General features: G+C 40.3%; 1 protein-coding gene across 1 annotated transcript; it reads left to right on the top strand.

Annotated features, from left to right (window-relative positions):
• The first annotated feature begins 34,170 nt into the window (after positions 1-34,170).
• Positions 34,171-34,842, top strand: LOC122646484 (protein METHYLENE BLUE SENSITIVITY 1). The gene has a single exon (XM_043840048.1). The coding sequence runs from the start codon at positions 34,238-34,240 to the stop codon at positions 34,550-34,552; it is 315 nt and encodes a 104-aa protein (XP_043695983.1). The 5' UTR covers positions 34,171-34,237; the 3' UTR covers positions 34,553-34,842.
• The last annotated feature ends 19,987 nt before the right edge of the window (positions 34,843-54,829 follow it).

Below are 54,829 nucleotides of genomic sequence, written 5' to 3'. Positions count from 1 at the left end.
TGTCTTGTCAATTGTCTCCCGACTCAGGTGGAGACGGGTGTCGGATTCACTTTCCTTCTACTCAAATTGGTCAATGGATTTTGTCAAAGGTGTTCGTCACTCGGATAGAGTAACGACTAAGAAAGATTTCTGATTCTGGGTATGCAAGTAATGGGACACTCACTCTTGGCTGAGGGTCATGTGGACAAGGTTATGGATAGGGTAATACTCAGGTAGGTTATTGAAGGATCTACCCATCTTGATTGACAAAAGTGGAAATAAAGTGGAAGAAACCGAAACAAAATGGGCTATAGAGACACTCTCTCTCGTTCCCCTCCCCTCTTTGCTGACGAATGTGTGTGGTCCCCCACATGATATCCCTCCAGAGGTATTTTTTGGGTTTTTCTGGGTTTTCTAGGTTCGTCTGGCATTTGGGGAGCAATTCCTTCTTCCATCTGTGTCCCATTGTCATCATTGCAGGGGAAGGTGACAAAAATTCATTGTCTACAATTTGTCCCTCTTTGGTCGAGACTTGTGTCACAGCCGTAGGGCAAAGACAAAAGAACATTTGATTTTGTCACCAAAAACATGTACTGTTGGAACCTTGCTCAGAAGCGGCAGAGTTGCAATGCAAAACCATGAGCGATTAATATCGATAAAAATCAATTAATAATTCATGCTTAAATTAAAATACAGTGAAAATTGATTAATCATGTGAGAGTGATGTGGCACTTCTTGACCATATGCTATCATGTGAAAGTGATGCGGCACCTCTCGACCGTATGCAATCATGTGAGGGTGAAGTGGCACCTCTCAACCATATGCAATTATATGAGGGTGATGCGGCACCTCTCGACCATATGCAATCAAGTGAGGGTGATGCGGCACCTCTCGACTGTATGCAATCAAGTCAGGGTGTTGCGGTAAAATTCGTGCGGCACCGCGTGGCATGCAAATTTTTTACCCCGGCGCTGCGGTGGCCAAGACCTTTTCTATAAAAGAGAAGGCCCCTCCTTCATTTCTCTATTCTGAGTTTTGCAACGGAGCTCTGCCAACTTTCTTTCTAGCACTCAGTTTCAATTCGTTTTCTATGTTTACTATGAGCTTCCGTAATGCATGCGTCTCAGTCGCCATGGTCATGCCTTGGGCACTACCGCCAAGGATGACAGAGTAGTGTGGTACACTTTGGGGGACACCCTGAAGAACACGCGATGCCACCTCTGCTACGTTGTGTGGGGACAACTCAAGCAGGTATGTCTCCTATCATTTCATTTCTTTTGCTTTATTTATTTATTTATTCAAATTCTCCATATGTGCATCATGGTATATTCCTCCTTAGGTACCAGTAGTCATTGCCCTAGGTACATAAATCGAACAGGAACCCAATGACACACAAATTGAGGCAAGACCAATAGACACCAAATCGAGGCAAAACCAATAGATACCACCCTAGGTACCCAATGGCACGTGAATTGAGACAATACCAATAGACACCAAATCGAGGCAAAACCAACAGATACCACCCTAGGTATCCAATGGTACGCGAATTGAGGCAAGACCAATAGATACCACCCTACATACCCAATGACACACAAATTGAGGCAAACCAATAGATACCATCCTAGGCACCCTATGACACACAAATCGAGGCAAGACCAATAGATACCACTCTAGGTACTCAATGACACATATATCGAGGTAAAACCAACAGATACCACCCTAAGTACCCTATGACATGTAAATCGAGGCAAGACAAATAGATACCACCCTACGTACCCAATGGCACGTAAATCAAGGCAAAACCAATAGATACCACCACAAATACCCTATGACACATAAATCGAGGTAAAATTAATAGATACCACCTTAGGTATCTATGACACCTAAATTGAGGCAAGACCAATAGTTTCACCCTAAGTACCTTATGACACGTAAATCGAGGCAAAACCAATAGATACAACCCTAGATACCCAATGACATGCAAATCAAAGCAAAACCAATAGATACCACCCTAGGTACCTAATGACACACAAATCAAGGCAAGACCAATAGATACCGCCCTAGGTACCCTATGGTATGCAAATCGAGAAGACCAAAAGATACCACCCTAGGTACCCAATGGTACACAAATTGAGGCAAGACCAATAGTACCACCCTGGGTACCTAATGGCATGCAAATCAAAGCAAAACCAATATATACCACCCATCCCTTGGACTCTAGTTTTATTGAATGTCTCTTTGCCAATTGCTTGGAAGACAATACTGCTTCTTTCCTTACTTCCACGCCCATGAAAGAGGAAATCAAAAAGGCGACCTTATCCATTGGAGCTTTTAAATTCCCTGGATCTGATGGTTTTCAAGCTTATTTTTACCATAAATATTGGGATGTTAATGCATATGGTTTCAAATTTTTTCTCCTGTTTTGAACTTCCTCAGGGGTGCAATCACACTCTCATATGTATGATCCCCAAGAAGCCAAATGCTATATCAGCCTCTGATTTCAGACCAATCAGTTTATGTAATGTCTCTTATAAAATTTTAGCAAAACTGTTGACTAACAGACGTAAAGGGATTCTACCATCCATCATCTCCCCTTATCAGGCTGCTTTCTTATCTGGAAGACAAATCTCTGATAATGTCATCATAACCCAAGAGATTTTTCATTATCTCAAAAGGATAAAAGGTAAGACTGGGTATGTAGCTATCAAAATTGACATGGCTAAGGCATATGATAGGGTGGAGTGGTCTTTGTTCTGTAATTTATTCCAATATCTGGGTTTTTCTCAAAACTGGATATCTCTTATCAACACCCTTATGACCACCTCATCTTTCTCTTTTAAACTTGAAGGTAGCCCTTTTGGCTACATTAAACCTGAACGAGGCCTAAGGCAGGGATGCCCCATAAGTCCTTACCTCTTCCTACTTGCCATTGAAGTCCTCTCTAGACTCATTGCTACCTATAGAGATCTCGATTTCTTCAAAGGAATCAAGGTTCTAGAGGAGCTCCTGAGATTACCCATCTCCTCTTTGCAGGTGATACCTTTGTCTTTTGTAGGGCCACCGATGAGGACATTCTCACTATTACATACATTCTTGATTTGTTTTCTGATATCACCGGCCAAGAAATCAATTTTTCCAATAGTGGAATTTTTTTCAACAAAAATGTTACAAAATTTAAAAAATTAAAATGTTGTTCACTCTTAAAAATCAAGGAAATGGCCCACAATTCTTCTTATCTTGGGACTCGTCTATGTCGCTCTCAGTCAAGGGTTAAGGATCTGGTGATCATTAAAAATAAGGTACAGTCTAAACTCTCATCTTGGAAAGCTGGCTTCCTCTCCTATGTTGGTAGAAAGATTTTAATACAATCTTTGGTTGCTTCTGTTCCATCATATCTAATGTCTCATGTTTTATTTCCTAAGAAAATTTGCAAATCTCTTGATTCCATTAATCTTAGATTTTGGAATGGAATTTCTGGCTCAAATAAAAAGCTACATCTCATTAGCTGGGATAAAGTTTGCTCCCCGATCTCCTCTAGTGGTTTGGGAATAAGGAAGTCTCTGATCCACAACCAAGCATTAATCTTGAAATTGGGATGGAGACTATTAAATGAAAATAACCCTATTTGGGCTTCAATCCTTAAAGCTAGATACTATCCAAGGACTTCCATTTTTTATCCAAAAATATCATCCAAAAAAGGAACCTGGACTTGGAAGTTGGAATAGCATCTCAGCCATGTTGCCCACCCTTAAATCTATTGTTTGGAGGAAATTGGCAATGGTAGCCACACCTCTTGTTGGTATGATCCTAGATACCTAGTATACCAGGAAAATGCTTACTTCCCTCAATATATCAGGATTCCACTCCTCCTTCTGTGGATAAATTTATTTGCTTCCCTAATTGGAATTTTGATTTACTCTCTTTTTCGTTTCCAAATTCACTAATGAAATTTTACAGATCCCAATTTCAAATTCTAAGGACCAATGGAGATGTTCTCTATCATTATCTGGCATTTTCTCCATAAAATCGGCTGCAAAGTTTATTTCAAATAACCATTACAGCCCCACCCTTGCCAAATGGTGGCGTTTTTTCTGGAAACTCAAATTACATCCGAAATTTAAAATTTTCTTTTGGCGTGTCTTCAATGCAGGACTTATTGTCAAAGTTGAGATCTAGAAATGGATGGCAATCGATTCGACTTGTGTTTTGTGTGGATCTAGTAATGAAGCCATGTGGCATCTTTTCCTATTGTGTGCTTGGACTAAGCATATTTGGGCATCTGGCCCTCTTGGACTGAGAATAGAGCTTCTCTCTAGCCCATCTCTAGATCGACTGTGTGTCTCCCTGCTTCTGTCCAGTGCGATGGATAAACAATCTACCCAATGGTTTTTTTTAGTTTTTATTATTACATGTTATTATATCTGGACTACTCGAAACAATGTGGTTCATGAATCTCTTTTTATAATGCCTAATGTATCTAAATGGCTTGGTGACCTAAACATTACTCCCCCTACCATAAATACCCCCTCTCCATGTAACCCAGATAACTTTCCTATTGTTTCTCAATCTATTCCTAACATGAATGTTTATTGCCCTGTTTTAATCTGTGGAGGCATTTCTAACCCACAAGCAGGCTTATCTGCTTGGGCATTTTGCTTTTTGCTAGATGGTCATCCTAATCTAACAACTGCAAGGTCCTATCTAACCACAGATTTGAAGGAAGCAGAGCTTTTTGGACTTTTTGAAGGATGGAAGGCGGCAATCAGAACAGGACATATGCCGGCTGAAGTACGATGTACTTCGAAAGAATTATAGCTCTACCTTAGCTCTCCAGACCATGTTAATATACCTTGGAACTGTCTAACTATATTTCTAGATTTGGCAGGAGTAACTCAGAACTTTGCGGTTTCTACTTTTAAATTATGTAATAGTAAACAAATAGTTAGTTTCCTTCAAGATCGGGCCATAAAGGCTACTGTGGAAAGCGTTAAGCACTATCCTAAGTTTCTTGTAATTATTCCCTCTTAGTATTATATATTTTTCTGTCTTCTATCAATATATATATATGGCACATAAATCAAGGCCAAGTCAATAGATACCACCCTAGATACCCAATGGCACATAAATCAAGGAAAAACTAATAGATACCACCCTAGGTATCCTATGGCATGTAAATCGAATTCAAACCAATAGATACCATCCTAGATACCCAATGGCATGCAAATCAAGGCAACACTAATAGATACCACCCTAGGCATCCAATGGCACACAAGTCAAGGCAAAATCAATAGATACCACCCTAGGTACCCTATAGCATGCAAATTGAGGTAAAACCAATAGATACCACCTTAGGTATCCTATAACACACAAATCTTATTATTTCTCTCTTTCTTTTCCTTATGCTTATATCTCCATTTTCATTTTTGCAAGAACTTGCTTTTCCAATTTTCAAAAAGTATTCTCACACAGATAAAGTGAGGAGCTAATACAGTACTCTCTGCCTTGCCGTGAAGGAGTAGGTAGCCCGAACCGGATTGGGATAATCGTTGCCTACGATTCTCGGCTGATGGATACGTTACTGGTGCATTCGTTGGTGGAGCGATGGTGGTCAAGCACCTATACCTTCCACCTGGTTGTCGGTGAGGTGACGATCACTCCTCTAGACTTCCATATGTGCACTAGGCTTCCCTTTGGAGGGGAGCCCATCTTCTTAGTTGAGGATGACGCGGTAGAGTCTCCTGAGTGCTTCTGCCATTATCATGAGCTTCTGGAGGTCTGAGTTTCCAATAGGTTGATGTCGACCAATGAGCTGAGGGTGGCCTGGAACGATCGAGTAGTTACTAATCACTCCCCACTAGAGTTACAGGATTAGATGGCACACAACTTTTTGCTATTTCTATTGGCTGAGGTCCTCTTTTGTGATGTGAAGGGGAAAGCTGATCTGGCCTACTCCCATTTCTTTCAGGATTTTGAGTAGGCCGAGACGTATGACTGAGACGGTTCTGCTTACGTATATTTCTTGCGTGTGATGGACCTATTGGCCATGGGTACACCGAAAGGTTGTGCCTATGTCTTCTGGGTAAGCCTTCATTCTTTCCTTTTCTTTCTCCTCCTCATGTTATGTTTTCTGTGTACTAATGTGATCCTTCCTTTAAGACTTGGGCCTACGAGATGCTTCGGTTCTGTGTCCCTATTCAAGGAGCTGACAAGAACCTTGGTCCCATCTTCTCTCACGCGCACCGGTGGGTGAAGGGTTCGACACAGAAGAGGGGTCCTCATGCGACCCTGGGCTCAGTACGCATGATACTCGACTCTCTAACTCCTGATGTGGTATTCCACCTTTAAAAAAGAATATTTTACATTTGTATGTTTGATTTTATCTAATCATTCTCTTGATTGCAAGTTGCCTTACAGCCCTATATTATCGAGGATTCTCCAAAGCTGGAGTGGTTTGCTAGGGCTCTCGCTCTTTCTGGGACGCGGATCCTCTTTTAGAGTCCTAGCAGGTCTACTTTATATTTGGAAGGAACAGGTGACTCCTCAATGGTCAGTGATGAGATCCGTCATCATTCGACAACTCTCTTGCATACTCCTGATCGCCTTGACCCAATGGAGATCATCCATTAGAGAGAGGGCGAGGAGGCTGCGGATCGTACCACCACAGAGGAGACCTATGACGAGTTCCTCCTGAGGGAGACATTCCATGTTCCCTTGACCCGCATTGGCCCTAAGTTAATTCCCCATCCTTGAGAAAAAAGAATCTTATCATCGTTAAATTTGTTCTTATTTTATATTCTTTTGGCTACAGTACCCTGATCGTCTTGTCCTCCTTGGGTTTTATGGTCTCGAGCGCCCTTCACGGGGCCCATGCTCTAGCATTGGAGAATCTTTAGGGCGTTCTTCTGGTGGCGGTCCTTCACTTCACCTGGCCGGATTGGGTGATCACATTCCCGAATATCGAGGATGGACCATCCCTGCCCTCGAGGGGAGGAGGAGCGACATCATGCTGCTTCCACCTAGTGCCTCTGATAATGATTTGGGTCTGCCTCTCCCATATGATGGGGTAAGAATCATGATCACAATTTCTTTTCCTTCGTTTAACAAATTCTTACTCAGCTTCTTTCTTTTGTACAGGTTAATTCTGAATGTTACGCCGACATGTGATGCATGATGTGTAGCATGGACGACATCATCATTGAGAGGACCCACCTTTAATGGGAGTCTGTGAGTTTCTCAAAAATTTCTTTCTCTTGTATCTTCTTACTTCCTTATCTAACTTACATTCTTTCTAATTCTTTTGCAGGTCAGGTATCTTCAGCAGGAGAACACCAAACTTCAGGATGAGATGGAGCCCCTTAGGAGGTAGGTGGCTGGATTAGGCAGGGATGATGCTGGGGGATCAGGTCCCAATCTGTCAACCCAGGATTACGGACATTGACATTTGTTATTTTTTATACTTTTGGATACATTTGGGACAATTTAACAATCTTGTTATTTTTATTTTTCTCCTTATTTTTATTTTTATTTGGATGTATATTTGTACATGTTTTATTTATGCCAAACACAATTCCGCAATACCATATCTTCATTGATAGCTTTATTCGTTACATGAGTTGAATAAAAAGACATTACAGATATCAACCTACTACCACTTGATTACAAGGATTTCAACCATAATTTGGCCAGTAGAGCTACCACTTCTTTAGTTAGTTCCTTTGGAGGCCTGAAATTTTTCAGTTTGACAGGTTCTTGCCTTCGAGATAGTAGAGAAGGGATGTAAAAGCTTGTATGGGCAATCCCATCAATCTCACATAGTTGCACCCCTGAGTTCTAGCACTCGTGGTTCTGTCTTCCACCAATGATAGTCCTACTATATCTTTTCAATGGTCCTTTCATCAAAGTACTTCTTCCAGTTCTTAATTCTGTAGAACTCCTTTTCTGATAATGCATTGTTAGGAGGTGATCACATAGAATAAGTACAACTAGCTATAACTTTTCCATTAACCACATTTGGAATATAGGTGGAGATCACGTGCAATATTTTGTTCTGTACTTTCAAGAGTTGCTCATAGCATCCAATCCCTTAAATGTTTCTGCCAGTACTATGGGGACAATGTCACAGCCTCTTTCAAGCTGCTTGACAACCTCAGCTATCATTGGGGATACACCTTTTTTTGAGTTCTCAAGAGATATCTTCCAATTATGCAAAATAAGTAAGCCCTCTTCTTGTATTGAATTTGGGATCCTTCCCTTGTCTTGCAGTTGCTGAAGATTTTGGCCACTTTCAGAATATCTACTTTGTCATAGTTTAGAACCTTCTTGACTTCTTTTGCATCCCATCCAAAGAAATCGCTCAAACTTTTAAATTGATTCTTTTGCACTGGGGGAAGAAATAATTTTCCTTCGGGATAAGATAGGATTCAAGCCCGAAATTCCTCAATGGTCGGGGCTACTTTGACCTTGCCTAAATTGAAGACATGTAATTGGGTATCCCAACACTGGTATGCTTGTCGAAGCAAGTCATGGTGAAGCTCGAGACATCTAATTCTCCCGAGGTTGGTAATTGAATGTCTTCTAATAATTAATGTGGGACCATCTGCACACATGCATAAGGTCCACTCACGCAACAGCTCATCTAAAGTCTTTCCTTGGTTAATGCATGATACATGCATCATATGTTCTCATTAGTAAACTGGACAAGTATAAGTCATCAGGTAATAGCTAGCACTTACTAATCCTAGACACATTAGACTTGACCCAGGAATGATAGGAGATTGAACAAAAGGATGCAATGCCGATTGGCAGAACGATAAGACACTGGATAAAAGGATATAATGCCAATTGGCGAAGTGATAAAATACTAGACAAAAGGACACAATGCCTCTCTCTTGGGATTTTTTTTTTAACCCCGGATTGGTTATCAAGACCACACTTGAGCATGCCAAGCTGCCTACATGTCCCTTCCTGTGAGGAATCAGGTCAAGCATAGTTCATGGTAGCCAATGACCTAGACATAATATTTCTTTAGTTGGTCCATATTAACTAGTCCCCAAAGGTCTTCACCATCCAAATTGGTGAGGTGGACTGCCCTCCCTGGTAGGATATCCTTCACAGTATACAGACCACTCCAATTGGGTGGGAACTTACCTCTTGGGTCGTGTAAAGGGGCCCCTTTGCTCACGTAAGACCAGATTGCCTATTTCAATGTTACGAGGATGCACACCTTTGTTGAATGCCCTTGCTACCCTTTGTTGGTATTTCTTAAGGTTGTCCATGGCCTTGATCCTTCTTTCATCCAGAAGATTAAGTTCTTTGTACCTTGATCGTACCCATTCTCCTTCAGGTAGTTGACTAGCCAAAAGTACTCGGAAGGATGGTACTTATATATCCACAGGTAAGACAACTTTTACTCCATTTACTAAAGTGTTATACCCATGCCCAAAATACACCCTAATTTTCTTAGCTAATTTGAATTCCCATTGGTAGATGTTGCGACGCTGCTAACTGTCGACACCTGTGACCTTGGGCCATGGCAATCAAGGGGAAGGTTTTAACAAAAGGAAGGGAATCATGCTTTGATGAGCAATGAGACCTCCCAAGGGTAAGCTTTTAACCCTAAATAATAAGTGTACTTACCCTCGCTTTGAAGTCCTTGAAGTGTGGGCCAAGGCTCGAGGCTTGTTTGAGGTTAAAAAGGCCTTTCAGCAAGGGTGGATTCTCATATGGATTCTCCCCTGTGAGAATCCGACCGAGAATCCATCCATATCATACTGCCCTTGATGGGGTATTGGTTGATGGGACCCATTGCCTCATGATCCGTGCAAGGGTGTGATGTCCCTATGCACTGTAGACCCCATCTACAACCTACCTTTCTATATTGGGTTATGTAGGTGATCCCTTAGCCCAACTTAAGCTAAAATGAATTTCTGGGGTCCTGACTTAAGGAATAATGAGTTTGGGGTTTTAAGGGGGCTAAGGTAAACAGGCCCTAAGGCCACTTTAAGTTATAAATGGCTAAGCTCTTTAGCTCTTTCTCCTTTTCTCCCCCAGCCAAATCGTGGAAAGAAAGAAAAGAAAGAAAGAAGGAGAAGAAAGGAGAGAATGAAGAAGAAGAAAGAGAAGGGAGGAAGGGGGGAACCTTGTTGTCCTCCTCTTACACATCATCCTTCCCCTCCCCTATTGCTGTCCGAACAAGGAAGGGAAACCGAGGAGAAGGAGAGAAAGAGAAGGGGAAGAGGAAGAAAGGAAGAGGAAAGGAGAAGGAGTGGTGGGACCTTGGAGGTGCAGCTCTTGTTCCTCATACTTGGCAGCTCAAGGTAGGTGCTTTTGAACTCCATTCTTCTCCCTCCATTTTGGGTTTTGGGTTTGACCTAGGGTAGGTTTGGCATTGGGTTCTACTTGGAACCCAAGCTACTATTGTAGGACCACTAGGTGACCTTGTGTGGTGCTAAAGCCCACCTGTTTGAATGCTTTTAAACCTCCATTAAAGCCATTTTAGAAACTTAGGGTTTCTTTTCATCAAAACCCTAGATTTTGGTTCATGGTGGATTCAATCCATTGAGCCCACCAATACCTCAGTTTAGATAGGTTTCCTTGACCCTAGGAGAGCCTAGGACACTTCCTTCAAGCCCTTGAGGCATTAAAATCCAAGGGGAATAGATTTGGAGAGCTTAAGATTTGGATTCTCGGATTTACAGGTTGGTGGATTATCACCCAAATTTACTCTCCGTTAAATCTGCCCGAAAATCCACCAGCCTTAAGAAGCTACTGTCTCGGTCGTATTTTCACCTGGATTCTGGTATTGTTAAATCCGTAAGGTATTGTAACCACTCGACCTTTGCCCGCTGTTTTGGCCATAACTTGGTTGATACATATCGTATCAATACGATTCAAATTGTGTTGTAAACTAGACTTAAAGAGATACATTTCTTATGAATAAAACTTTGACCAAATTGGAGTTTATGGCCCTCAGAAATGGGCCCAAACCTTGTTATTATGTTTTGACATAAATGTTAAATTTGAATCTTTTTCCCCGATGACCTCGCTTACTTTGCCGATGATTTTCTAAGATTTTGAAGGTTTTGATGGGGGTTACCTACAACTGTTAATGCCTTCTAATTATACTAATTAGGTAACCCAATATGGTGCTAAGGGCTACCCCTTGATGCCCCATTGAACTTCCCTTAAACCCGGTCTGTAAGTCTAGGGTTGCTTTTTCACAAAGCCCTTGTTTCGGATCCTTTTTGGTTCCACCCTTGTACCTCCCCTGTAATTGATTGACTCATATTCCTATGCTTTCCTAGGTAATTAAACACCCACGGTGAGACATGTTGGGTGACGATCGGACAATGAACCATAACTTTGATTCATAAACTATTAAGTGAGTGGGTGTAGATTTGATTTATTTTGGGAGTGTTTTTGCATTATATTATGCGTGTATGTCATTTCTCATGCATACTCATTCTTACATTATTATAACCATGTTTATGAAAATTATACATGTATGCATTGTGAATGTGGCTTGTTTATACCTTCATCATGTTTATAATTGGTTTGTCATGCATCGTGTCATGCTGGTACCCGGGTGATAGATGGTATGGGACGTTAATGCACCCGGAATACCTCTCGATACGATAGTATCATATTGCATCATGTGGTTAGCACCATTATGTGTTATAATTGGCCTGTCATGTGCTGTGTCGTGCTGGTACCAGGGTACTAGATGGTATGAGAAGTTGATGCATCCAGGATACCTCTCGACACGATAGTTTCATATAGTATTATGGCTAGGGTTACGTCCCCTTGTTACGACCCTTACCAACAGGGGTTTAGGTGTTGGGTAACCAAGGCTCCCTATGTGCCTGAGGAGTGATTCGAGGCCAGGTCAGGGATAACCATTGGTTGTCGGGTTTTACCTCTAGGTGGCGAGTGGCTTCGACCGTGCGGGCCCCAAGGTAACAATTGAGGTTGCATCGTGGTGATAAGATAAGCGATTCATGATGTTTCCCGAGTTGTTGTAGTAGCAAGAACCTAGTGACTTAGTCATGTTTGCTAGGTGACTAATATTGCTAATTAATTCATGCATCATAGACTATGTGTTATTGTTTGTGTCTTCCCCATCCCCTCACTGGGCTCAGTGGAGCTTACCCTTCTTTGTGCAACCTTTTTAGATGTGTTGCAGGAGATGTTTTGGTGGAAGTCTCTATGGCTCTTTCTTTTGGATATGTTTTGTTCGATGTTGCTGACTGCAAAGTCAATGATGTAGTACCATGGTGCCGAGTATCTGTTGATGTCTATGCCAATGGGGCACTTGGATCGAGACTCTTCTTTATTTTATTTCTTTTAAGTTTCCTCATTTGCATTGTATAAACTCTGTAATATTACTGTTGTTTAAGTTTTCAATTGATCATTTGAGATAAAATGTAATATAATAAATTATCTATCACTTAGACTTTTTGAACTCTTTTTAGTATTGAAAACGCTTTTGCACTCTTAATTGTACATTTGCTTATAATGTAAATGTGTTTCTTTTCGCACTTTGATGTACATATGAGTTGTATTGAGTTGACTGTGATTTAAGCTACTACATCGAGATCCTGGTGGTGGTTTAGGATGTTGGGAAGCATCTTAGTCATACCAAAACTATAGAGTGGGGTCTGGGGTGTGACATAAAGAGTACGGAGTTGCCCTAGTAGAAGTGCGGATTGATGTTTGGTAAGCCCACAAGGCGAATGGAAGCTTGTCAACCCAATCCCTATATGTATCAGCCATTTTTTGTAATATGACTTTTATATTTTTGTTGGCTGCCTCTACTACACCGTTGGTCTGTGGCTGGTAGGTTGTGGACCTATGCCTTTTCTATGTCGAATTTGGAGCAGATCTCATATACTTTTCCCCAAAAGTGTGAAACTTGATTAGATATCAGGTCATGAGGTACGTCGTACCTGCATATAATGTTCTCCCAAATGAACTTGGCTATCTTTGCAGCTGTAGGAACAACATATGACTGTGCTTTCACCTACTTTGTAAAATAGTCAGTGGCAACCAAGATGAATTCATGTCCATTAAAAGCTTTCGGAGTGACCTTTTCAATTACGTCAATCCCCCAGGTTGAAAATGACCAAGGAGCATTCAATGAATGTAGCTTTGTGGGGGGGGGGGGAATATGTATGATATTGGCAAATATCTGACACTTATGGCATTTCTTAACAAAAGTTACATAGTCCGCTTCCATGGTTACCCAATAATATTCCATCCTTAAAATCTTCTTAGCGAGCATTCTGGCATTCATGTGGGGTCCACAGATCCCTTGGTGACAATAAAGATTCATTATTGCAAACCATAATTTATCCATGGGTGGGAAAAGCGTGGTTTTGATACCACTAGTTAGAACTATGGGATCATCTCTTAGTTCTTCCCATTTGATAGATGGATAAATCAGTCAAAATTGTATTTATGGTAAGATAAAAATTTATCACACCGATCTCTTCTTCTATTCCATAAGAATTAGGGAAAAGAGTAGAAAGGTCTTTAATGTAATTTCGACCATAATTAAGGATGCCAAGAAACTGTTGAAGATGTTTTTTATCAGTAAGAACTGTTGAAAAATCCCTAATTTTAATAAGAATATGATCTTGGAGTTGGAGTCCATGATCGGTTAACATAAGGCCCAAAAATTTGATTTGAGTTTTCTCTAAGTCGATTTTTTAGGGGGAAATGATCATTCCATGTTGTAGGAATAGATCTCCAATGATGCGAAGATGCTTAGTGTGTTCTTCGAGGGATTTGGAGAAGACTAGAATGTCGTCAATGTAAGCAACCCAAAAGGGGAGATTACCAAAAATGGAATCAATCCATCGTTGGAAAATCTGTGGTGCCGTACAGAGGCCGAAAGGCATAACCTTCCATTGGTAATGGCGGTTAAAGGATGTGAAGAAAGCGGTTAGAGGTTTGGATTCCTCGGTTAGCTTGATCTGCCAAAATCCGGATTTACAGTCAAATTTGCTGTAGATCGTAGCATCTTTGGCGCGATGAATGAGGACATCTTTTCGAGGGATAAAATATCTATAAAAAATAATGTTCTGGTTTAAACGTTTGTAGTTTATAACCATATGAGCTTTTCCGCGCTTAATTTCCTCATGATTGCGTACCATAAAAGCGGGACAGGAGTGCGGACTATTAGAGGGTTCTATCAATCCAAGATTAAGCAACTTAGGGATTTGTTTATCAAATTCTTCAATATCTACTTTTAGATAGAGAATAGGTTTGACACGGATGATCTTATGTGGAGCATCCAATGTGATAGAACAAAAACGAGGGCTTTTATCCCACCATAAAAGGGGGAAATTACTAAAGTTGGGCTTGAGAAGTTTGAGGAGCCAATGTTGGTTTGGGTCATCAGGTAACTCAGCCGTGACTTGGATTAGTTCTTGAGTAAAACCATCTTTATCACATTGAGAAGAGTGAGATGTGAGTAATTTTAACTCAACAGGGCCAGTTGGGTGCTGGGTCTGGATAATACGAGGAAGAAGGGTGATTGGCAAATAATGAAAAAGAAAATTAGTGCCTAGGATAAAATCACCATGCATAGAAGGAAAACAAGTGAGTTTTGGAATAACAAAATCTCTATTTCCAAGGGTAATTGGGACATTTAGAGCTTTGTACTCTAAGGTCGTAGACGGGCCAGAAATACCGCTAACAAAAGCAGGCAAATCCATTTTTTGCCAAAAATAGCCAGGGATTGCATTATGTTTGAAAATACAACTAGTGGCACCGGTATCCATAAGGATATCAAGCGAATAAGGCTTGAAGCAGGGGAAAGAGAAATGTCCTTTGACATAAGTATATTTTGTCGGACTTTGGTGTGTCTGAAAAATAATATCGGAATTTTCAGTAATATAATGGACCACAAAATTAACCATTCATTGGGTATCTTAATATCATGCCAATTAAGCACTCGAGGTTGTATCTCGTGCTCATAGGGTTGTGGTTCAAAGAGTTCCACAAACTTTTTATCTGGGGGAGGCAATAGTTTTGTAGAGGTAACGTTAGTTAACTCATGTAAACATTTCCAACTAATAGCAAGGTTATGGCTATCAGCTTTCATGCCGGTCCATTGGGTCTTAATTTTTAAAACCACAGAATCACAAAGATTCAGGTCATGGATAGAAATAAAGAAATTAGGTTTAAGTTTGAACCAAACCGAACCATTTACCAGTTTGGATTCGATTCCACCGATAAGAGCATTGAGTGGCTCTTGAAGGAATCTTTTATCAAAAATAGCGACAACAGTTAGAGTGTCGATGCCTTGTTGAAAAAGAGCAGTGAGTTCAATCTGTATAAGACCAATATGTGTATCTCAATTTAGGGTGTTTTTTAACCAATCGTTTGATTTGGTCAGGATTGAACAAAGAAATTTCAAGACTAGCATCATCTGTAGACTGGGCAGTGGTATTGCCACAGGCTTGATCAAAATAACGCCGAGACCAGAGATTACTAAGCTTGGATCGCTTGTAAACCTCATCATGAGTAACCTCTTTTATTTTATTAAAGAGACTGGGGTCAAAAGAGACGTCTTCTCTCATAAGGTCGTTGAGAGCGACAGATTCGAGTTCAGAGGCCGAAATTGGGGTGATCTCAATAGGAATAGATGAGTTCGAAGGAGGGGGGGGTTCCTGGGTCTCATTTTCCATACAAATGAAATCAGACTCGTCGTCAGACGTTTGATCGTCAGATTCAGAGACTAACTCATAAAGAAGTTCAGTGGGGTCTGAAACTTCAGAAAAGAATAAAACCTCATAATCAAATTCGTCCAAGTAACGAATCATTTTACAAGCATTCTTGGTTTTGTTGGGACATTCATTTACAAAATGGTCATTTTCATTACACAAATAACAGGTACAATTGGATTTATCTCGTGTTGATTTAGTGTAAGGGGTTTTTTTCCTAATAAAGCGTTTATGGGTAAACGACTTCTTAGGTTTTGAGGGAAAGTCCTTGGAATTATATTTTTTTCCATCGATACCGTTTGGGAAATTTGGACTTAAATTTATTTTTATGAGAACGATGATGAATTGGCTTTTTATCGAATTCAAAGTCCTTACACAGACCGGGAGAGATCTTATGTTTAAGAGCTTTGGCTGCTCGAGCCTTAAGACAATGATCCAGAATATACCTGACAACAAAATTAAGTCTGTTTCCAAGTGTATCAGCGCTTTTGGAGTCGTTGATAAAAGCTGGATAGGTAGAATGATATAATTCATCCCAAGGTGGGGGTAACTTTGGGAAAAACTGGTCCTTCCAATATGCTGATTTGTTGCTATCAAGCAACTGGTAAAGACTCGTGTATTTTTTCAAAAAAAACTTCAAATTCAAGAAGATTATTAAGCTTAATCTTAGTTAAATTAAAACTGACATCTTCTGCAAGCTTGTCAGGAGAATGAAAACCACAAAATTCACTTTTACTGATTTTCGTAAAGTCGACCAAGATTTTTTCAAAATTCTTTTGGAGAATTAGCAGGTTGGTTTTAGCCAATTTGCCATCTTCAGTTTGATTGAACTTTTTAATAAACTGCATGACATCACATTGGAGTGAACCACTAAGGTATTCCAGGAATTTGTCTGCAGACCAAGTAGCCTTATTGTTGGCAATGAGAATGGCGAAGGTTTGTGCGCATTCATTAATTGCTTTATCATAATCTTTAATGGCTATATTGGTGAGGTTAAGGTAGGTTCCATCGGAGGCTAAACCATACTTATGGAGGTCATCCTTACGGGTGTAGATACCCTCTGTCTCTGTAGCAAAAACAGTGTCGTGACCAAAAGTTTCGCGTTGTCTGGTTTGAGGTTGGAAATCCTCATCGGTGTCTAGATGGTCGGTTTGTGCGTCCATCTTACGCTTAGAACTTTCGCCAACAGTGGGGGTATTGTGGGGAAGGGCTTCTGAGTCGGAGTCAGAAGACGATGAAGAGGATTCTTGGTAAATCGTATCTTCGTCATCAGAAAAGAGAACAAAGTGGTGTGCGACAAAACTCTATTGGTTGTCAACATAGAATTGTTGCATCATCCTTAAGAGACGGTTGGGTCCGTAGTGGCTTTATAACAGTCTTTCCAATGGTCCATGATTTCTTTTAGGTAAAGATAATCGTCCGAAACGGGTTGTTCGTCAGAGATGTCCTCAGTAAGAGTGCTAATAACAAGAAAAGTATCCCAGGGAGGGAGTTCGGGGGGTATGATCGGTTGGGTGTCAACCAGATCAGCGAGGAGAGTGAAACTAGTGTCTAATTTTTTGGTTATTTTTTCTTGGTTATCTAAAGACATCAATTAAAAAATTTAAAGCGCCACTTATACTTAGACTATCTGGTAACGCATGTGTGCCATGTTCAAAAGGGAAAGAAGGATCATCACTATAACAGGAGGGAAGGGAAGCCATAATAAGGATTGCATATTACAAAGATAATTTCCTGGGGGCTAAACCCATTCTATAGTATCGGTAGAACAAAGGTCCAAAACACGTTCGGTCTTCAAACCAGTGTTTCACTGGACAACCACTACAAAATATATGGCCGTGGAAATTACAAAGATAAAAAACAATCAGAAATTAAAACTTCATGCGTCACCTCTCGTTAGCGGATAATCCGTCCTTGAGGGATAGTACCAGATGTGTGTGCAAAGCAGGTGCTAGAGATCAAAGAAAAGATCCATCATTGCACTCAAAGGGGGTAACCCTTATTGATCTACCATTTCGCAGGTAGTCTTCTGCTGTGAGATGTCGTTGCCGAAGAAGGTAAGGTCATGCAAGAAAAGAAAGAAGGAAGAAAGTATAGATTACTTCATTATACCTTTACAAAATTATAAGTAGTCGGAGATGAGTTCTCCTCTTTCACTTTGCTGCAGATCGGAGAATAGAAGCGACGATCGGAGGTCGATCCTCGGTGCTATTCGGCGGTCATTACCAAATTCTATACTCTTGGGGTAGAGTGTGATTATAAAAGTAAGAGAGCGTACTAAAGCTCTGATACCAAAATTAGAAAGGGGGGTTGAGAGAGTGCTAAGGGGGGTTGAGAGAGAATGGAGCTAGAAAGAGTTGAAGATGAGAGAGGGAGCGGAAGAAAGTCTAAGGGGGAGAGAGTCTCTCTTTAGAGAAGAGAGGAGCTTCTCTGATATAGAGGTCGGACTCCAAATTTTGTTTTAAAATCCGAACAGTAGATGCTGACGTAAGTAGTGACGTAGGGCGGCTGTCACACTGTTCATGGGGTCCATGATGATGTGAGTAGTGACGTAGGGCAGTTGTCACTGTTCATGGGGTCCATGATGACGTAAGCAGACGTCGACTGGGGGGTCCACAGTCAATCAGACTCGAGGTTGATGTCAAAATCGACATAGCGAGCTGGAGAATAGCCTTCGGCGACCGCTTGTTCTACAGCTTCATGGGCATCCATTTCTTCCAGGGCTCCGTCAACTTTGACAAGGAGAGTAGCCAGGACATCTAACAGAGAGAGTGTCTGCAGATTTTGGACTATCTTAAACTAGGCGGCGGCAATTTCATTTGGGATCTTGTAATCCATGAGAAATTGGGTGACAAAGATTCGTCGACCGTTGGAGACAAGATAACGGTACTTGGAGCATCCGTTGGGGAAGATAAGTGTCAAAGCCTCTTTGTGTAGAGCAATGAGGGACTGTTTGTACAGCTGATCGGCATGGATGAAGTGGTTGGCAATGGTTAGCTGCTTCGTCTTCATCGGTGATGCGAGCCGGTTCCTGAACTGTATAATAGGCAACTGGTTGGAGGTGCCAAATCTGATATGGCTGGAAGAAGCGTTCCCTATGTCGCCATCCCAAAGTACTGGTAATGGTAAATTCGAGTCCACCAGAGAATCTCCAATTGGCAGTAGCATGAACGACCATAGTTCTGATCATCATGGGCAATTGGTTGAGGACAGAGGTACAATCACTAGAGAAGACTAGTTGACCAACGAGTCCCCATTTAACAACAGCAATACTCCAGGGTTCGTGTCCGGGGTAAAAGATCAGACGGTGTTGTTGATGATGTGCTCTCATTATATTTTTTGGGTAGTCCAGCATAAAACCTTTGTAGCGCTGGTATTGTTCTTCATTACAATGACGTTGTATCATGGGGAAGATTTCTTTAGGAAGGACTTCTTGAGCCTTCAAATATAAACAAATTCTTTTAATTTTAAAGAAGACCGGATCTTTAAGATGATCTTCAATACATTCTGAAATCTGAAGAAAGCTTTGTACTTTTTCAGGGGAGGTAACATCGTCCCAATCAATTTGTTTAATTGAGTCGAGTACAATAATCTGTAAATTGAGTTGTTTCTGATAAAAGAAACCAAGGGTTTTAGAGAAGGTGGTAAGAGCAGTCCGGAATGGTTTTTTCTGTCCGGCTAACTGAGTCTTCCACAAGGTATTAATGTGATGATACCATTTGGTAGGTACACCATCATGTTTAAAGAAATCAGTAGTGTTTGTCACTGACTGACCAAAAGAAGATGGAGCAATAGCCGCTGGTAGTTATTGTACCACCGGAAAATAGCTGGCTGGGGTCATGTTCCATAAATAATAAGGATCCTGACTGTCCTGTTGTTGACTATTTCCGGGGTAGAAATAGGGACTAAAAGGTTGATAGGGAGAAGGGGTAAATTCCGCGGTGGTGGCAGGAATTCGTGTGTAGCCAGAAGCATGCCTTTGGGTAGGAGATGCTGCTGCTGTCTGGGGTTCTCGTATGAGAATTCCACCACGAGGGGTAGGGAGTAAGCTTGGGGTGGCTTTTTTGCGAGTGCGACGTGGTGTCGCAGGCGCTTTACCTTTTCCTTTATTGGGAGGACGGCATGGATTCATCTCTGCTAAGATAATTAGCAAGAAAATTGTCAGTGCCTTTAGTATGTACAATTTCATAAGAATATTGATTAATGGTGTTGTACCAATTAATTCTGCGAGAATTAGTTTCTCATTGTTTAGTTTTGAGAAAATCGCGAATGGCCTGATTATCAGTGCGAATAAGAAATTTCTCAGGGAGGAGGTAAATCCGAAACCGTTGGATAGCATTAACGATTGCTAAGATTTCCTTTTCGTAAATCATGTAATTAATTTGAGCTGGGGTGAATTTGTCGGAGTTGTATCCGCAAATTTGCTCATCCGAGGGATTCTTAAGAGGGCGTGCTTTTAATACACATCCCCAATGTTCATTGCTAGCATATGTTTCAAGAATTAAAAGATCACCAGCAAGAGAAAAATAAACTGTGGGACAAGAGTTTTGTATCTCGTCCTTAATGAGTTGGACTGCCTGTGTGTCAGCTTTAGTCCAGGTAAAAACTACATCTTTTTGTAATTTAGTTAAAAGACGTTTTTCTTTGGTAGAAAGGTTTTTAATGTAATTTCGACCATAATTAAAGATGCCAAGAAACTGTTGAAGATGTTTTTTATCAGTAAGAACTGTTGGAAAATCCCTAATTTTAATAAGAATATGATCTTGGAGTTGGAGTTCATGATCGGTTAAGATAAGGCCCAAAAATTCGATTTGAGTTTTCTCTAAGTCGATTTTTGAGGGGGAAAGGATTATTCCATGTTGTAGGAATAGATCTCCAATGATGCGAAGATGCTTAGTGTGTTCTTCGGGGGATTTGGAGAAGACTAGAATGTCGTCAATGTAAGCAACACAAAAGGGGAGATTGCCAAAAATGGAATCAATCCATCATTGGAAAATTTATGGTGCCGTACAGAGGCCGAAAGGCATAACCTTCCATTAGTAATGGCAGTTAAAGGGTGTTGAGAAAGCAGTTAGAGGTTTGGATTCCTCGGTTAGCTTGATCTGCCAAAATCCGGATTTATAGTCAAATTTGTTGTAGATCGTAGCATCTTTGGCGCGATGAATGAGGTCATCTTTTCTAGGGATAAAATATCCATAAAAAATAATGTTCTGGTTTAAACATTTGTAGTTTATAACCATACGAGCTTTTCCGCGATTAATTTTCGCATGATTGTGTACCATAAAATCGGGATAGGAGTGCAGACTATTAGAGGGTTCTATCAGTCCAAGATTAAGCAACTCAGGGATTTGTTTATCAAATTCTTCAATATCTACTTTTAGATAGAGAATAGGTTTGACACGGATGATCTTATGTGGAGCATCCAATGTGATAGAACAAAAACGAGGGCTTTTATCCCACCATAAAAGGGGAAAATTACTAAAGTTGGGCTTGAGAAGTTTGAGGAGCCAATGTTGGTTTGGGCTCATTACCAACAATAAGGCTACTTGGTCTGCAGACAAATTCCTGGAATACCTTAGTGGTTCACTCCAAGGTGATGTCTTGCAGTTTATTAAAAAGTTCGATCAAACTGAAGATGGCAAATTGGCTAAAACCAACCTACTAATTCTCCAGAAGAATTTTGAAAAAATCTTGGTCGACTTTACGAAAATCATTAAAAGTGAATTTTGTGGTTTTCATTCTCTCGACATGCTTGCAGAAGATGTCAGTTTTAATTTAACTAAGATTAAGCTTAATAATCTTCTTGAATTTGAAGCTTTTTCGAAAAAATACATGAGTCTTTACCAGTTGCTTGATAGCACCAAATCAGCATATTGGAAGGACCAGTTTTTCCCAAAGTTACCCCCACCTTGGGATGAATTATGTCATTCTACCTATCCAACTTTTATCAACGACTCCAAAAGTGCTGATACACTTGGAAACAGAATTAATTTTGTTTTCAGGCATATTCTGGATCATTGTCTTAAGGCTCGAGCAGCCAAAGCTCTTAAACACAAGATCTCTCCCGGTCTGTGTAAGGACATGCTCAATAATGAATTTGAATTTGGTACAAAGCCAATTCATCATCGTTCTCATAAAAATAAATTTAAGTCCAAATTTCCCAAACGGTATCGATGGAAAAAATATAATTCCAAGGACTTTCCCTCCAAACCTCAAAAGTCGTTTACCCACAAATGCTTTATTAGGAAAAAAACCCCTTACACTAAATCAACACGGGATAAATCCAATTGTACCTGTTATTTGTGTAATGAAAAGGGCCATTTTGCAAATGAATGTCCCAACAAAACCAAGAATGCTCGTAAAATGATTCGTTATTTGGACGAATTTGATTATGAGGTTTTATTCTTTTCTGAAGTTTCAGACCCCACTGAACTTCTTTATGAGTTAGTCTCTGAATCTGACGATCAAACGTCTGACGACGAGTCTGATTTCATTTTTATGGAAAATGAGACCCAGGAACCCCTCCTTCAAACTCATCTATTCCTATTGAGATCACGCCTATTTTGGCCTCTGAACTCGAATTTGTCGCTCTCAACGACCTTATGAGAGAAGACGTCTCTTTTGACCCCAATCTCTTTAATAAAATAAAAGAGGTTACTCACGATGAGGTTTACAAGCGATCTAAGCTTAGTAATCTCTGGTCTCGACGTTATTTTGATCAAGCCTATGGCAATACCACTGCCCAGTCTACAGATGACGCTAGTCTTGAAATTTCTTTGTTCAATCCTGACCAAATCAAATGATTGGTTAAAAAACACCCTAAATTGAGATACATACACATTGGTCTCATACAGATTGAACTCACTGCTCTTTTTCGACAAGGCATCGACACTCCAATTGTTGTTGCCATTTTCGATAAAAGATTCCTTCAAGAGCCACTCAACGCCCTTATCGGTGGAATCGAATCCAACCTGGTAAATGGTTCGGTTTGGTTCAAACTTAAACCTAATTTCTTTATTTCTATCCATGACCCGAATCTTTGTGATTCTGGGTTTTAAAAATTAAGACCCAATGGACCGGCATGAAAGCTGACAGCCATAACCTTGCTATTAGTTGGAAATGTTTACATGAGTTAACTAACGTTACCTCTACAAAACTATTGCCTCCCCCAGATAAAAAGTTTGTGGAACTCTTTGAACCACGACCCTATGAGCACGAGATACAACCTCGAGTGCTTAATTGGCATGATATTAAGATACCCAGTGAATGGTTAATTTCTGATATTTTAGACACCCCTCAAAATATCCGGGAAGTACAAGCACCAACGTTTGAACTTCTGTCTTCTGGTAATAATCTTTACTTCAAAAGACGAACACCCATTCCCAGCATGCAGGCTAGTATACCTTCGTTTAGCCATGGATCGACGTCAACTCGAACCTCAGCTGCTACATCTTCTCTACCACGGTATGTACCCAACTACATACCTAACTACATACACCCTCGGTTCTATAAAGGACCACAAAATTCTGATTGTGCTCCTTCGGACAAAGACACCGATTCAGTCACTGTCCTTACCATCTTCAACCATTATATTACTGAAAATTCTGATATTATTTTTTAGACACACCAAAGTCCGACAAAATATACTTATGTCAAAGGACATTTCTCTTTCCCCGGCTTCAAGCCTTATTCGCTTGATATCCTTATGGATACCGGTGCCACTGGTTGTATTTTCAAACATAATGCAACCCCTGGCTATTTTTGGCAAAAAATAGATTTGCCTGCTTTGGTTAGCGGTATTTCTGGCCCGTCTACGACCTTAGAGTACAAAGCTCTAAATATCCCAATTACCGTTGGAAACAGAGATTTTGTTATTCCAAAACTCACTTGTTTTCCTTCTTGCCAATCACCCTTCTTCCTCGTATTATCCAGATCTAGCACCCAACTGGCCCTGTTGAGTTAAAATTACTCACATCTCACTCTTCTCAATGTGATAAAGATGGTTTTACTCAAGAACTAATCCAAGTCACGGCTGAGTTACCCGATGACCTAAACCAACATTGGCTCCTCAAACTTCTCAAGCCCAACTTTAGTAATTTTCCTCTTTTATGGTGGGATAAAAGCCCTCATTTTTGTTCTATCACATTGGATGCTCCACATAAGATCATCCGTGTCAAACCTATTCTCTATCTAGAAGCAGATATTGAAGAATTTGATAAACAAATCCCTGAGTTGCTTAATCTTGGACTGATAGAACCCTCTAATAGTCCGCACTCCTGTCCCGCTTTTATGGTACGCAATCATGCAAAAATTAAGCGTGGAAAAGCTCGTATGGTTATAAACTACAAATGTTTAAACCGGAACATTATTTTTGATAGATATTTTATCCCTCGAAAAGATGTCCTCATTCATCTCGCCAAAGATGCTACGATCTACAACAAATTTGACTGTAAATCCGGATTTTGGCAGATCAAGCTAACCGAGGAATCCAAACCTCTAATCGCTTTCTCCACACCCTTTAACCGCCATTACCAATGGAAGGTTATGCCTTTCGGCCTCTATACGACACCACAGATTTTTCAACGATGGATTGAATACCTGAATGCGCAACAGAAAGAGATCGATTCAGGTTTTCTTTCTCATCCCATGAATATCAAATTAATTAAAACATTAATGAATGATTTAAAAAAAAATCAAGATTTGCTAACCTGGAGAGGCTCAAGTGTTGGTCCTCCTCCAGATATTGGTTCTTCCTCCAATGGGTACTCCAAGAAAGATGTTCTTGAACCTCCTTGATGAAACCAAGGTTTCTCAAGCCAATACAACAATCTTCTTCAAGAAAAGATCCAATCTTTTTAAGAACCAGGGTTTCACAAAACCCTAAATCTCAAAACCTCAAAATTCAGTAAAAGAGAGAGAGGAGCGTGAGAGAATTTCGGCTAAGGGGAGGAGAGAGGAAAAATTCGGCCAAACATCATTGGTTGACTCTCCCCCCATTTGGTTTAAATAGGTGGGCTAAGAGCCCATCTTGTATTCCTTGTGAGAGTTGACACTCTCTCTCTCTCTCCGCCAAGTTGACTTGAATTCCAACATTCTTTCCTAGCATGTTTCTAATTAGTGAATAAGCATTCTAAAAAATTACTTTTTTCCACCTCAGGCGTGATCTCTTCTCCTCCTTTGGAGTGACTTTCCTTCTTCCACCTTCAAGCCTGGTCTTTCTTCATCTCCGTTACCTATTGCAGTATTTTCAATCTATCCATGGAACCACCACCTTTGCTTCTTCCACCTATCAATCCACATCCCAGAATGGATAATCCAAACATCCCACCACCTTCTACAACTCCATCCTTTGATTCAAATGATGATATTTTTGAAGTTGATGAGGCAACAGAGGAGCGCTTGGCACACTCTTGGGATCTGACTCTTGTTGGATCAGTTCTCCCTGGAAAACCATATCGTAAACAGGCGGTCACAGAGGCCCTCGTCAATGCCTGGAATACAAAGTTTGCGATTTCAGTTTCTCTTCTATATAAGGATACTTTCATGTTTCACTTTCAGCATGCTCAGGATCTTCATAATGTAATCGAGGAAAGCCCTTGGTCTGTCGTAGGCAACCTTATTGTTTTGGAGAAATGGGTAGCTTCGCGCAATTGGAAGTTCTGTTCAACTGATTTTCGGATATAGTTCCATGCTCTTACGAATGAACTTCTTGATTTGGAGATTGCAGGTAAACTAGCAAGGAAGGTCGGTTCTCCTTTGAAGGTGATGATAATCAAAGGGAATCGTGGTGTGCAGCGACTGTGTTATTTATGAGCACGAGTCACTTTGAATATCTTGAAACATCTAAATTCCTCTATTATGCTCAAACGGAGGAATGGAATGCAATCCATCATCGAGGTTCGTTATGAGTGTCTGCCATTGATGTGCTTCTGCTGCGGTTTATTAGGTCATAAAGAGTAGAGATGTTCATCTCTCTTCCAGGGTGATGTTGTCGGGGATTCATCACAAAGGATTCGCCCCCTCAGTCACACAATTTGCTACCCAGTTCCTGATGCCCGACGCCTTCTATGACTCCGGCCACTGCCACCGTCGGTGCTTCAGTTGACGAACCAGCAGGCCAGCCACGTGGCGCTGTCTTTTCCAACTTCTAAGGGTACGTTACCCACGATCCACGCTCTTCCCTCTTCTGCGATAGTGCTCGACAATGTAATTGCTCCTCCCAAATTTCCACCCCCTGCCGTTTCCCATATTCATGACTTTAACCATGCCATAAACCTCTCCAACGTCCAGAATGATTCCCATGTAACCGCTGGCAATAATGCCCAATTAATGGAGTTACATTCAAAACTCCTACAACACCCAAAGATTACTCAAGCAGTTTACAATCTCCTTCCTCAAATCATGGACTTCTCACTAACCCATTCACCATCCAACATCAATCCATTACTTTCTTTTAATTCTCCATTACCTCCTTTTAATGCTCCATCACCTCTATCGGTTGCGTATCCATCCCCTATTGGGTCCCATTCACCCTTCAATATTAATTTATTACCTCCATTTAAGGCTACATTACCTCCTTTTAATTCTCCATTACCTCTATCAATTGCATGTCCATCCCCTATTGGGTCCCACCCGATCCAGCAACCGACTTACCCGAACCAGTACACACACCCACAATCCAAAGCTGAGCCTTTACCCACCTCTCTCGGTCCTCTCCTACCCTCTCTACCTTTACCACCACTAACTACCTTTAAGCCAAACCCTTCTCCTACCTCTAAACGCCCTCGAGTGGATTGTGTGGATCATGGTTATGTGGATACTATAATGGAACACTCTTCTGAAGAGGTTGATAATGTTGACGATGTCGGCCATTTTTTACCCCGTGGTGGCTGGGGGAAAGCCACACGGGAGATCATGAAGATCGTTGGATGGAATTGTCTGGGACTGGGGAGATCCTTGAAAGTCCGGTCCTTACAGAATCTCCTCATGATGAACAAACCTGTTGTGCTCTTTCTTATGGAAACAAAATCATCAAGGCAAAAAATTGATAGGATTAGAAGACACTTCACACTTCAAAATTGTTTTACTGTGGATCCAATACAAACCGCTGACGATCTTGCCCTATTTTGGTATGATAATTGCCAAGTTCGTATCATATCAGCTAATGATCGTGTTATTGACGTGGAAATTACTACTCCAAGTATTCCCTCTTTCTTTCTTTCATGTGTCTACGGTGATCCTAATAAGAGTAGAAGGCACTTGGTGTGGGAAAAACTCTCTAACTTGGGTGTGAACCAATACTCTGGCTAGGTGTGCTTAGGAGACTTCAACTCCTACCTATCATGGCACGAGAAAACAGGAGGCAATCCAACTATCCATCGTGATTGTGCTCATTTCAGGATATGTTGAATTCATGTAGTCTGATGAATCTGGGATCTCATGGTCCCTTTTACACCTGGAATAATAAGCGGGCTGGTGACTCCAATATCAGAAACAGGCTTAATCGAGCTTTTTCTAATGTTCGTTGGCATCAAGATTACCCTGATGTTGTAGTCTTCATCAAAGCATCTATTGGTTTTGACCATGCTCCTCTTGTGCTTGATTCTGAGGGAGGCAAATGTTATGGCTCATGCCTCTTTCGCTTTGTGGCCATGTGGTTAAGATACCCTAATTGTCATAACACAGCTCAAAAAGGTTGGAATATGGCTGCTTATGGATCCCCACCAAATAAGGTTATGCAAAAGCTCGAACACTCTAAGTTTATTTTCAAGAAATGGAATCGTGATGTCTTTGGGAATATTCAATCCCATATCCACTCTTTCAAACAAGAATTAGAGCACATTCAAAGTCTGTCGTTATCTCTCTGCTCCTAATAGAGAGAAAATGATATCCTTAACCTATTGTTGATTGAACTGCAGAAGGAGGAAGACATGTGGAGCAAAAATCTAAGGTGGACTGGTTACAATGTGGGGAAAGGAATACCAGATTCTTTCATATCTCTACTCTTCAAAGGCATCAACACAACCGCATTTTGAGATTGAAGAAGCAAGATGGCAAATGGACAAAATCAGCTGGTGAGGTTGGAGATACCCTTCAAGATCATTTCAAGGCTATCTACTTGGCAGAATTGATTAATGATGATGCTCTAAACCAGGTCCTTAATTGTGTACATCCTATTGTTTCTACTAAAATTTATGATTTGTTGTGTAAGGCCCCAACAATGGAAAAGGTTAATGCAGCCTTGTTTGCTATGGCACCTCTAAAATCACCAGGCCTGGATGGTTTCCCACCCATCTTTTTCCAGAAATATTGGGATTTAGTCAAAATTGATTTGTATGCCTTTGTGTTGGATTTTTTCTCAACTGGTCATGTGCCAAAAGATATTAACAAGACCCTTGTTTGTCTTATCCCAAAGACAAAACACCCTAAATAGGCAAACCAATTTCGACCTATTAGTCTATGTAATGTCACTATGAAGATTGCTACTAAGCTTGTTGCAGATAGACTTCGAGGTGCTCTTGATAGTATCATTTCTCCATCCCAATCAGCGTTCATCCCCACAAGGCTGATCTCTGACAACATATTAATAGTGCACGAAGTCTTCCATTACATAAAGAATAGGAAGAAGGGTCATACAAAGCTGTTTGCTCTCAAGCTAGACATGCGTAAGGCATACAATCGACTCGAGTAGAGGTTTGTGGAAGTAATTTTATCAAAATTAGGCTTTCACCATCGATGGGTTCAACTTGTGAAGGAATGCATCAGATCGGTAACATATAGCCTGCTTATTAATGGTTCGGCCAAAAGGCAGCATTAATCCATCTCGTGGCATAAGGTAGGGTGACCCACTGTCACCGTCGTTGTTTATTCTTTGTTCTCAAGCACTATCATCAGTCATCACTGGGGCGGAGGCTAATGGATCAATTCATGGTATTAGAGTAAGAAATAGAAAGCCAACAATTACTCACTTAGTCTTTACTGATGATTGTCTACTCTTTGGTCAAGCAAATCTCCAGGAAATTAATACTCTTAAGGATTGTCTTGAATTGTATTGCAAAGCTTCAAGCCAAGAGGTGAATCTACAGAAGTCTTCCTTAACTTTTAGTCCAAACACCCACAACAGGTTCAAGAGATGGTTCTCGAGGAATTTTAAAGTCCCATATGGTGATGGTCCCTCCAAATATTTAGGACTAGCAATAGAATTTGGAACATCAAAGCTATCTTGTTTGATGATTTGAAAGATAAAACTCTGAAGCGGCTGCAGGGCCGGAAGCAGAACTTGCTCTCATGCTGGTAAAGAGGTGCATTTAAAGTCTATAGCTCTTTCTATGTCCAAATTTGCAAGTTCTCACTTCAAGTTGCCATCCTCCTTCCATTCCCAAATTAGAAAAGCTACCACTAATTTCTATTGGGGTAACTCATCAGATAAGAACAAAATATATTGGGTGTCTTGGTCTCACTTATGCAAATCTAAATAGAAAGGAGGGTTGGATTTCAAGGACCCAAAACTCCAAAATCAAGCCTTACTCTCTAAACTTGCTTGGCAGCTCTGGTCAACACTGGATTCAAATTGGGCGAAGTTTATTAAATCCATCTATTTCCCTAATGCTGATTTTTTAAATGAAAAGATAGGGAATCAGCCCTCCTATTCATGGCGGAGTATTCTTGAAGGGCGTAGGGTGTTGACTGCAGGGCTGATATGGCGTGTTGTCACGGGTGAGCACATAAAATTTGGGAGGATAATTGGCTGCCATCTTCAACAAATTTTAAGGTTCGTCAATGCAAACCCACCAATTGCCCAATCACTTTGGTTTCAGATCTGATTGATCAAGAAAATAGGAGATGGCGAGTAGATGTGATTGAAGAGTTTCTGCTCTGTGACAAGGAGGAAATTTTACAAATTCTATTGAGTCTTTTTCCCATGAAGGATATCCTAATTTGGGGAGGATTTTTCAATGGAATATACACTGTGAAATCTGCATACAATGTTCTATCTAACCAAGTGCAAGCAGAAAATGAAGCATCGGCCTCTACTTCTCATTCTACCATTGCCCGCAATGTCCCTGACTCGGTATGGAAACGTATTTGGGCAGTTAGAACATTGCCAAAAATAAAGATGTTCTTATGGAGGTGTTGTGCGGTTGTGCCCAAGGCATTGCGTCAGGTGAGGGTCTTCATCATCGTCAAATTCCAGTAGATCCATGCTGCCAAAGATGCCAGTGTGCTATGGAAACTATTGATCATATCCTGCTCAATTGCCCTTTTGCGCGAGCTGTTTGGTTTGGGAGCTCCCTATCTTATGCCCCTCCTACAAATCAGGAACCGTTATTATACCGCTGGCTTCAAGGTGGGACTATTTCTTTCGAAAGGATAAGCATATGGCTCGTGAATCTCTCTCGTTGTCTTCTTTCATTTGCTGGAACTTATGGAAAGCCCGGAATGATTTGGGGTTTAAGCAGAAAGTTTGGTATCCTCTAGATATTATTGAGAATGCAAAAAATCATTGCAAGGAATTTCTTTCAGCTAATCATTCATCGACAACAACTTCTCATACTCATTCAGTTTATGGGAATGCTTCAGCGACGGCCTCATGGAAACCGCCCCCCTGGGATTTGTCAAATTAAATTCAGATGCATCTCTCCCAGGAGATGCTACTTTTGGAGGCATTAGTTTCCTGATTCGTGATGAAAAGAGTTTCCCTTTATTAGCTGCTTGTGAGAAAGTTTCCTTTAGTACTCCATTCCTAGGTGAAGCTATTGGAATTCGCATGGGTCTATCTCTGGCTATATCAGCTAGTTATAGGAGGATTCATGTTGAATCGGACAACTTTGAAGCTATCAGATGTGTGCAGGATGAGAGTCGAGTTCTGCCTATTCTTACAGTTCCAATCCTAAATGATACTAGGAATCTTTGCTTATCTTTTGATGTATGCTCTTTTATCTGTATTTCAAGGCAAATCAATTCTATAGCTGATTCCACAGCCGACCCTCTTGGGTTGTGTTCAAAATGCTCCCCCCATTGCCATCGTCTACTAGCAAGGCTAGGTTGGTAGTCGCGTTCGTGTTGTGTCGGGTCCCTCCTCGCTGAGGAGGTCTTCCTACTGTTCCCTGATGTGAAGTCTCGGGTGGAGGTGAGTTCCTCGTACCTCCATTGGGTTGTACCTCCTCCCCCCCGGAAGCGGCAGTATGCTAGCCCGACCTTGTGGTACGTACCATTGTCTTCGTTGTGAGTAATGGTAGAAATGACGATGCTTTGTTAACGTTGATTCCCCCAGACGGCGCCAAATCTGTTGCGTCTGAAAACCTTTGTCGCCCGATCTGCCCACAAATGAGCCTACAAAAAATCGAGTTAGCATAAGAGAGCCGATGTGACCCTAGTCGAGGACTCTTCGATGCCTAAGTCAGGTCTTTTTTGCAACAACGATTCAACTTAATGAAAAGTGAGTGTGGATTTATACCTCATAGCTTAGTATTTATAGAGCAAGAATGGGGCGGTGGAGAAGAGTCCTCGTATGGCAAGGGTTCTATTTTTGAATGGAATCTTCTCGGTGGTGGGAAAATTAGAGTTATATTAAAAAACGGACTCTTTAATAGGTAACAGTCCTTATTTGAGTGTAAGACGACTTTGTTATCGGATAATGGCCAAATTCGGCTGACTCATCATATCCCGTGAACGTCGGGATGTGCTAACGTGGCTCTGTATTTTAAGCAAGTGACGGTTATCACCTTGCCAGTGGGTTCGGCTCGGAATATTCGACCCTTCGGCCTCGGAGGTATCTTAGGTATCCTCGTCGGACCTATCATCCGAGCGTGTAGGACTCATCAGGGGGCTCTGAGTGAGGAGTGGTCGGCTTACCCACCGACCGTGCAAGGGTCGGCCACATTACCGACCATGAGGACTAGGCCCTATTGTCGATCATGAGGACTCGGCCTTGTTGTCGATCAGGAAGACTCAGCCTTGTCACCAATCAGGAAGACTCGGCCATATAGCCGATCATAAGGACTTGGCCCTGTCACGGATCAGGGGGACTCGGCCATATCACCGACCATGAGGACTCGGCCCCATCGTCGACCATGAGGACTCGGCCACATCGCCGACCATGAGGGCTCGGCCTTGTCGCAGATCATGAGAGATCCTCCTTTTGTCTGACCCATCTCCTTCGGTTGGTCGACTTCTGATTCCTTTTGGGCCGGGTTCTTAGACTCGGCTTAGGATCAGCCACATGTCATCCATCGATAGGCCGTTATTTTTATGGTTTATCACATCTTATTATGTATCAACCCTCTACTATTCAATATCATCGTTATAGGCTCTAGGGTATCTAATTAAATACTGTCAAACCCCATTCCATAGTACATGATCATATTAGAGTGTCTGTGTATGTGATTGGATCCGCAAAACCAATTAAACACTTTAAACCATACATATAAGTATCAACTTTTAATATGTATGAGGAAAACTGAAACTTATTGGTAAAAAGGTAACATTTTTTTGTATTTATTGATGTGCATTCCAAACATGGAAAAGTAAACTAGGTCGAAACCTGTCGAAACCGTCGAGACAAATCGGTTTCGGCAGGTTTCTAGACGAGTTGGATTGATATTTTTAAAAATCCCGTAACTCAGTCGAAACTAGTGCGAAACTATCGAAACTAATGCGAAATGGTCGAAATAGTGCGAAACGGTCGAAACCAGGGTTGTATCAGCTGCTTTTTCCAGGTTATAAAAAAAAATGTGTATTTCATTATGATTTTGGACACAAAATTTGACAAACTCAAAGAAGAGGCGAGAGACCCATGTTCGAGACGTTTCCTAGTCAGAATCTAATAAAATTATACCATTGCTTGTCCCCTCCATATTTATATAAATATTGGAGAGCAAAGGAGCTCTTACATGTCCAGACGCAACAACGCTTTTTGAATGAAAACCAATTGATGAATGATGATACATATTTCAAGTTTGTGCGTGAATCTCACTCAATCATTTGCGGATCTTGAGGTATAACAATCGATGGTGTTAGATTCACGCACAAACTCGCCATATGTTTTCTCTCTATGTTACTGCTTGTTTGATGGGAAGATTAGTAGAATATTGTGACTGTTACAGGCCTTTTCGGCCAGAATCAAAACAATTGTCTCGGAATTTTGGTAAGATGATGGTGTTTGGATGTAAAACTAGAAAAGTTTACAAGTTTTTCCTATTCATGGTTCAGGTACTTTAAAATTATGTGAACTAATTATAAATTTATAATATCACTTTAATGTCTATATCGTATCAGCACTTACGTTAGTAAACTTGGGTCAACAACCACAAGTACCATTTTCAGTGATTTTTTGGTGAATGTAATTCATGGATTGTGTTTAAAATGTGAAAAATAGGCAACTTGCAAAAAATCAGACCTAAAAAACCTTGTTTTGGGGTCGAAACCTTGGTTTTCCCATTAATGGAAAAAAATCCCAGGTTTCGACCGAGATATGGTCGAAACCGAGACGAACTCGATTTCTGGCTGGTCAAAACCATGTTGAAACTCGAGTTTTAGAACCTTGATTCCAAACGTGTTTCAGTTTCTTTTTTAATTCAAAAATATTTTTTAATCAAAGTGACCAAATAGATTTCTTCCTTATAGAAGTAATATTAAGGAACACAAATAAAAGAACATTTTTTACCCAGATTTTTTTTTTTGGAAAGAAATGATTATCAAACAGACCCTTAAAATCTATTTTTCGTATGTTTTTCTTCCCCTCATTCAATGGTTTGGATTTGCCCAGCTTATATTCCACGTGGCGGATATCAAAACCGTAGTTCGCTTTCCCGGTACACGCCGGACTCGCACCACTTTGCCTTAAAAGAAAGTAGGGAGGGAATGGATAGGGCAATTCAGGAGACTCTCGCTTTGTTGGAGGTATATATATATATACATATGTAGAAGCATCTGTGGGCAGCGGTGGTGTCTACTATTAAACAATAGCAGAAGAAGAGGAGCAGCAGCAGCAAGGTGGGTGGTTTCTTGGGTTGGGTTGGGTTGGGTTGTGCTGTGCTGCTGTGCAGCCTCTGTTTTTAAGGTCCCAGAGATCGTAAGTATCTCTGATCTCCCCTCCAATTCTTGCAAACGGTAAGGATTTCTTTTCTTGGGTTGGGTTGTGCTGCGGTGCAGCCTCTGTTTTTAAGGTCCCAGAGAACGTAAGTATCTCTGATCTGCCTTTTGTTTTATCATTCATACGATGATGGAATCCATATTCTGTAGCAATAAGGAGAAGTTTATGAACCCTTTTTTTCTGTTTTTTTTCTTAATATCTTAACCGATGATCGATCGATTGGGTGAGGTAGAGTTTGATAATTCGACACTGTTTTCTCTTTTGAGTTTGATTCGTCCTTTCTCTTACTCCCTTTTGCATAACACTTACTATTCCATATTCCCTGGTCTTCTAATTTGAAAATCTTTGTTCTTTGAGCAGGGCTTTCAGATCATCCATCGGGATTAAGGATAAGATAGTTTGTTACTGAAAGAGAGAAAGAGAGAGGGTAGCGGCCATGACCGGAAAGGCAAAGCCCAAGAAGCACACGGCGAAAGAGATAGCCGCGAAGATTGATGCGGCCACCACCAACAGAGGCGGCGGAAAGGCCGGGCAGGTAAACCGCTCTGGGCTGGACAAGGGTGGCCACGCCAAATTCGAATGTCCTCATTGTAAGACTACTGCTCCTGATGCCAAATCTATGCAGATACATCACGATGCTAAGCACCCAAAGATCCCCTACGACGAGGCCAAGCTCATCAACTTGCATGCCACCCATGAGGCCGAACCCTCTAAGCCTCGTCCTGGGGTCCGCGGTAGCCACAAGAAGTAGAACCCCTCTTTTTTTTTAAAAAAAAATCTTTTTAATCTCTTCCTTCTCACCCTTTTATTTAGCAACTTAGGAGTTGTTGTGGGAAGGGTAGAACCCTCAGCAACTTTTTCTGTTGAGACTACTTATATGAGGTGAGGAGGAGGGTTTATTGATGTTCTGCTAAAGCTACAAAGACTTAAAAGCTAAAGCTTGCTAATGTGTTTCCTTGCATATGTATTATGTAGCTATCTTGATGTTGTGAACTTCTTGGGTAGGCATCAAATCTCTATATATCAGTGTGCTTGTGGATATGAATACCCTTTAAAATTGTGAGAATTCTAGTTTCTGGCAAGCTTTGTTTTGGATTTTATGTCTGCATTTTTGTTTGTAATTTCCCTTATCTTTGCTCCAATATAATTAATCTTACAATCTTACTAGTTTTCATGTTGTTCTTCCCCTTCATATGCCTTTCAGTATATATGTTTTATGTTCATTTTTGTTAATTTGTTTCTTTTTTCCTTCGACACTTGCAGTATGTGGTATCTTCGATAAACTTATCCATGAGAACAGGTTATATTCATCCAATGCTTGGAAAGTTGTAATTTTTTGAGCAGTTGCGTCATTACATTTGCATCATATCTGGTATGCTGTTTGATATTTTAATATTTTAATGCCAATGTTAACAATATCTTTGGACTTCTGTCTTCTGTCTAGAGAGTATATGCAACTAATAAGGTAATTTTGAGTAAAAGATGATTGCCAGACAGATTGATGATGGAGCTTATTGAGCTTTTAATCTATGTTATCCTATTGGAGTACAACATATGATTGATTGGTTGAAAATATGATGTTTTGAAACAACAACTCATCCTTATCCCAACTAAATGGGGTCGACTACATGGATCCTTGTAAAGATGAAATAATAAAAATAATAGTAAAAGAAAAGGGTACAACAACCTCGGCAACAACTATGCAATATCCTACCTAAATGGGGTTGGCTACATGGATCATTGCCCTCCAATCAGCTCTATGCAATGTTATACTTGAGACTAGACCTAAACTATGCAAGTCTTTCCTCACTACTCCTAGGGTCATTTTAAGTCTGCCCCTTGCTCTTTTAGATTCTTCAATCTGAATCAGATCACTTCTCCGTACTGGTGCATCCCAAGCCCTCCGTTGAACATGGCCATACCACCTCAAACGACTTTCACAAAGCTTATCCCGTACGGCTGTACCAGGGCAACTCCAAAATCAGTTCTAATATAGTCATTCCTTACTTTATCCTTCCTAGTTTTGCCACACATCCATCTCAATATCCTCATCTTTGCTACACTTGATTTATCTATATGACTTTCTTAATTGCCCAAATTCCACTCCATACCAAGGTTCTAAAACTCGGGTCTTGGAATCAACTCGGTTTTGGGAAAAACCGAGTTGAGTCGAGATCTCGGCGAGATGGTGCATTTTTTTCCCCGACTCAAAGCCTCATCTCGGTGGGTTTTAGACCTAGTTTGGGTTTGAAACTTGGTATTCAGCCTATTTTAGGCCATTTAAATACAATAACACTATCAGATTTTGCAAAAACAAAGTCCAAATATGAGTTTCACTTCGGACCATAGGTTGGTAGGCGATGATGTACTAAAATACCCTACTCTACACATTATTTAATTATAGAAAGCAAGCAAAATATTCAATTAATAGCTAAACAACTTAAATAAGAATAAAAAATGTTAGTGATATATCAAACTGTTTAACAGTGTTACAACTATCATCACATAAAATGACTTTGAATCAAGTATTCAGCCCCTACTAGTTTCGCATAGTCTTCCCATGACATAGTGTTGCTATAATGTTGCATATAGTGCTCCACAGCAAGCATATAAGAGTTCTGTCGAGTTAGGTAAGTAAATACATAGTAGATGGGTCATTTTCATGGGTCAACCTGAGATGTCAACCCGAGATCTGTGATCTTAGCGAGATATGGACAAGATGCCTCATAAAAATGGTTCAAAATGAGATTTCGAACTGAGATCCGAGATCTCGGCGAGATCTCACACTTTTGGGACTCACCTAAGGTCTTGTCTCGTTTTTTCCAAAAACCGAGAAACTCGGCGAGATCTCGGACTATGCTCCATACATCATGGCCGGTTGTACAACTGTCTTATAGAATTTTCCTTTAAGCTTTAAAGGAATACGTCGATCACACAACACTCCAAACGTACCTCTCTACTCCATCCATCTCGCTTTAATTATCTGTGACACATCATCCTCTATTTACCTTTGTTGTTTATGATTGACCCCAAATATCTAAAATAATCACTTCGCGGTATCTCTCAATTTTTTCCATTTTGTTATCCATCTTACTGTAGCTAAAGTTACACACCATATACTCCATCTTCATTATCTTAAAACCCCGAGACTAAGGTTGATGCCAATAACTCATACTTAGCGTTAATCTCTGCTTTTGTCTCATCTACCAAAACAATATCATCAGCAAAAATCATACACTAAGGCACCACATCTTGAATGTTCCTGGTTAAATCATCCATGATAAACACAAACAGATGTAACAACAAACTCAGCCTTATCCCAACTTAATGAGGTCAGCTACATGGATCCAAACAAAACTAAGTAGGGAAAACAAAGGTCAAAAAGGGGGGGTGGGGGTGGGATGAAGAGATGGAGAAAAGAGGTTTAAAATTGATAAGTTGGGAAATCACTACCTTCCACGGTTCTCACACTAGTCACCACGCCATCATACATATTTGAGTTATATCCACATATTTACTTGACACCCTTCTATTCTCTAGAACATTTCAGATTAACTCCCACATACTTGAAACTATGATGTGTTGAAGAATAACATTTGTTTTTTTTTGGGGGGGGGGGGGAATAAATAGGAGATTAGAGAGTAATCCTTCAAGGACCATGACTGAAAAGGTACTTCCAAGAAGGAATTCTTAATTTTGTGTTTCCTTGTAGTTAAGATGGTAAGAAATGATCCAATGCAAGAGTTGGGAAAATAGAAAACATTGCCTTGAAAGGTTGGGGGATTTGATGTGGAACTCAAGTCGCAAAATCCTGTTTGGGTTCGTTATGGGCCTACCCGAGTTTAAATAAATCAACTACAATAGGCAGTGGCAGATTTGTAGTTAAATAGGTCAGAACCCAATTTAAAGGAGCAATGGCAAATCTCTAAATAATGTTAACAGTGGAAGGTCCTTTTGGAGGAAAAGACAGAATTATAATTAAGATGGGAGAAAAATGTTAGACAGAGGGTGTTTTTGGAAGTTAACTTAAAGGAGGGATATAATCGAACCAACTTTAGAAAGTAGGGCTGTTCTATAGAACCTGCAGATACTTCGACTGAGACAACACTCCCATATGAACACCATTGGATTCAAAATTTTAGAAGATACTGTTAACAAAACTGGAATTGAGAGAATGGCTAGAATAATCGATGTGATTATTCAGCCCTCATATTTGTAACTTGTATAAAATAACAGAATTACATAAATAGCCCCAAATATTAGCTATAGGGAAATAACAACAAAAAAAATACCAAAAATACCCTTATAGGATCAGGTAACACATCTCAACACTCCCCCTCAAGTTGGGGCATAGATATTACACATGCCCAACTTGACTAGACTAGGATAAAATAACTTCCCACTCAACCCTTTGGTGGAGACATCAGCTAGTTGATCTCCAGACTTCACAAAAGAGATACAAATCTGCCCACTTTGTAACTTCTCCTTGATGAAATGTCTGTCAATCTCTACATGCTTGGTACGGTCATGCTGTACTGGATTGTGGGCAATGCTAATCGTTGCTTTGTTGTCGCAGTACAACATCATCGGAAGATGAACAGAACCACGGATATCTAGGAGTAAACTCTGAAGTCCAATAACTCACATATGCCCAGGGCCATGGCACGGAATTCAACTTCAGCACTTGATCTTGCCACAACATTTTGTTTTGTACTCCGCCATGTTACCAGGTTTCCTCCAACAAAGGTACAATAGCCGGAGGTTGATTTCCTGTCTGGATTACCACCCCAATCAGCATCTGTATAAGCCTCAATGCGAAGATGGTCATGAGACAAAAGGATCCCTTTTCCTGGAGCTGATTTCAAGTAATGGAGAACACGGAGAACAACAGCCATATGAGTGGAATAGGGATCATGCATGAATTGACTTACTAGGCTCATAGCAATGGCAATATCTGGTTTGGTGTGGGAGAGGTAAATCAGTTTTCCCACCAATCGTTGATATCTGCCCTTATCAACAGGTTCACCATCCTTCTCTTGTAGACGGGATTAGCTTCCAAAGGAGTGTCACAAGGATGACAGCCAAACAAACCAGTTTCTGATAGTAAATCTAGAACATACTTTCTTTGGGAGAGAAAGATGCCCTTTGGAGAACGGGCAACTTCAATCCCAAGAAAATATCTTAGCTGTCCTAGATCTTTTATGTCAAATTCCCCTCCCAAGAAAGCCTTCTGGTGAGAAATTTCATCTGCATCATTACCTGTCACAATTACGTCATCAACATAAACTATAAGAAAAGTGACATTTTCTCCTTTTTGCTTGATGAACAGAGTGTGATCAGCATTACTCTGTCTGTATCCATAGGAGACCATGGTTTTATGAAACCTACCAAACCATGCCCGTGGTGATTGCTTCAATTCATATAGTACCCGCTTTAGTCTACAAACATTCCCATGATTCTTGTCAGAGGAAAAACCTAGAGGAACTTTCATATAAACCTCCTCTTCCAGCTCTCCATGCAGGAATGCATTTTTTTTACATCCAATTGCTGTAGATCCCAACCAAGATTGACAGCACAAGACAGTAAAACTCTGACAGTGTTCAACTTTGCAACAGGGGCAAATGTTTCCTGGTAGTCGATCCTATAAGTTTGAGTGAAGCCTTAGGCCACAAGCCTGGCTTTATATCTATCCACTGTTCCATATGGCTTCTGCTTGACAACAAATACCCATTTGTATCCGACTGGTTTCTTACCCGAAGGAAGAACAACTAGCTCCCATGTCTCATTTTTAAGTTAGGCTGTCATTTTTTCCATCATGGCTGCTTTCCACTTTGGATCTACAATCGCCTCCTGGCAATTCTGAGCAATAGAAACAGAGGAAAAAGAAGAAATAAATGCACAATAGGAAGGAGATAAAGCATCATAGGAAACAACATTGGAGATGGGGTGTTGGGTGTATGACCTAACGCCTTTACGGACAGCGATAGGTAAATCAAGAGAAGGATCCTTACCAGGTGATGTAACAGGGTCTGAATATGGATCAGGTGCAGACGATTGTAGAGGTGGTATGGTGGTGGTGGCAGTCTCAACCTGTCCCGTGCGCTCCGGGGTATATACTTTATCAATAGGGATCTGACTCACTGGTCTACGCCCCCCTGATGAGGAACCACTGTAGGAGCTGAAGTTACAGAGGGCTCCTCCTGAATAGGAGCCGGAAGAATAGTAGACACGTCTTCAAAAACCTGATGCTGCTCCCCCTGAAGAGGTGTTTGGGAATAGTATGGCAAGGATTCATGGAAGACAATATCCATGGAGACAAATGTACGACGAGTAGGAGGATGATAACATTTGTACCTTTCTGGGTCGCAGAATAACCCAGAAAAATACACCGAATGCTCCATGGATCAAATTTCCCATGAGGATGATGATTGCAGATATAGCAGACACAACCAAAAACTTTGGGGGGAACCACGAAGGATGACGAACCCTGAAGGAGAGCAACGGGGGAACGACCATCAAGAACACGGGTAGGCACACGGTTGATGAGGTAAGCAGCGGTAAGAATGGCATCACTCCAGTATTGGGAAGGGACTTGCTGTGCAAACATAATGGCTCGGGCTACCTCAAGGAGATGTAGATTTTTCCACTCAACAACCCCATTCTGGGCAGGTGTGTCAACACAACTAGCGGTGGACAATACCATGGGCAGCCAAATAATGTTGGAACTGACCCTCCATGTATTCTCTGCCATTATCTCTGCGTAAAATGCGCAATGTGGCATTGAATTGGGTCTGAACCATACGATGAAACAACTGAAAACAGCGGAAGACCTCACTTTTATGGCTCATCAGGTAAACCCAAGTGGTACGAGCATAACAATCTATAAAGGAGACAAACCATCTATGACCAGAAATGGAATTACAACGGGCAGGGCCCCACACAGCAGAATGAACCAAAGCAAATGGAAACTCACTTCTTTTATTTAATGAAGAATAACTGGAACGAGTCTGTTTGGCCAAGACACAAGCCTCACATAAAACTGGAATTGAGAGAATGGCTAGAATAATCGATGTGATTATTCAGCCCTCATATTTATAACTTGTATAAAATAACAGAATTACATAAATAGCCCCATATAGCTGACTATATTAGCTATAGGGAAATAACAACAGAAAAAAATACCAAAAATACCCTTATAGGATCGGGTAACACATCTCAACAGATACCAACTCACTGTTTTCTGAAACCCAAGTGACCACAAACCAAAACAACCAGAAATAAATAAAAAATTTGCTGAAATCAAAACTGGCGGAACCTACAGAACCAGGCTTGAGTTCATGTCGATAACTCAGTCGGAACCTTTGAAGGTGATAAAACTCTAGGGTTAGGGTCACTCTATGACAGGGATCTAACCCCCCCAAGTGTTCAGATCAAATTGACTAAGGGTGTTGAGTTGGTAGCTAATTTTGTTTAGATGATCAGTACCTCAAGTCACTACAGAGTAAAGGAGCAATAAGAAAATCACAGGGAATAGATGAAAACAAGGGAGGAAGAATATAAAGAAGGAAATAAGAAATAAAGTAAGAAGGAGAGAAGGATCTTGTAGGGAAAGGAAGGGAAGAGAGAGAAGAGAAGGGATGTCGCACAAGCATTGGCCATGTAGGCTTTAACCAAAAAAACAACTCAAATCAATTTTCAATTCTACACCAACTATGGGTATTACAGGCATATATAAAATAAAGGACTCCTAGAAGTAGAAACTAACTCTCAACTAGGAAACTTACTCAACAAGGAAATTAAAGCAATTGGGAAACTGTCTCCTAGTATCTAATTCTTCTATACTCCAATAGAAAAGGTTACAAAATAATTAAAAATAAATAAACTTATAATATCCTACTAAACCAGAATAAGGTTGGTACCCAATTCATCTTGGTCTGGATGACCAAACAGGTCTAGCCGGTTCAACCTCAAATCTGTATTAGTATCCATCAGCATATATAGGTTCACATTGCTTGACATCAGTTGGGGGTTTGGCATCGTGGAATAATAACATACTTATATAAGTACGAAGAGTACAATCCCACCCACGACCCGCCCCCCAAAAGAAAAAATTAGAGGAAGTATTACTCTCCTATATCCTATGGGATGCAGGTCCTTGTGACCAAGGTTTGAGATCTCAGCCGAGTTGATGTATTTTTTCGGATCTCGGCCGAGTTGATGTATTTTTTTCGGATCTCAGCCGAGTAGATGTATTTTTTCGGATCTCAGACGAGTTGATATATTTTTTTTTCCTTGGCGGCTGGTTTCGGTGGCCATATGACCTATTCAGGTCCTGAAATTGCAGGATAGCTTATTTTACGCCCTATAAACATAATGAAACCCTTAAATTTAAAAAAAAAAAACTCAAAATGGTAATTTGACTTTTGACCTACGGTTGGTAGTTTACGCTGTATATATATATACAGTGATATGGCGTATCTCATACAATCTTTAGTACTAGAATACATAGATTTCAAGTAAAAAAAACCTAAATAAATCATACAAGCATGTCAAAAGACATGAAATTATAAACCATTAATTAAATCATACATCAAACATTATTTGTTACAAAGAGTCAAAGTGTGACATATATAAGACTATAAGAGTGAACAAATACAATACAAACTACAATGTCAATGAGTGACCTAGTATTGGAACGAGTGTCTGGCCTGATCAAAACCACTAGAATGTTGCTGATGTCGGACCAAGTTTTCCTTTGACTGAATCACAAAAGCTGGCCATGTCATAGTGACACAAAAGAAATGCTCGAAGTCGTCCACAACAACCCTATAGATGGAATCGTCAACGTATTGGAGGTACCCTAACCTAGGATACCCTGTATCTCTGAACCATGCAAAACTCGAGCAAGAACCACTACTACTGCCACTAGATGGTGTATGTGGAATTGGAACTGGAACTAGAACTGGCATGTATGGCTGGGGAGTTGGGAACCCGAAGATGCTATCCACAAAACCTGACCCAGTGTGTGACTGACTCTCATACTCAGAGACGGAAGGTAATGATGATGAAGAGCCAATCTGCCCGAACTTACCATACCCAATATGGTGACTATAGTCAGAACCAATGCTCCCTGTGCCATATGACTCATATCCATATGATGGTGCATGCCACTACTCCCTATACCTACCACCCTCCATAATCATACCTCAGAGTATCAGTTAATCTCTTGACTCTGATGTCTATGGATCATGTTGTTGCTCAGATGGTGGTGCAAATACGCGACGTAGGCCTCTGGAGTAGCCAGTAGTCCTTGCATGTGTGTAGGCATGTGCACCGTGGTTATCATCTTGTGTGGCATGAGTATACTGAGTCTCGCCTGTAAAGCGCACCAAATCACCCCTATCACCACCATCACTGGAATGCGACTAATCAGGGTCCTCCTCATCATCCCTGCCATCCTAAGACTCAAAAGGTTGCGATGCCTGTGAATGCACACGGCCCTCACGAGATGACACATGCTCGTCCACATTCTTATACCCTTCTGACTAGCTATCTCCGGATTGGACCTTCCCCGAGCTTGATCCATAAATGGCTCACCTCGAGCCCTCACCCACTGATATAAGGGATCCTCATCATCTCAATCAATCTAAAAATTGTTGGCAAGCTCGATTGAATTGTTATTATCCTCTGCACCTTGGTGTATGTGTTGCATCCTCAGTTTCATGCACCAATTGCTCCAGTCGTTTGTGACCCAGTTGGTTCCGCCTCTTAGAGTGGATTAGTGAGAATGCACTCTAGTTGCGCTCGCATTTGGAGGCAGAGCATGTCTAAGAAATCACCTTGATTGCTATCTTTCTCAAGTTAGGTGAGTCTTTCCCATAGAGAACCCACCATTCAGTTGCATTACAAATTTAGAATATTAGGATTACTTAAAGGTATATGAATTCAATGAAGACAAGATGACAAATAAATGAATAATACACGTGGACCTACAAGGGTCAGCGGTACTTTTGGAACAAACTGCAGCCACACAATTGAAACCCCCCTCAGCATCTTTGAAGTTCTTTATCTATGCCCATTTCATAGTTCGAAATGTCTTGAGTTAGTACACAATAGAGTATAGGGTAATTACATTCCTTAAAAACTAGTAACTACTTTGGTCTCACCTCAAAGTTGCATTTTGCTTGTATATCTGGATTTGGCTCCAACTTCGCCACCACCAATTCCACTGTCTATTAGTAAGTCATCAAGCCCAAGATTATACTTGTATTGATATTTGGGATTGAGATAGTATGTTGATAATTACATAAATAACAAATCGGCACTTATTATTTGCAAATATGTAAGTGTAATTTTAATTAACTTGTATTATCCTTCACTAAACATATGAAACTTACCAGCTTTATGCAGTAGATGCTGCAAGTGCTTCTCCCATCAATCATCATTGATTTCTAGATATGACTTGCCACCTCGAGGTATCGCAGTTCTCACCTTCTACTCCATCATCTCCATGACAATATACAAAAATGGTAAGAAGGCTTCTCTTTGAGTCTACCATCTTCAGTACCCTTACCACTGGGTCCAATATAAGGACCTTCTTTAGGTCTTGTCAAAATTAGTCACTGGAGATGGTTGGTTTTGCTGTTACCCCCTGGCGAACTACACTCCCTCCAACCATACCCCTTCTCATTAGCTATATTTGGCCAACCATCTTCAACTGGAAGCACTGCAATGCAATTTAGTAATGCCTGGCCTCACCAAATCCCCACCACACTTTTCCCTCGATAATTGTAGAGAAAATCCATGGTTAAGACAAATGTGGTCACTTGTCTTGCCCGCTCGACCACACCCGCTACCAGGATCTCTTCCCCATGTTTTTAAGTATGGAGGTCAATGCAATGGGTAGCACATGATGTCCAAAATAGGTGCATCCTGCTGTTGCGTCTGTTCATGAATCTTTTTCCTACTTTCTTAAAGTTACTTCTGTTATCCGTTACCATTTGGACAATGTTTTGTGGCCCTACCTCCACAAATTCCTTCAACAACTTATATATATATAAGTTGCATCCTTTATTTCCCTGGATGCATCTACTGATTTTAGGAAGATAATCTTCCCATGACATTATGACAATAGACCATGAAGTTGATGATGGACTGTCTAGTCCAGTTCAACCATCATACATCATAGTAATTCAATATTTCTCCCATTTAGGCCTCAATGTTTTTATATACTCATCAAGCTCTTTCTTTTGTTGGAGCAAATAGACATTCATCAATTCCCATGGAGTGGGCTCTTTTACTCTTGGGCTAGCCCTCACTGCAATGCCAAGCATGGCTTGGTAGTATGCTCCCTGATCAACATTAGCTGGTATGCTATGGTAGAATAAGAACCTGGAAACTGCATCACCAAGTTTTGATTCCATATTACCCCAGGCTTACTTTATAGTTCTCTGTACACTATGGATCCTGCTGAAGAACCTCAACGGGATCATAATCACCTGGGACTGGGGGGATGGTGGTGCCGGTGCCAGTATCCTCACACTCTAGGGTCTCCTAAAAGGCAAATCCTCCCGTCTCTGCTTCTTCCTTCCCCTTCTGGTATTGCATCTGATCCAGCTGCTCTAGAACCAGAGCCACTTGCCCCTTTCCCCATCTTTGCTTCCCTAACCCTCTCCATTTGATGTGATAGTCGGCTCTCTCTCCTGGCCTGCTGGAAGTGCCTATACTCTGCCTGTGTCTCAAATTCCTCAGGCCTATAATCAACATCAGAGTCATTAGATGCAGCCTCTGCTCGTGGGACTCTCTCTAAGACGGCCTCAACAAACTCTTCCTCTGCCTTTTGTTTTTTTGCCCTCTTCGGTCTTCCTCCCCTTAAGTGCTTAAACATGGTCTACTGCACCTCATAAGGAACCTGACAACATTTGGCCATATCACGGTAACCACCAGTCAAATGCTGCTTCAATCTAGTAGCCCCTCTAGAATTTAGCACTTTACGACAATACCTACACCTTGACTTTTTCTTGTCGTTTTCTAGTGGCTCTCCATGGTTCTATGCTATATCTCTCTGTCGACCCTCGGCCATTGCATAGCAATCTTACACTTTTTGCACTGTTACATATAAAAAAACATATATTATTAGCTATTCAACAACATTTCAAACTCTAAAACAATCACATAACTAATTCATATTTTCTCCTTAGTTCTTGTATTTTTTTTGTTAATTAAAAATAAATTTTATATTTTTTTTAAACAAAATAATATCATAATCTATGAAAACATATAATGGAATGAGACATGAATCATAAAAAATATTGTGAAATACATCAACAATGTTTTTCAGTAATTTTAAAGATTTTTCAAAGTAAAGCAGAATTTCCCCCCTATTTTTCATAATTTTCTGAAATTATTTAAAATAATTTGAAAATTACAGAAATTAAAATAATTGATTTGAAGACTGAAAAAAAAGAATTCCGCTGTAGATCGACAAACGGTGTCCAACATATGTATAGGTGATCTCCAAACAATTAGTATAAACCCTTTTTGTTCAATTTTTTTGCTAGAAAATCTTTTTTTATTTACAGAAAATTAAAAAATATTTTTAAAACATTAAAAAAAAAAAAAAACTAATTCCATGAAGTCATAGATCAGTCAAACACGTTCAACATATAAAATATTGAACAACAACAAACAAGTATGTATCATATTTTTTGCAAAAAAACACTTTTGGGAAATAGTGTTTTACCTTCAACTCGAAATGTCCTCCAAATGGTGTTGATGTGCAGCGAATCTCCTCAAATGGTGTTGTTGAGTGAGCTTACTTGTTACAAATGAGAATGAGTGAGATTTGGGCAAAAAATGGAGTATTTTGGAGTTTTTCTTCAAAACCCACCAAGACTAGCCAAGATCTATCGAGATTTCTAATAGGTCTCGACAAGATAAGTCACTTCTACATGGGGTGGCTTGTAACAGGTTTTGCCCAAGACGATAAATAGTTCTGAGATTTCGCTGACATCTCGGCCAAAACTTTGTATTTTGTGTTTCGCATGGGGTTTCGACTCAGTGAGGCTCGAAACCAAGAAAATATGTGAGATCTTGCGAGACCTCATACCATGCTTGTGACAGAATCTGACGCCAACATGAAGCATTAGACTTGCCAAGGCCCAAAAATAAAATTCTTGAACATGGGTTATGCAGAAATAAAATTTTGTTTCTAGAAAGTTCAAAATTCATTGCATATCAATTATGGTGATATAAATAATTCTATTAGTGTATGGAAGCTTCAAATTGTTTTCATATATTTATGTTAACTAATTTCTTTGTATTCTCTTATGTACTATGTTCAGTTTTGCATGGTTTACAATCATTATGTCATCAGTTTTTTAGTTTTCTTCTTCTTTTTTTTTTGGGGGGGGTGGGGGGTTGTGTGAGCTGTATACATCATCAATTGTAACTTTCTTCCTCTTGATTAAATGAAAAGGTCATATTTTCTTCTTGCTCATTAAGGAAAAAAAATTATTTATATATGTATGTATGAGTGGGTAGTAGTCATAAAAATATTTCAGCAGTAGACTAGTGGTGGTGGTTGTGGCTGTGTGTACACCGTCAGTGTGAGCACTTATGTCCATGGTCCACACATGAATGACACATCTGCTTAATCATTGGGGTTATTGTCTAGGGATCACATTATTTTACATCAATTGGGAATTGAGGGTAGGGAGGAATTAGCAAGAAGCAAATGTGTGTTGGGGGGGGGGGGGGTTGGTTTGGGAAGAGAGAGAGGACCAAGCTGAACGAGGTGAAACTGATGCACTGCACATGTACAATGGCTATAAAGAGTATTAGATGGGTGTAGCTCCTGCTGTTGTCAGATATCTACATAGGTTAGGAGAAAGGTGGTATACAGCCTGAAGCTCTACTCCATTTTTGTCAGCCAGTTACAGATCAAAGCATTTGTCTATTTTTTTTCTCTTTGGAGTGGCTGATTTTGCTGTTTCTCAGATTAATTGTGGAACTTTTCAGTTCCTATCATCCAGAAATTTCAATCACAATCATAATATTTTTATAGGTGGTTATTGGTGTCACACTGTTTGTGACATTTTGGGAAGTCACAAGACAGATCTGAGCTATCAATTCTCAAAATTTTTCTTATTTAAACTGTTCCAGCTCAGAATTGAAAGTGACAGTAATGGCTAGAGTAGTGGTACACATGCATGGACATAAACGGTATGCATGCCAATATATACACGGAGTGTTTGATTGAATTTGACTCTGAATATACAGGGAGTGTTTGTTTGAATTAGACTCTGAAATGTGATTCATGATTAATTTAGACCATTTTCTCTATCCAATGGTTGGATTGAACACATCATCTGTCCATGTGGCAGAATAGGTGTCTTGTGAGGTTTGGAAATATGACATACCGTTGTGGCAATATATATGACCGATTTATACTCAACTGCAGTTCAAGTTGAAAATGTGGAGCCAATTCAAGTGTGGAATATGAACAACTGTTTGCATTGGATCTGAAGACTATATATATATAATACAGATCAAAAGTAATAGAAGTATATGTTATTTAGGAGCATTGCACTATACAATTTTGTGTTGGGATTAGGCAGAGTTGTTGTTGTGCATTTTGCGTTTGTGAGAGTTATAAACCTTTTCTTGCTGGAATAATTTTAGGATTTCATTCTAGTGAAGGGGGAAGGAGCAGAAGAAATAGGAAGATATTACATTTTTTATAGGAAAAAAATATAAATATACAAATGTAGGATGACTCATACGGTATGGAGATGCATTTGATCATAACTCCATGTGGTGTGACATACTGGGTTCAGTAACCCTGGGACGGTTCAAATAAAACATTTGGTTGCACTTGTAGGGATTCATTGAGACTACCTTCACACACCAGCCTCAGAAAGTCAGAAGTACTTTAGCAAAGCTACATCTATTTATTTCTCAACCGAAAATTCCAACAGCACTTGGATTATTCCTATAATGGATGTGGAAAGGTTCCTGTCAATGCAACCCATATCCTAGCTTGGATTATTCCTTTTGTTACACCGCCCCGGGGGGGGGGGGGGGGGATGCTAATCGCACTGATTCTGTGGCTTCATGGTTCAGTCACAAAAGTATACATATTATTCCAATATTCCTCCTCTATTTTACAGGGTTCCTGATGCCTCGTTTAGCTGAACCTTTACTATGAATTGGATCCTCTTTCAGTGGTTTCCAGTTTGTTTGAAAAGTGGAAAGGTGATTTCTCTGCCTGCCTTTATCATGCGATGGGAATGCTATGGTTGTTTGTACATCAAGTTTTGTTTGGGTCTGGCAACTCTGGCCGTTGTAAATGCCCATGATTCCAGATAGCTACGATGATTTCTTATTTCACTTTTTTAACTTACCTATACACCTCCCATCATTGATGTTAACCCTTAAATCGTATTCAATAATATTCTGTTACTTTGTTTGGGACCAAATCAAGATTGTGATTCATATGTTTCCTTCGTTGGGTTTCGAGTGCTATTCTTCAATTTTTTAAGTCTCAATTGTGGCCCTTGCTTTACGCAACATGGGTTCCCTTTTCAATGATAAAAGTCGTTGCAACTTTCGTTTCTCTCATTTGCTTTTTCAAATGGAAAGGACAATGAATACTTTGCTTAGATGTTAGGCACACAATAAATACTCGTATTATACGTGTATTATATGTGTATCTGAAACATATGAATGAAAAAAATTCTGTATTGCGTATAATATTTTAGAGTCGGCAAAATGTATATTTTAAGAGTCGATGTATAATACTCAAATGAAACGTGTATAATATGCATATAATACGTTTACATATATATATTAAAAAAAAAAACTAAAAACTATGTTAACCGTTAAACCAATTCTAATACTAATCGTTAGATTAAAAAAAAGCCTAAAATCTTCCATGGACCAAACCCTCGTCTTTTCTCTAGTGGCTGGTTCCCCTTCTCCATTCCTCTCTGTCTCTTCTTCTTTTTCTTGTGTTCTACCGGTGATTGCAACGGTGCTTCTTGCGTTCGATTGCAGCGGTAATTCCTTAAGGTATTTTCCTGATTAGCTCGTAGTGTTTTAAAACCTTTGTCTTATGATTTAGTTTTTTAAAATTTAATTTATGCTCTTTTCTTCTATTCTCTAAGCTTCAGAAGAAGAAAAGGACTATTTGTTTTGTTTTGTTTTATTTTCAAACTTGTAGTTTCTGGTTTTCTGACTTGGTCAAAAGCTGTTGTAGTCTAATAGATGGAGAATTTTTTTCTTGACTAATTTTTTCATTTATTTTTATTTGTTATAGACAATATTTTCTACACAATGATCACACGGTGTGATTCACACCACAGTCCTTTTCAAATTTCCAAATGTAAAAGAGTAAATTAAGATTGGGAAAAAAAAATGTAACTGTTTCATGTCTGTGTTTTTGTGCTTATAACATGAAAGTAATAAGATGGTGATAGTGATGGTAGTGGTGATGGTGGTGGTGGTGTCTCTGTAGCAATGGTAACGGTGGTTCATGACCTATTGTTTCTTCAGACAACCATCACTTTTCCGTACTTGGGGGTTGTTTGCCCGCCTCATCCTCTTTCTTTTTCCTCTTCATTTTTATAAAAGTTCTTCTTAATTGTAAATAGTAAATTTTATTAGTTTTTGGGTGATTTGTTAATAACCATCTATCTCTCTTTACTTCATACCCATTTAGCCATTTCTTCCTTCCTTTCACACGAGACCTCTCCTTAGCTCTCCTTCCATTTGTCATTGGTTGCCAACCAACAGCTTCCTCTCTCTCTCTCTTTAATCTCTATTGCTTTAACAGGGATATAAGCAATATTCATTTCAATCATCCCTTTTGATTGGTCATTTTAAGCCCTACAATAAAGAATGTAATGAATCTAGGCTTGTTAACCAATCAAACTATATATTTAAGCACATCAGTAAATGTTATTATTATTATTTTTATTAGGTGTATTGTGTACATGTCTGTTGCATAGTGAATATATGCCCGTATTTTTGCTCTTTGATTTTTACAGAATAGTCGTATTATACATGTATTAAACACGTATTGTATTATTGTCGTAGCGTATTATTGTGTCAGATTTTTTGAAAATTATTATTGCCGTATAATCCGTTTGATTGCCGTACGTGTTCGTTCCCGTATTAATGCTGTTCCAGAACTTAGTAACTATGGTTTGGCATTTCAATTTGAACCAAGTTTTCTGGGATGAGAAAATGCAAAGATTGGTGTGGTCCGTAGAACAATGAGAATCAATCCTGAATGACGTGCATAAATACTTTTTAGGAACACATTTGAAAGAAAACCTTTATGTGATGTTCGGTCTGTGTGTTTTTTTTGTTTTTGTTTTTGCTTTTTGTGGAGTGAACCAAGTTACACACACATTTCTTTGTATTTTGAGAAACATATTGAAAATGTGTTTTTTTTTTTTAACAGAAACGTAGGGTAACAAAAAAGACCCAACATAATAATTAATAGGGCAAATGGCACCCAGGTTACCTAACGTTTTGATAAAATACAATTTAGGTATTCGACGTTTCACATATTGTATTTGGGATATCTAAACTGAATTTTCATTAATCTGATCACCCAATTTATTGTATTTTTTCAAATTTACCCTTATTAATAATTATCCAGGGCCGGACCAGTTGACTCCAATTGTTCAACAAGTTCGCCGGTCCCTTACCGACGCCGGAGAAGGAGGTACAACCACCAGACGAAGGTCCTCATAGGTGGCAGCAACCGTTTTTCCAGGAAACCCAATCGTCCACTCCAACACCCCACTCAAACCCACGTTCCCCACCTCTCAACGTGCCGTTATATTCCCCACTTCCCTAACCCAAAACCGCCTCCCACAAACCTCGCTTGGGGGGGACAGCTGGCAGCCTCCCAAGCACACTCAGTACCATCCCACTCAGCCTTATCAAACCTGGACCTTCCCACTCTCCTACGTAACCCAGAAATATCGATTGCACTGGTCTCTTTACTGCCTCATCTCTCAGGTATTGCATTATCCATAAGCCAGCAACCCGGTAACCCTCATCCCACTCAAATTCTGCCCAGCCCTCAAGTCTCCAATTCCACCGAAATGAACCACTGCCCCATATCCCAGCCTTTTTGTAATCCTGCCCAAGGCCTTACCATGATGGACACCTCTGAGTCATGCATACCTACACTTTTATCCCTTCCATATTACCAAACCCAAAACCTGGATCTAAGCTCACCGAAGGAAAAGCAGAAAAGGCCTCATTTGGAGTCTCAAGATGATGAAGATTATTCCACTACTCTTGAGTATCCGTGAACTACTTCAGCCTTTTTTAGGCTGCAAACCAGTGAAAGCTGGGGAACAGCTCCACGGGGAGCCAGGAAGATCCTAACTTGGAACTGCCAGGGATTAGGGGAAGCCCCGACAGTTCGCTATCTGCAACACCTCTCCCGAAGTGAGAAGATTGATGTTATTTTTTTAATTGAAACTAAGTGTCAACAGCAGAAAATTGAGCAGCTTAAACGAAGGTTGGGGATGAATTCATGTTTCAGTGTTAATTCCTGTGGTGCCTCTGGTGGCCTAGCATTACTCTGGAGAGTGGGTTTTCAAGTGGAAATTTTATCATCTACTTATCATTTTATTGATTCTAAAGTTACCCTGGAGAATGGGGTCTCGTTCTATACGACATCTATCTATGGTGCTCCTATTAGAGAAAATCGGCAGGCCGTTTGGGATCAGATCATTACATTGGGAGAGTGTAGACAAGCTAATTGGGTTTGCTATGGTGACTTTAATTCTATCCTCTTGGCATGAAAAGGAGGGTGGTAATACTGTGGGTGTCCGTGATATAAATCAGTTCCGGAATATGGTGGTAGCTTGTGAATTGTTGGATTTGGGGAGCCATGGGCCAACATTTACATGGAGTAATAGAAGGCAAGGTTCTGCACATATTAGAGTAAAGCATGATAGAGCTTTATCTAATGAATCCTGGAGGCAAAGTTTCCCTGATGCATCAGCTTTTGTTCGGTCTACTCAGAATTCTGATCATGCCCCATTAATTATCAACACGGAAGGTGGGAGACTCTCTGGCCGTAGACCCTTCCGATTTGAATCGATGCGGTTTAGGCACCTGGAGTGTAAGCAAACGGATGTATCTGCTTGGTCACCACCACTTGTGTTAGACAGCACTCCGGTACTTTATCAGAAGATGGAGAATTGCAAAGTAATATTCACCAAGTGGAACAAAGCTGTATTTGGTCATGTCCAAACAAAGATTAGAACTTTAATGCACGAGTTAGAAGAACTACAAGGCGGCCCAATTACTGATGCCAATCAGCAGAGGGAAAGGATTTTATCTACTCAGTTGAATGAGGATATTGAGCGAGAGGAGGAGATGTGGAAGCAAAAATCTAGAGTCGACTGGTTACAAGGTGGAGACCGAAACACGTGTTTCTTTCACATGTCCACCATACAAAGGAGTGGTACGAATAGAATTCTAAAAATCAAGAATGAGGACGGGGCATGGTCAGAATCGGAAAATGATATTTATGCAACAATGAAGAATTACTATGATGAAATTTTCACTGCTGAAGGGGTGGATGAGGTGGCTTTGCAAACAGTCCTTGACTCTATTCAACCGTGTATATCAAATGCGATGAACACAATGCTGTGTGAGAGGCCAACACTGAAGGAGATGCGAGCAGCCTTATTCGCGATGGCCCCATGGAAGGCACCTAGTCCGGACGGTATGCCACTGACCTTTTTTCAGAAATACTGGGACTTTACCCATGCCGATCTTTTCTCTTTTGTTTGTAGTTTCTTTGTGAATGGTGATTTACTTGAGTCATGTAACACAACCTATCTATGTCTTGTTCCCAAATGTACTAATCTTGAAACTGCAGAGTAGTATAGACCGATTAGTTTGTGTGCTGTTGCAATAAAGGTAATTACAAAAATCTTGACGAACAGACTCAAAGACATACTGGAGCAAGTTATCTCACCAGCACAATCAATGTTTATCCCTGGGAGATCCATCTCGGACAACGTCTTTATTGCACATGAGCTGTTTAACTACGTCAACAAGAAGAGAAAAGGAAAGCAGAGATTCTTAGCCCTAAAGCTGGATATGAAGAAGGCTTATGATAGAGTGGAGTGGGGATTCCTTGAGAGACTGCTACATCGGTTTGGCTTCTATAATATGTGGGTCAAGATGGTGATGTCATGTCTGCGGTTAGTTACTTATAAACTGATTATTAATGGAGCAGAAAGGGGCAGTGTGGTTCCTTCAAGAGGAATAAGGCAGGGTGACCCACTTTCACCAGCCCTATTTATCTTGTGTTCGCAAGCTTTAAGTGGAGTTATATCACAAGCTGAAACAGCTGGCCTCATTAGGGGTATTCGAGTACGCAATCGAACAGAACCTGTTACAGTTTTACTATTTGCAGATGATTGCTTACTATTTTCTGAGATGAGATTAGAAGAAGTGTGTAATTTAAAACATTGCTTGGACTTATATTGTAAAGCGAGTGGTCAGGCTGTGAATCTGAAGAAATCCACTCTCTCTTTCAGTCTAAATGTCCATGCTAAGCTCAAGCGGTTGTTCTCTAGGATTTTGAAAGTATCCTACACCAAAGGACCGAGTAAGTATTTAGACCTTCCTACTACCTTTGGTGTCTCCAAAGCAAAGGTGTTCCAGGACATCTCTGATAAGGCCGGTAGCAGGTTCAGTGGGTGGAAACATCGCCTCCTTTCACATGCAGGCAAAGAGGTTATGTTGAAGTCCGTTGCTCTTTCATTGGCAAATTTTGCATACTCCCATTTCAAATTACCTACTTCCCATCACTCTCACCTTTGTCAAGCGGCATCAAATTTCTATTGGGGGGATGGATCAGGGAAGAGGAAAATACATTGGATCTCATGGCTACGCTTATGTCAATCGAAGGAAAAATGAGGCTTGGGGTTGCGTGATCCCTCTTTGCACAACAAGGCCCTCTTAGCCAAAGTGGCGTGGA

This window comes from Telopea speciosissima, chromosome 11 (genome assembly GCF_018873765.1).
Source record: "Telopea speciosissima isolate NSW1024214 ecotype Mountain lineage chromosome 11, Tspe_v1, whole genome shotgun sequence".
NCBI classification, from domain to species: domain Eukaryota; kingdom Viridiplantae; phylum Streptophyta; class Magnoliopsida; order Proteales; family Proteaceae; genus Telopea; species Telopea speciosissima.
This window is presented reverse-complemented; position numbering and strand designations above follow the sequence as displayed.

Bases quoted from the DNA above. Each gene is read 5' to 3' on its own strand.
- LOC122646484 (XM_043840048.1), top strand. From the start codon at position 34,238: ATGACCGGAAAGGCAAAGCCCAAGAAGCACACGGCGAAAGAGATAGCC.